Raw genomic sequence first — 60,948 nt, 5'->3', positions numbered from 1 at the left:
TGCTGGACTTCCTGAAATGCGCACAGATGCGGCGCACCTTCGTGAGCAAATCAGACAGATTGGGGTATGTCTTGAGGAAACGCTGAACTATCAGATTTAACACATGGGCCAGGCATGGCACATGTGTCAGTCTGCCGAGTTGCAGAGCCGCCACCAGGTTACGGCCGTTGTCACACACAACCATGCCTGGCTTCAGGTTCAGCGGTACCAGCCACAGATCAGTCTGCGCTGTGATGCCCTGTAATAGTTCTTGGGCGGTGTGCCTTTTATCGCCTAGGCTCAGCAGTTTGAGCACTGCCTGCTGTCGCTTAGCGACGGCACTGCTGCTGTGCCTAGAGCTACCGACTGATGGCGCCATGCCCACGGATGGTCGTTCGGAGGAGGAGGTGGAGGAGGGGTGGGAGGAGGAGGAGGCATAGTAGGCCTGAAACACCTGGACCGAGGTAGGCCCCGCAATCCTCGGCGTCGGCAGTATATGACCAGCCGCAGGGTCAGACTCGGTCCCAGCCTCCACCAAGTTAACCCAATGTGCCGTCAGCGATATATAGTGGCCCTGCCCGGCAGCACTCGTCCACGTGTCCGTGGTCAGGTGGACCTTGTCAGAAACGGCGTTGGTCAGGGCACGGATTATGTTGTCTGACACGTGCTGGTGCAGGGCTGGGACGGCACATCGGGAAAAGTAGTGGCGGCTGGGGACCGAATACCGAGGGGCGGCCGCCGCCATGAGGTTGCGAAAGGCCTCGGTCTCTACTAGCCTATAGGGCAGCATCTCCAGGCTTAGCAATCTGGAGATGTGCACATTAAGGGCTTGGGCGTGCGGGTGGGTTGCACTATATTTGCGTTTCCGCTCCAGCGTCTGGGGTATGGAGAGCTGAACGCTGGTGGATGCTGTGGAGGATCGTGGAGGTGACGATGGGGTTTTTGTGGCAGGGTCCTGGGCAGGGGGCTGACTATCAGCTGACACAGGGGAAGGAGCAGTGGTGTGCACGGCCGGAGGTGAACGCGCTTGTTGTCACTGAGTGGGGTGTTTAGCATTCATATGCCTGCGCATACTGGTGGTAGTTAAGCTATTAGTGGTGGAACCCCTGCTGATCCTGGTTTGGCAAATGTGGCACACCACAGTCCGTCGGTCATCCGGTGTTTCCTTAAAGAACCTCCAGACTTCTGAAAATCTAGCCCTCGCCGCAGGAGCCCTCGCCACGGGAGCTTCACTAGTTGACACATTTGGCGCTGATGCACCAGCTCTGGCCCTGCCTCTCCGTCTGGCCCCACCACTGCCTCTTCCAACCTGTTCTGGTCGAGGACTCTCCTCCGTCTCAGAAGCACTGTGTTCACCCGGCCTCTCAACCCAGCTTGGGTCTGTCACCTCATCATCCTCCGATCCCTCAGTCTGCTCCCCCCTCGGACTTCCTGCCCTGACAACAACTTCCCCACTGTCTGACAACCGTGTCTCCTCATCGTCGGACACCTCTTTACACACTTCTTCCAGTACGTCAACAAGGTCATCATCACCCACAGACTGCGACTGGTGGAAAACCTGGGCATCGGAAAATTGCTCATCAGCAACCGGACAAGTGGTTTGTGACTGTGGGAAGGGTCCAGAAAACAGTTCCTCAGAGTATGCCGGTTCAAATGGCAAATTTTGCTGGGAGGGGGCAGACTGGGGGGGAGGAGGCTGAGGTGCAGGAGCTGGAGGAGTGCCGATTTCGGTGACATGGGTGGACTGCGTGGAAGACTGACTGGTGGACAAATTGCTCGAAGCATTGTCGGCAATCCACGACATCACCTGTTCGCACTGTTCTGGCCTCAACAGTGCTCTACCACGAGTCCCAGTAACTTCAGACATGAACCTAGGGAGTGTAGCTCTGCGGCGTTCCCCTGCTCCCTCATAAGCAGGTGGTGTCTCACCCCGCCCAGGACCACGGCCTCTGACCCCTGCAGTAGTTGGACGCCCACGTCCCCGCCCTCGTCCTCTACCCCTAGCCCTCGGGTTAAACATTTTGAAAATGAGAGTTATAACTTTAATTTTTTTTTTAACTTTTTTTTGTGTTTTTTTTTTTTTGTGTGTTTTTTAGTTTTTAAAACCAAACGATGCTATCCTATTGCTATGGCTATTTTCTAGCCAAGTATGAAAGCACACTGCTATGCCAGATGAGATGACACTGAGTTATTAAAAAAATAAACGTAAAATAAAAAAGGAAATGGCAGACTGTGCCTAATTGAAATACAACCCCGGGCCCTAATAAATTTTCCCACTTCGGTCTTTGCGATGGATATGTGCGTCACTAAGCGCAAAACACAGTGGTTGCAAGTCTCACTCCAAATTGCTCACAATTTGCTAGTAGATGCACTGCAGCAACTACAGCCACCAGCAGATCAACCAGAAATCAAATATATATAACGCTACTGTAGGCGTAAGTAAGCCGTTTGGATTCTCCTATGGCTATTTTCTAGCCAAGTATTAAAGCACACTACTATGCCAGATGAGATGACGCTGAGTTATGAAAAAAATAAACGTAAAATAAAAAAGGAAATGGCAGACTGTGCCTAATTGAAATACAACCCCGGGCCCTAATAAATTTTCCCACTTCGGTCTTTGCGATGGATATGTGCGTCACTAAGCGCAAAACACAGTGGTCGCAAGTCTCACTCCAAATTGCTCACAATTTGGTAGTAGATGCACTGCAGTAACTACAGCCACCAGCAGATCAACCAGAAATCAAATATATATAACGCTACTGTAGGCGTAAATAAGCCGTTTGGATTCTCCTATGGCTATTTTCTAGCCAAGTATTAAAGCACACTACTATGCCAGATGAGATGACGCTGAGTTATGAAAAAAATAAACGTAAAATAAAAAAGGAAATGGCAGACTGTGCCTAATTGAAATACAACCCCGGGCCCTAATAAATTTTCCCACTTCGGTCTTTGCGATGGATATGTGCGTCACTAAGCGCAAAACACAGTGGTCGCAAGTCTCACTCCAAATTGCTCACAATTTGCTAGTAGATGCACTGCAGCAACTACAGCCACCAGCAGATCAACCAGAAATCAAATATATATAACGCTACTGTAGGCGTAAGTAAGCCGTTTGGATTCTCCTATGGCTATTTTCTAGCCAAGTATTAAAGCACACTACTATGCCAGATGAGATGACACTGAGTTATGAAAAAAATAAACGTAAAATAAAAAAGGAAATGGCAGACTGTGCCTAATTGAAATACAACCCCGGGCCCTAATAAATTTTCCCACTTCGGTCTTTGCGATGGATATGTGCGTCACTAAGCGCAAAACACAGTGGTCGCAAGTCTCACTCCAAATTGCTCACAATTTGCTAGTAGATGCACTGCAGCAACTACAGCCACCAGCAGATCAACCAGAAATCAAATATATATAACGCTACTGTAGGCGTAAGTAAGCCGTTTGGATTCTCCTATGGCTATTTTCTAGCCAAGTATTAAAGCACACTACTATGCCAGATGAGATGACGCTGAGTTATGAAAAAAATAAACGTAAAATAAAAAAGGAAATGGCAGACTGTGCCTAATTGAAATACAACCCCGGGCCCTAATAAATTTTCCCACTTCGGTCTTTGCGATGGATATGTGCGTCACTAAGCGCAAAACACAGTGGTTGCAAGTCTCACTCCAAATTGCTCACAATTTGCTAGTAGATGCACTGCAGCAACTACAGCCACCAGCAGATCAACCAGAAATCAAATATATATAACGCTACTGTAGGCGTAAGTAAGCCGTTTGGATTCTCCTATGGCTATTTTCTAGCCAAGTATTAAAGCACACTACTATGCAAGATGAGATGACACTGAGTTATTAAAAAAATAAACGTAAAATAAAAAGAAACTGGCAGACTGTGCCTAATTGAAATCAAACCCCTAATAAATTTTCCCACTTTGGTGTTTGAGGTGGATATGTGTGTCACTAAGAGCTAAACACAACGGTAGCAAGTCCCCCTGCTAATACCTCACAATATGGTACTAGCTGCACTACTAGTGCCAGCAAGCCCAGCCACAAGCAAATAAAAAAAAAAAGTATAACGTTATTGTAGCCCTAAGAAGGGCTGTTGGGTTGTTGTAGAATCACTCCTGCCTAACAGTAAGCTAATAGAACACCCTAACGCTTTCCCTGACCAGCAGCAGCTCTCTCCCTAGCGGCATCCAGACAGAGAATGATCCGAGCAGCGCGGGCAGCGGCTAGTCTATCCCAGGGTCACCTGATCTGGCCAGCCAACCACTGCTATCGACGTGTAAGGGTACCACGTCATGCTGGGTGGAGTGCAGAGTCTCCTGGCTTGTGATTGGCTCTGTTTCTGGCCGCCAAAAAGCAAAACGGCGGGAGCTGCCATTTTCTCGAGCGGGCGAAATACTCATCCGAGCAACGAGCAGTTACGAGTACGCTAATGCTCGATCGAGCATCAAGCTCGGACGAGTATGTTCGCTCATCTCTAGTACTAACCTTATATGCGGCACACTGTGAAATGCCTTGAAAAAGTCCAGATACACATCATCCTCCAGTCTAGAACTCACCTCTTTATGGAAGCCAATCAGATTAGTCTGGCAGGTACGATCCATGCTGATGTTGCCTGTAGTTTCCAGGGTCGCTTTTTTTATCCTTTTTTGTATATTGGCACCACTTTTTATATGCGCAGTCCTGTGGAACAGAACCTGTCTTTAAAGGACACCTGTCATCAGGTCTGTGTCACTTGTCCTGTCACTACTACCTGTTGGAACAGCTCACAAGGATCCATCCCAGCCTTTATCTAGTCAATTGATACATTAATCATTATTAAATCATCTATTCTTTATTTTGTAAATGAGGCTGGTCACATGGTCTGAGGCAGTGATGTCACCTGTTACCCCTCTCCTCCCCCTGCTCATGTCGGTCTGTAATGTATAGTAAAGCATAGTTAGTGTATCTGCTGACATGCTGCATCCTCCTAATACACAGACATCAGCTAGACAAGTACCTGACATGTTCTGCTATAACATGGCTGCCTGGAGCTGTTGTATCTTTCACATACACATACACATACACACACACACAGGTTGCAGGGGGCGTGGCCACCAGCAAGAACATGGAGCAGCCATTACATGGAGCAGCTGTCAGTCAAGCACTGGGGGTGCGGCTGTACCTCCCACTCATGAATAAGCTGGACAGCTTGAATATGCTAATGACTCATTGGACATTTCACAGGTCATTTGCATACAGCTTTAGGACCTCATTGCTTAGGTTTACAGGCATGTGGAGGGACAATGAAGGGATAGAGGCAATGCTTTCTAATGGCAGTTTATGAAAATGTAATTAGATTAGGTGGTTATTTTGCATGACAGGTTCTCTTTAAGGAATCTTTAAATATTAAACATAAAGGTCTGTCTATCACAGCACATAATTCATTCAGTACCCGGGGGTATATGCCATCTGTCCCTGGTGATTTGTCTATTTTAGCGGTTTTGAGGTGGCAACACACTTCTTCCTGGACTTCTTGCACCGACCATAGCACCGACTATGAGAGTGCAGGATTTAGGAGAGTGCTGTTCAAATGTTCACAATAGGTTGGTTGATAAAAATTTGTTTGAAAAAAAGAAAAGGTTTTCTAGTGCCATCTAGGAAACGAACACATAGGGGCATATTTACTAAGGGTCCGCAAACCGCATTTTCGGCAGGTTTCTCGACTTTTTCCGTTTTGGGCTGCATTTAACTGGGGTTTTTGGCGCACGCAATCGGATTTTGGTGCCGACTTTCATCCGACACAAATGGGGGGCATGGCCGTTGGACAACCCGACTGATTCGGACTAAGCGCGGGATTTAACATTCAAAATTGTGTTGCAAGACATGACCTCACATACCCCAGGAAGAAGATGGTGAACTCCGGCGGACCTGAGCGGGGAAGCGACACATGCAGGAACTCGGGTGCACGATCTTAGTGAATCGCAGCAGCTCCGAATCCTCATTGGACAATGCACCTCGGGGATCGTGATGGGATGGGTAAGTAAATGTGCCCCATATACTGCATTTCCCTGGAACGACATTATACAAGTTCTGCAGCTCTTGGTACTCCAGGGTAAAGTACCAGTGATGATTTCATGATCCCATGACCTAAAGGGAAATGTAGTGTATAGGTGGCAGCCTGTAGAAAATGTTATGGCTTCCTACAGTGAGGAAAGGGGGAGAGGGAGACACAGTTTAGGGGAGGTAACTTAAGGGGGGTTCCCTGTATAAAGAATTGGAGAAAATGAGCGGGGCTCACTGTCTGAAGAGGTGGAGAACATGAGGGGAGGTCATTGAATGAAGATGGGGAGAACATAAGGGGGCTCACTGTGTGAAGAATTGGAGAACATGTTGGGGCTCATTGAATGAAAAGGTGGAATACATGAGGGGGGGTTTCAATAACTAAAGAGGTAGAGAACATGAGGGGGCTTGCTGGCTGAGGGTCTTCTTCCTGGCTTTCTTCCCCTATCTCTCTCTTCTCACTTTCTTCTTCTCCAGTGGTCCCCATCCTTACACAGAGCAATCCAGCTCTCTTCCACTCGCTGCAGTCGACAGTTGGAAAGTGAGTGGCAGTTGAGCGTGCGCCAGTCACATGACCCCCATCTTCCGGTGGTGCCTGCCATGTTGGTGTCTCATGTAGTTCAGTGTAATAGTAGGTGGTGCCATTCCCTTATGTGCATAGATGAATTATGAGCTAGTACTAAAGCAGGGATATGATATGAATTACTCAGTACATAATTAGGAAGCTGGGGATGCTCTTGTAACTCTTGCAGAAAAAAAAGTATTCATACAAAAAGACAATGAAAAAAATAGAAAAATGAGAGCAGCACTCACCCTGGAAAGTAATGGTCCTTCTTTATTAAGCAGAAGATCATACTCGCATACCAAGCATGACTGTAGGGAAGGGAGTGATGCGCAGAGAGCCAAAAGGCGATGGCTGTTTTGCACTAGTTACACTTCATCAAGAATGTGGCCGGATGAAGCACAACTGTATTAGTGCTACTGCTGTATGGGGCCCGTTTTCAGCTCCTGGTGCCGGGCCTCTCATGGTCTACATAAAAAATATTGCAACATACACTATTTTTTTCTCGCTTTGGAACTATGCAGCTTCATACAAGTCAAAGGGTCCAGAACAAAAAAAAAGAATGGACAGAGGATGATTCCTGTACAATCCATTTTTATGTCGTCACTTCATCATTACATTTATCTCATTTTGCCTTCAGAGGATAGAGTTAAAGTCCTGGATCATACTTCCTGCCACCTGAGACTGTCCCACCGGATCTGGTCTAGTTGGGATGTATAGAGCAAGCTAAGGGGCAGGTACGTTTTTTGGGCTATGTGTGGTTCAGCAGGAGGTCCTGGGATATCAAGTCAATCAGAGCACATTTACTTACGTGTTCACGTCGCGATCCCCGATCCAGAATGTCCGTCGATCGTGGATTGTGCCACGATGACCGTGCGCCGGATATCCAGCATGTGGCACTCCCCGCTCAGGTCCGACAGTGTTCATCTTCTTCTTTGCGGTGAAATCCCACACTCGAATCCGACGGTCTGCCCCCAAATTTGTGTCGCATAAAAGCCAGCGTCCGTGCAGCAACATCAAATCGCCAGCGCCAAAAACCCCTACTAAATGCGGAACAAAACGGAAATCGTCTGAATATCCGCAGCTCCTAGTGACACAACAGATGTAGCAGTGTTACACTGCTAGCGTTATCAAAAACCTCCGATAACGCTAACAAACACTGCTGCGATGTACAATAGAAACGCCGGACCGCGCTGTAAGTTGTCGGGTGTATTCAGGAGGGGGCGGTCCGAGGCGCTGCCTCTTCCCCTGACCGCCCCTCTCACTCCATAGAATGGAGGTGACTGTAAGGCTTCATGCGGCACTCACAGCCCCGTAATCCCGCCCCCTCATGAATATGCCCAACCGCTTACAGCGCAGTCCGGCTTTTCTATTGTACATCTCCTCCTTCAAGTCATCCCAGAGCCCCAGAGAAGAGGAAGCAGGACTGCATGGGAATGTGGAAAAGTAAGTAAACTTATTTGTTTAAGGGTACATTTACACAGTGGATAGGAGGTGGAGGTGACCCCTCCATAGAGAAAAGCATTGCCGGGGCCGCCATTGCCGTCTATGGGGAAGTATATGCTGCCGCAAAATTGCATCCGCATATACATCCCCCTGGACGGCCGTGTGAATGCACCTTAATGCTGTATTCACAAGACCGTCGGGGGCGGGGGGGGGAGTATGTTTCGTATGTATGGCCGCAAGCTTGCGGGAATTGGCCCACGGAGTGATACGGTGCTGCACATGTCCTATCTCCCCCCGTGTTACGGCGCTGTGCGCCATGCATTGCAATGGAGAGAGGAAGAGGTCACCACTCCTTCTTTGCTTCACGCGAACGTATGCCCGCTGGGCCGTACATTCGGGTCAATATAGCCTAATACCAAGAATAGGGGGCCAAGTACGAGAGAGTACAGTGGGTCACAGTATTAGAGAGTACATGGGAACACAGTATGAGAGAGGACAGGAGGCCACAATATGATAGAGGGGAGGGGCCACAATATGATAGAGGGGAGGGGCCACAGTATGAAAAAGGACTGAGGCCACAGTATGAGAGAGGACAGGGGTCCACAGTATGAGAGAGGACTGGTGGCCACAGTACGAGAAAGGACAGTGGGCCACAGATCGAGTGAGGATAGAGGGCTACAGTAAGAGAAAGGACAGGGGGCTACAGTATTAGAGAGCACATGAGGCCATAGTATGAGAGAGGACAGGGGGCCACAATATAAGAGAGGACAGAGAGCCACAGTATGAGAGAGGCCAGAGGCCAAAGTATGAGAGAGAACAGGGGCCACAGTATGAGAGAGAACAGAGGGCCACAATATGAGAGAGGGGGCCACAGTATGAGAGAGAACAAAGGGCCACAATATGAGAGGGACGGAGGACAGAAGGCCACAATAAAAGGGGAGGTTCATAATTGAAAGAAAATAAAATTAAATAGGGGGTATTATATGTTGCTGAGTTGCATTGTGTGTTCCATATGGAGATTGGCCACAGAAAAGGGGCGTTATCCTATGTCGGGCCATTAAAGGGGTATTCCCACGTAGACAAGTTACTTATATGTACTCAGGATAACAAAATAACACAGTCTCTAATTCACTGTTATTAACATAAATGCAGCATTTCACAGCTATAAGTCCAACCTGTCTCTGTGATGAAACTATATAATTAAAGCTTTATTATTATTATGAAGGGCGTCAACAAGGAGGAGCACTGCTACACATAGGTAGTGTCCTATCCTATAGCAATATGATCTGCTCATTAATTGCTCATCCTGCGCCCTATATTGCCTTTACATGTATTTGTAGGAGGTCATATGGTGCATGGTGAAAGCCCCCGGTGCAGGCCACAGGCAGAGCTCCTGTGCAGGCTGTTACATATCACTGCAGTGCTCCCTTCTATTCTCCCCTATGTGACCTGCAATCCTCAAAAACACCACTAGATGGCACCCGCTATTTCACTCTCCACCACCTCCGCTCTGTGGTGTTTTGCCGGTTGTTTCCGATGACGTAGTTCCGGTGGTGTGACCCCTGAGTGTTCCTGCACGCTGAGAAGACATGTCCTCCCCATCTGATCTGCCCCTGGAAACCGCGCTCAGCGAAGCCAGGAACCCGGAGCCCGAGGAGGAGGATGAAGACGACGAGGAGGTGATTACCGCAGCGCTACAGTATATGGCAGCCCCATGTGTGTAGCAATAGCCGCATGGCCTCCAGCAGAGGATCAGGGATTATTGCCCCTCCTGCACTGGGGATCCAGTTGTGGATTGATAATGCGGTTTCTCCTATATAATGTATACGAGGTTATAATCATAATATAATATAGTTGTATTATCAGGCCATGTAGTAATGTAACCATTTCCAGCAGTGAATAGATCTCTAGTATCTATTGAAATCTCATTGATCTTAAAGGGATTCTACCTATCTGTGGGATTCACTTCATAGGATCCTTACAGGTTATTGTCCATTCATTTTCCATTAAAGTGATGGCGATATGTAAATTCCATCTCCCATTGTTTTCAGTAGGGCTTAATTATAATTGTATGTAGCTAAAATAGAAAAAAGACAGCAACCTATGTAACTTCTAAACACTGAATTAGGTGGTGCGGGCAGCCGAAAATCCTGGTGTATTAGATCTGAGGTCCATGCATAATAAGTGGCCACAGCATCCAATGTAGCGAAGAAAGTAATAAATCTTTATTCACACGAGCATGAAAAAAGCAGCAATGTTTCGATTCGCCATTAATCTTTGTCAAGCCTATAGGTTTATCGCCTACATTGGATGCTGTGGCCTCTTCTTATCATGTTTGTAGCTGTCACACCGCAGCGTCTGATTGTGGAGCATGTGCTCCGCTAATATCATAAAGGGCTATTCCTAAAATGACAATATACAGTACTGGCTCAGTGTGTTCCAAATGTGAGAACATGTCATTTAGCAAATTTATCAGATTTCTGTATTTGAAGCATTATTATCTCACTTATGGATAACAAAAACCCCTATGGTCATTGGTCCACATGTAGATCTTTGCTTCAACATGTCCACTTCCATCTTTTTCCATTGGATGATGTTGGGATAGAACAAGGTGGTTTTATATAATTTAGTATTCCCTACACATGTTTTGTGACCCCTGATGTAGGGCAAACCTGAACCCTTATCTGAACTGGGCAGGAAAGCCACAGTCATGGGGATAGTCACTGTGTCTTTAATGGGCTTTAAAGATGTTTGTTGTTTAAAGGTTATTTCAGGGCTCTGGGGATGTTCGTGTGGCAACAGATTTACCAGTGGATTATAACATTCCTGCCATGTTTTTTCTTATAATCTTGGCCTTCCCCCATTAAACTGCTCTGAAACAATAAAGCATTCATACTGTAACGTTAAATCATTATTTCTAATGTTTTTTATACTTGGTAGGTTTGGTCTGTTTTAATGTTGTTCTTTTTTTCTAGTTCGATGAGACCTTATCAGAAAGGCTGTGGGGCCTGACAGAGATGTTTCCAGACAGTTTACGAAGTGCTGCAGGAGTGACCTTTGACTTCTCTGTTTGTGCTGCCAAAAAAATGTATAGGTAGGTAACTTGCCTGAATTTTGTTTTCGTGTAAAAAAAATTTTTTTAATTCAATGTGACTCTGGTAGTTGTCTTTTCCCAATGCAACAGTTATTTATATATTCTAGGAACTAGTGCTTGGCAGAGTCTTCAGGGTTGTGTAGCTCCATTTGTAAAGCATGTATCTGTCCAGTAACTGCATAGTGGATGAGATTTTATCAAATCTTATCTAAAAAAAAAACAAAAAAAAAAAACAATTGTATAGTGCGATGACTTATTGCTGTGTGCCCTTCATCACTTTAGCTCATGCTGCAGATTTACCCAGTGCCTTTCTGCTATTATACTGCAATGTTTGACAGCAGTGGAATAACTAGGCATCTTGGGTTTAAGAACATACAATTCATTTGTCAAGCTTGTGAATTGAGTAAAATTCCTGTGTTCCTTCCTGCAGCTTTTCCCGCTCTGCTCTTTGGATCGGAACCACCTCATTCATGATTCTCGTATTACCAGTAGTGTTTGAGACAGAAAAATTGCAGATGGAACAGCAGCAACAACTACAACAGAGACAGGTAATATTATTTACTATATTTAGTTGCAACTGTATCTTCTGTTATAACACTTTGGATATGGCATCACACCTATACATGTAGGATAGCAATTCTACCATTTTTATTGTGGTTTTTGTATACACTGATGTCGGAAGCCGTTCAGTCAGATTTGACACGAGGACTGGTTCACAGTTCAGCACTGTGGACCCAGGACAGAACCCAGATAAAAGCAATGATTCGTGGGAAACACGTGTCACACCCCACCAAACAGCTAATGACCACCTTATCGTAGACAAACGTCATGGTATAGGGGGAAAATAACCCTTTGTTTCTTTGGAATTTTGCTGCCAAAATACCCCTTTTAGTTATATTTCTTTTTATGCATCTCTCTGCCTCTGATGCTTTTCTTAGATAATACGGCAGCAAAATCTTGTGAATTTCTGCATATTTTAAGGGGTTGCCCGGAGGTTGAAAACATGGCTGCTTGCTTCCAAATTCAGCACCCCACCTGGCCGTGGTTTGTCCTGGCATTTCAAGCCAGCTCCATTCATCTCTGCGCAGTCGCATTGCAATACCGGCACAAACCATGGGCTGGTGTGGTGCTGTTTTTGGAAGAAAGCAGCCATTTTTTTTCCCACCTCCAGACAACCCCTTTAACCCTAGTAAAGGGTGAAATATACGTCTGCATATACGTTTTTTTTTTTTCCTTGTCTTTTCATTATGGTTGGAGTTATAGAACGTGGTTTATGTTTAGCACCTGAAATTGCTGTACACAGTATTTTTTTAATATATTTCTCTTTTTGCTTAGATTCTCTTGGGACCTTCAACAGGGATGTCTGGTTCTCTGCCTCCAATACCTGGAAAAGTATAATTTCCACAACCTTATTAGTTATTTTGAAATTTTTATTTTTTTTCCCCCTTTTGATGACTGCAAACAAGAAAATAGAAGACTAATCTCTCCTCAGCCTCCTGCCTCTTGGTGCTCAGCATGTCCTCTCTTCACTAGTCTGGGGTGCAGAGTCATCTAACAAATGGGTTCTGCAGTTCCCGGCTATTGAGAGGCTCTTTCATAGCATGACAACGCTGTACTTGGGGATTCTGGTGCACTCCTATGTAGTCATTCCTGTATACAACATTGTATGTCACAAAAGGTTGTATATTGTACATAGATTTTATGCAGGTGCCTTCACTTCTTCAAGGCGTAAAAAAATATTTGTGTTTAACATCTTATTAACAACTGATGTATTACAACAACTTGGGTTTTATCCAAAAAAAAAAGAATAAAAATGTGAAAAATTGTGTTAATCACATAGTGACTGGCAGTGCAGTACCCGACAATGACTGTACATTGTATCTAGTGCCTGTTGAGAAAGAAACTTGCTCTGGTTTGTTCTTTTGTTTGTTTCTTGCATGGATATGGTGAATAATGCCAATATTTTATTGAAGGTGGCCTCAGTATTTCTAATAAAGGGCCCTAACAGGAGAGAGGAGGTTATAAGCACTCATGTGTAGCTGCAGGAACATCTTCAGTCTGCAGGACTGTTACCTGAAGAGACGATTGTGTTTGAACCGTTTCATGCATTTGTGTTTTTTCTATTTTATTTTTGAAAATATTAAATCTAAAAGGATAAATAATTTTGTTTGTTTTTATTGGGGCTATAGCATTTCACTCAATGTGATGGATAAGGTCCTTCTGTGATAGGTTTGCACCTCTACATAAAAGTGACTGTATCAATGCCCACTATGAAAAATCGCACATGAGCTACTTCTAGTTGCCATAACTAATAGTAAAACTCACATGTTCTGTGGCACTAGTCCTGTGCCAAAAACATGTCTGCAGTACAACACGGAGGCTGTTACTAACATCATAGTAAATAATAATTATTCTGTGAGTCCTGCATGGAGTGAAGTTTCCACATGTGAGTTTTTAATGTAGTTAAGTGGCAGCATGTATGTAAAATGGCAGGGAACCTATATATGAACCCGTCCTGTGTGTGGATGAGATTGATCATAGCGACAATGAAATTAACATGTACGCCAGGGTTGGACAGGCTCCTGTCGGGGATGATAGTACTCAATGAGCTCGCCGCTCAAGTACTATGAATGTAGCTGCAAAATTTAATGGCAGTTGCACCTTGAAGACGCAGGTGCCACAGACTCTCAGGCCTCATGCATGCGACCGTATGGTCTGTTCTGTATATACAGCTGTAATCTGGGCATAAATACGGGACCTATTGCTCTGTATAAAATATGGATGGCTGACTATTGGCTGGCTGTCAGAATGCACCTCCCACTGGTTCTGGATACTGCACGTATACATGACAGCATACGGTGCACAGTCCTATGAAGCAGGTATTAGCCCGTATTTTATGTTCCCATTGACTTTTATGCGCTATATGGAGCGGAAATAGTGGAAATAGGACATGCTCTATTTTTATACAGCTCACTTACGGTACGGTGAACATTATGGCCATGTAGATAGATGGCCTTTTTGCCCATTGGAAAGTATGGGGCCATATATACGTTTTTATACAGTCGTGTGCACGGGGCCTTAGTGTTACAAGGCTGGGAGACTCCCCTGGCTGACATCTCACTCTGACCCTAGGTGTGTGGGACAGTGTATACACACATGTAGTTGTATCCCCATTATGTAAACATATTTATTTATAGTCTGTGTCCCATATACATAAAAAAAGTCATATTAATGAAAGAGGGAACATTACATACCTGTATAGGCGATACAGTATATTGAGGGCACAATATGTAAATTTAAAATTTATATACTGTACTGGTCCGCTGTACATTTAAAATGGATCACGTTTATACATGAATTGGGAGTGTATGTGTAGACGGTGCAATACATGTTCATAATGTGCCCCTCCAGCCGAAAGTATGCTATACCCAGGTGTTGCATATGTTTTGTGTGTAAGGAGCCTAAATGTATGAGGTAACACAATGTACATGTGAGAGAGAGATATTTCTCTACAAGATGCCATTTTTAACCCAGCGGATGACATTTTGTTTTAGGCCCGGGGGTATTGTAAAATGTCTATTCAGCTCATGATTCAAACATAATTTTGTTTGAATCTGCAGAGAGACAGTCCTGTCCTTGACTCTTGTCCTATATTTTTGCTTCAGCACCTGCTGATCTTTTTTTTTTTAATCATAAACTTTTATTTCTTTAGCGGATAACACAAATATACATGTTACAGAAAGCCAACATTCAGTACATATTATTACAAATGTATCCTAGTACAAATGCATATAACATTCCTCAATCCACCCGACCCATATAACCCCCTTGGTCTGTCCGGCACCTGCTTATCTTATGCTATGGCCTCACCATGGAGGCATCGGAGCCTTCTTAGGACTTTTAGTAAAAACATTCTGTCTCCCTGGAGGCGATGCTCTGTGTGAGAAATAATATGTAAAGTTCATCTACATGGTTTGGGAATTTATGGGAAGATATTCAAGCTGGCCTATAGCATTGCAGTATTCTATCACCTTTCCACGCCCCTATGAGGCTGATTTAATGTGTTTTACATATATGCGGCTGTGGGCTAATAAAGATTGTGAGTCTGCATTTTCTAAGAGACTGGTCTTGGTTTCTGCTCTCAGCAGGAAGTACTTTTTGGCTACTTCGAAGTACTACAAAAGTCACATTACAACTGAACGGCTGTTTGAGACCCAGATAAAGATCTTTTACACATGTATTTGCAAAACCCCTGCCGATGCAAGGCAGAGGGGTGGTTGCGAATACGTCCCACCATGTAGCTTGCAGCCTGTGTAGGGTCTGATCAACCCCACAGCAGGTCACTACATAACACAGGGGAACACTGCAGTGGTAGATCATGCCTGGGAAGGCAGGAGTTAATTCTTTGTGATATAATATGTGTCAACCAATCACATGTGTTATATATTGTATCTGTGAGCTGGGATGCAATGGGAGGAGGAACCACCACCTGACCAGTGCAAGTAATAAAACCCCTGGTCAGGAAAGTTCTAGATTTTAGAAGAAGAGCTCAGTCAGACTCAGAAGAGTCAGAGTTCAGTCAGACCAGGGAGTCTGAACAGATCAATTGAGTCAGTCTTAGGCTGGACTCAGTACAGCTAGCACACCAGACCAGATCTGACCAGTTAGTCAGAGAGCCGCCAGAGCTCAGCTCATTGCCTGAGCAGCTCTGAAGAGTTAGTTAGTGAGAGAAAGGGTTATCATCCTACTTTTAAGGGTGATATCTGAACAGCTACCTCCCAGCCTGCCCTTGCATCCAGGCTGGTGACCTACTCCTGTGGCTCCCTCTCCAACTGCAGCCCCAGCATTCTACTATTTGCCAAGGCACGTTACCTACTGTTCCAATAAAGAACTGTAAGTTACTTTTGTTCAACGTCTGCCTCCGTCTGGTCCCTGCTACTATGGCTGTCACCATCACAGGCACTCATACTCCAGATCCCAAAGGGTTGCCCCAGGGAGATCCGCTATAGCAGCCTCTCCCTCATCATTTCTTGCCCACACCACCCTGCTGGAGACCTGCCAGACTGTAAGACAGCCCTCCGGTTCCCCATACCAAGCACCGTGACACTAGCGTGCCTAGGCCGCAACCACCAGTAGAAAAAAAAAAAAAAAAAAAATGGAGCATATAGTTTTTCGCATCTGTGAACCACAGACTTCCATTGACTTACAAGAGAGAGAAAAAAAAAATACAATACTGATTTTCATGTTGCTAGACATGTCCATATATGGTGATTCTGAATTGTGAGACTGCAGAACTCTCTGCCAAAAGATATTGTGATGTTTGAGATCCTGGATACCTTTCCTACATGTTATGGGAACTAGAGATTCTTGGGGTTGGATGTTGAATTATTTTGGCTGCCATATTAAAAGGCATAGTCAAAGTCAAACACAAGTTTGGCAGGAGGTCTCCCACTGTATCCCCATCATAGCTCAAGAGGAATAAAGCATCTGACGTGACTGGCTGCTCTGGTCATCTCTGGTGCAACAGGTGTACAGCGGACCCCCATTCTCGAGATCTGTGGGAGTCTCATCACCAAGACCCCCTCCAATCAACAAGTTAGGATAGGACCTTACTTGCTATGACTGAAGAACCCCTTTAAGCAGGCCCGGCAAGAGCACCCGGCTTTCCCAAGAGTGCTGGAGGGCCCCACTTGCTTTAAGATACTGGTACAAATTATCACCATCCTCTTGTCATCTGCCCCTATGCTGCGTTAGTCGGGAGCACAGTATAGAGCCAGAACCTAAAACTCACCTTTCCTCGCTCACAACAAGCACTTTCCTAAGAAGGAAGGCGGCTGCTGTTGCTGCTTCGGGGGACCGAGTAAATGAGGGGGGCATGGTGTGGCAATTGGGAGGGGTGTGAGGATAGTGTGGCAACCAAGTTTACAGTGTAGATGTAGGTGTGTGTGTGAGGACAGTGTGGCTACAGGGGTAGTTGGTCATGAGTTTTCTGAAAAAAGGGCCCACTAAGGTGCTGTCGCCCAGGGGCCTGCTTAAACCTGGAGCCGGCCCTGCCTTTAAGGATTTGTTTTAAGGAATTGCCTTGGTTTCCAAACTGAAGGAGCATAGGTTGTACTTGTCTCTTTTAGCCTAAATCTACAACTATGAAGGTTATATAAATGGTGACTTTTCATAGTCTCAAACTGCAAACAAACTTAAAACAAAATTATGAAGAAAAAAAATAAATCACACAACACCAGCGTTATCTTCTTACTTTATTTTATATTTGGATAACAAAATACATTTTCTCTGTAAACAAATAGCACAGAAAATAGCATAAAAAAGTTCAACGGTTTATATTTTCTGCTTCTGCGCTCCTTTTTCCAGACTCCATAGAAAAATTTACTTCAGAGAAGTTTGACTTTTACGGTCTAGATCGTACATACTGTAAACCATTAAGGCCAGGACGTGGCAGCAATATTATGGCTTGTGCTTTGCAACTGAGATCACATTATTGCCGCTAGTATCCTGAAGATGGCAGCACAAATGCGCATATCAAGTGTTTTTTGTGTTTTAATGGGAGCAATCTCATGCATCACCACCTTACTTTAATATTAATGGTAAGACTGTGACCTTAATCGCAAAGTGTGATAGATAACTGCACTACATAAAAATAGCTGTGGGGTCCCGGCGTAAGCCAGTTTATTAGAAGATCAATTTGTGGGTACAAATAAATCAAAATATACTCTAACACACACACCAGTTCCTGCAGTAATAAATCCAAAACCAGCACAATCTAACAGCTTGTACTTAGTGGTTTTTACATGGTTTATTTGTAATTATGATGGTACAGAAATACAGTATACATAACACAGAACAATGAAAAATATGTATCTAACCATCATTTCAATAGAAATTCTATCCTCGTGTGCGCCTGGCGGCATGACGCGAGTTTCTATCCTCAATTTAGAGCAGGGATGATAGAGACCTTGTAGTTCTGTAACCATTGCCGTTACGTCAAGATCACATCAAACACATAATTTAGCTACAAATATTTCTTTGAATAGCAGCACTGAAGGAGATCTTTCCGAATCTTGTGTGGCCATTATATCTTAAGGAACCAGTAAAAGAAGATCATTGTAATAGTTTTGCAAGAACTGGTGTGTGTGTGGTAAGGGAATGGGAAATCTAGAAAATTGGGCCTGTTACCTATGGGAATCAAGACACTTTTGATAGCTACAAGAGACAGAAGATTTAGTGTTGCGAGCTGTTCCCTTCTCCAAAACACAATGTTTACACAGAACCACTGTAGAGGGCACCTCATCCCCATTGCTTAAAGGGGTTGCCACCCCTGACCAGTGGGTTGTCATGGTTAGTTTGACTGGCGTATAGGTCACAGATACAGCCTCGGGCTCTGTTCATACAGTTTTGTGATAACTGAGCACTATATCAGGCCATCTGCAGCAATCCTATAGACTTTGAATTGAGAGTCATTGTGCAAAAGAAGGGGAACTGGACAGCTACTGCTCAGAAACTCATCCAGTTTCTATCTTGGAAAACCCCCAAGGCTTTTGCAACAAATTTTGTCCTTGCCCCAGTGACCCATCCTCCTCTACAGCGGCTGGGCAGGAATATGTGTATTTGAATGTGCCCTTAGGTTTAGTGATATTATAGTTGTATGTTACTTCCCTCCTTCCTACTAACACAAGAGGTGGAAGGTAATAACACACAGCTCAAGCAACAAGTATTTTGCATTACTAGTCTATACACAGATCAATGCCATATAAAGAAATTTGGAAAGTTGCTTCAATTCTTTTTTTTGAATTTCAAATACACCAGGATCAAAAATTGGTTACAAAAAATAAAATAACTCAGATCATGTCTGCCAACCTCCCCCCCCCCCCCCAAAAAAAAATAAAAAAAAAAATACTGGCTACAAAGGTGAATGTCTCTTGTTTCTTGTAACAGAACTCACTTTGGTCGTAATCTCATTTTATGGACAAAAATCCAGCCATTCCGTGTCCCAAGGCTTGGACATGTAACACTTCTGTACGATTTCCTACACATGATATAATATACAGATATGGCAAATAATTAGATCTTTATATAAAAGGCAGCATCCCACATCACAAGTGATGAGGACTGGCAAGTCAGGGTGCGAGCAAAAGCAAGAAGTGCGTCTTGGTGCAACAAACGTACACAGAATGGAGAAGACAGTGTTCAATATTTCCACCTCTTATACACCAAATTGCAATGCTGGCTTTACTGGGCGAGCCGCTATAGTGAACAGGTAATAGCTTACGTATATCTTACATCACTGCTTGTCATTCTAGAAGTACTTCTATATATGTGTTCAAGTATCTGAAACGGGTGATATTTTGGCTGCACATGTAAACTCCTCTAACTCCATCCGGATACACGTGGGTAATGTCTGCATATATGGGGCTGTGCTATACACACACACAGATTCATTTTTTTCGTAAAAAAAGAGCACTTAATAGTTGAGAACAACAGCTTAGGCATTTAGATATCGTGCATACAATAGGATGGCTCAGTTTCTTGATAATGTCGTATAAGAGGTTTCATAGATCAAAAATATAATGTATTCTGTAAGGGCAGGTTTGTAAATAACGGATAATACAGTACAGCAAAAATCTATATTATTGAGCGAGAATGTAAAAATTGCACTGTATAGCTCTCGGTGTGCATGGACTCTTTCTTTGTCACACGTACAGATTGGTTTAATTGAATTCTCTTGCATTAGAAAATACTGAGATGAAACAGCTTCTTCTTGTATCCTGACAGCCAAGTTGATGTAACTTCAAGGTTACCCCTAGATATTGTCAGATACAAAAGGAAAAAATGCCCGTAGGCTCATCTTCATCTGGTTATTCGACTTGGTGGAGACAAAAACTCCATCCGTAACAGATTGTCAACAACAAAGATTGGTAATAAAACTGTAGTGAATGCGAGAACAAAATAATAGAATAATGATAATTAAAAAGAAAAAAAAAAAAAAAAAAAGTCCAAGGTTGTTTTTACAGATCAGTCCGCCAACGCTGATGAACTTCAACCTCTTCCGGCACCACCAACAGCAGCTCGCAGTTTTTGCCCCTTAGTTGCTGATGTAAAAAATTTCTACCAAGAAAGATTTAAGGCAAAATAATTCAGTAAAGTTTGTTAAATCGGAGAAAAATATATATACAATTGATGGGAATGGGCCAGACGTAGATTCTACCCTAAACTGGCCAGAATAGACCTTTCCTATCATTATTCTGAAATGTCAAGTCAAGTAACTTTCGAAAAGGCATAAGCAAGTTTACCATAAAGGAAATCTGTCACCAAAATCATGCAAATAAACCAGAAGCACTTACTTATAGATCGGGGCACCATGATTGGGTTAATCTTACAGTATTTTTTTCGTAATATAAAACACATCCCATGAACGCACACTCAGTACTGCTATACACACAGATAGGAACACACTGGCACCAATGCATTTCCCACCCTAGGCTTATACTCGAGTCAATAGGTTTTCCCCAGTTTTTTTGTGGTAAAATAAGAAACCTCGGCTTATATTCGGGTCGGCTTCTACTTGAGTATATACGATACCACATTAATGGTGCCTGGATCTATAAGCAAGTGTTCCTGGTTTATTTTGATAGTAGATTTACTTTATCTCGTGACAGGGGGCATAGAGCATCTTCCGCTATGTAATGTCATGTAATGTAAGGCTTCTCACTAAATCACTTCCAGTGAGGAATGATTGACATGTCCCTCAGTCTTAAATAGTCTGATTCAATCTTGAATTTTCAGATACATGTTATGTGATAGGTCAGTGATGGCTAACCTATGGCACTGGTGCCAGAGGTGGCACTCGGAGCCCTTTCTGTGGGCACTCAGGCCATCACCAGAGATGACTCCAGGTATCTTCCTGCAGTCCCAGACAGCCCAGGACTTGCTCTGCACAGAGTTATTTTAAAGTGACAGCTGTACCTGGGACTATTTCCTGCTTTATTGGTGTCCTCAGGGGGCTGGTATCAATGAAAACTGTGACAGAGAAGGGAGTATAAATCACAAATTAAATTTCTGTGTTGGCACTTTGCGATAAATAAGTGGGTCTTTGTTGTAGTTTGGGCACTCGGCCTCTAAAAGGTTCGCCATCAATGTGATAGGTGATCTCTGCATAATAATGCTCCCTACCCAGTTTATACATTTCAGAAGCCTACAACCCCTTAGTGACAAAGCTTTTAAGTTTTTTTAAATTCCTGCGTGTTTCTATTTAATATTCCATGCAATGCACAGGGAAGCAGGAACAAATTTGCAAATGCAGTACAATTGTCAATAAAATGTAGACGCGCCATTTTTTTAAAATTATTGTTATTTTTTTTTACAGGCTTCATATTTTCCGCTTTCATGGTGTTACCCAAATTCCCAATTTCCTTATTTTTTTTAGTTCCGTACAACCAAGTAAAAAGCAAATGTACACAATTTTTATTTTAAAACAAAAGGTTATAATACCTTAACCAAACGCAACAAAACTCTACGCAACAGTGGCTCTTAGAATTTAGCAGAAATCACCCACATTAATTGTGCGTGTTATCCATGCACACCAGCCCCCCACTGCATCATTGGGGGTTGTCTGTCATACGCCATTTTTTAAAAAAAGTTGTAAAACCTAATAAAACCGCAATAAATTTGATATTTCTGATTGTACTGACGCCAAGAATTAAGGGCAATTGTCATTTGCAGTGCAGCGTCAAAACCATAAATACAGAACCCACATGAATGGTGCAAATGCGTTTTTCCTTACATTTGGAATTATTTTTGCAGATACCCAGTGCATTGCATGGGATAATAAATGATGACACTAGAAAGTTTTGTCAAAAAACAACCCATTTAACCCCATTTTCTAGTGTACCTGATAAGAAGGTCTAAACGTTGACATCACATACGGCAATACTACAATAGGATTATAAGGATTGCAAACCAAGCACACTGATATAATGGTGTGCACCCCCTCTGGCAGGGTCTGCTGTTCTTCTAGCTTCGGAGCCTGGAGCCCCTCAGACTCTATCCCATCATTTTTAAAGCTTTTTTTCTTAAAAAACAAGGGCATAAGAAGCTCAAAGAAGAGTATATCCTGCCAGTGGGGACACACACTAGTAGGTCAGTGCGCTTAGCTTACAATCCCGGACCCTGGTGGTAGATGTCCTTTAATGTGCCACTGAAATATTTACTACAATTTCTCCAATCCAAAATTTAAAAAGACCAAAACATCCCTTCCACAGCACGTTCTATTGCTGCAAACAAACTCCAATTCACGAAACATTGTGCTTACCTTACGTCATCATCATTTCCAATTCGCACAGGCCTTTTTAACTTGGAGTCCAGGTTGAAATAAGTGCCACCGACCTCACGTACACATATCCAATGCTGCCTCTTAAGTGGAAGCTTAAGGGGTCCCCACGAGAGACTGGATGGAAGATTCATAATGAATCCAGTAACATTAGAGAGTGAAATCAAGCCAACGTCCCTGTAGAAAGAAGAAAGTCATCAAAATAGGTGGTACAAAATAGAAAAAGTACAGTAATACAGTGCAATAAACAAATACAGCAGCATCCAAGTTGGTTGAAAGAGTAGACTCCTTCTCCCTCACCATCTGAAACTCTGCATTGCCATAGCACATGGCTGAATGGCATTGGCTACCAAGGTGTGCCATGCAAAAAAATGCCCATTGGAACACAAACCAACAAGCTGTGCAAGATGCATTATGAAGCAAACATACCTTGAGAATGCGAAGCTACACTGATGCAGGATCATATCTTGGTTAATCCCTGAGCTGAGTGGTTTTGCTGATAAAACAATTATAACATTCAGGACCATGGGAAAGCTGGGTCAGGCTGTATGACAAACGCATTACATAAGGAGCTTTTCATAAGACATGGAGGCGAGTCAGATCATTGTAGCTCCTCTAAAGGATCTCTCTGTACAATAAGAATGGTGGGTCCAGTAGGATGACCTAGGAAGATAATGCGATTCTATCAACACCTTCTCATTTTTCCCGCAGTTCCAAACAACCAATGAAGTGGCGCTTTAAGATAGCGCTAAGAGCAGCATGTCTTAAGTTGCCTGGGACTGCAGAAAGATTTGGTGAATTTGGTCCTGCTTGGTCAACTGGGATGATGACCTGGGTGCCCACAGAAAGGGTTTCGAGTGCCACCTCTGGCACCCGTGCCATAGGTTCGCCACCACTGTGCTAGGAGAAGGGATGGACCAGTGAACCAGCCATAGAAGCAACAGAGCTTCATTATCATAATTTTATCATTGTTATTTCAGCAAATCCACTCAGCTCAGGGATTAACCAAGATATGATCCTGCATCAGTGTAGCTGCAGCATTCCCAAGGTATTTTGCTTCATAATGCATCAAATAAAAAAAGGTAGGTTTCCATTAAACTATAAACAAAAAAAAAAAGCTGCTCCATGGGTACATTGGCAAGACCAAGAACAAAAAAAACCAAAAAACAATAAACAACAACTTATCCTAGGAGTCTTATGTTCCCAAAATATCATGACAAAACTCAACTGGTCCTGAAAGAAAAAAAAAAAAATCCCACTGAAGGCAACAAGCGCAATTTGCCTAGGACAGCGATGATTGGTCAAATGTGAAAATGACTGATTGTTGAAGGGAACCAGTAAGAAACTTTTGGCCATTTTATAAAATTGCACTAATCTAGCTCATATTAGTGTCCTTACAACCATGACTAAGATTTCTAGATTGAAGGGCAAGTAGTGATGAGTGGACTCAAATGTACTCAAATGTAAAAATCCTGTTGGTACCCAAACCTGACGAGTAACATGTTGTTATTGTTGCTGGCACCGACTGTGGGAGTTACTCGTTTAAATAGCACTGGCAACTTGGCCAGCAGCATTTAAACGCCCACATCCAGTACCAATCAAGGGCATTAACCGCAAGGGGAAAACTGAGTGGAACCGGGCCCCAGTCGTGGGGTTGAGTTCACTCAACACTACAGGAAAGGAGTTAAACCTATAATACTATTAGGACTAGGTTCACAGTTGGCCTACCACGGTGCAGGTCTAGGACCGTAAATAATGGTCCTGTGGTCTGTTTGCAGAAAGAATGACACTGACATGTGAGCACCATTCATGGGCCAAGAGCAATAATAAAAAAAACTTCTCAGACAGAAATAGGACATGCTCTAAGTTTTTCAGCACAGGTATATATGAGGCCATGGAAACACTGGTACTGTCACCTTCAGCATGGAAAGGTTCCCTTTCAGGTAAAAAATGCGTCCTATCAAAGAGGAAATGTACACAGAGCCCAGAAATAACTGATCCTTTGCAATCAACGAGGGCAGACAAAAAAAAAAAAAAAAACCTTAAGTTTCCTTAAACTTTCCTAAAATAGAGTATTTAGAACTTGACATGTTGGGCACGGTTAGGTGTGCCTTACTCCCACTGATGATGTCTGCAAATTCCATCATAAAACGCTTTTACAATGAGTCAGAAATCCAACAACACAGCCTCCCTTCAACATCTGCAGCACTGCTCTAGTGAATAGAGACCGGGCCCATATTTATGTGATTGATCTCAGCAGTGATGTGTCGCCAGGCCTGTGATTGTCTTCTTTCCTTATTACTGAAGCAGGCAATGGGAGCTGAAGCAGCCACAATACGAGGGCTGGCGCTAAAAATGATGGTCAGATATGGTTTTTGGTTTAACAATGACAAAGTGAAATTTTCTACAGGTGTGAATAGCCAAAAAGCTCAGGAAATTTTTCCTCTAATAGCTTAAAAGTGAAACTTGTTTTTCCGCTATATTCTTGCCGATGGAAAGTAAATGGAGTGGGTGCCAGCTAGTCCACTTAGCCTCAGAAATGACCTGCAATTCTGATGCTACCCTGCTGCTAATCAATGTAGGGATATAAGGAAATTACACTACACCAAGTACAATCATGGCCAGTTCATAGAATTTAAAGGACAAGTAAAGATTTTTTTTAATTAATAGATTTTAATTTAATTAATATGGTCATTACCACCGGTTCTTAATGGTGACGATCTGAAATCTATTGAACAACTGAGAGAAAGCTTTGATATCCTGCATGCACAATTTTACAAGTATCTTCAGATTAGACTTGCTTATGACACAATGATGGATGGCACAAGTAACCTGTGCATCCAATTATATGTTATATGTTAAGTCTTCTAGAGTAATATTTCTAGTTCTAGAGTAATAGTTGAAGAGTCATCCAGTCTCAGTTAAGAAAAAGTGGGAGGCGGATGCGGGTGCTATAACGGACGAGCAGTGGGAAGAAATTTTGGAGAGAGTGTCCTCTTGCTATCCCCATCAGATGCCCAACAGATGTGCCAAATTAGGTTTTTTTTTTTTACATAGAATATATAAAACCCTGAGCTTAGTTCATAGAATAGGAGTTTGTCCAGATTCTAATTGCACTCTGTGTTCCATCCCAGAGGGCAAACTGTTACACATGATGTGGGAATGTGGGCAGGTTCTGGAGGGAGATACTTCAGGTAATTAGAACAGTGCTACCCGTAGACCTTGAGCCAGATCCTAGGATATGCCTGCTGGGCATTATTGAAATGGAGGAGGTTGACAAGGTGACTAAGCAATGCATATTAAAATTGTTATAACTGGACCGCAAGGCTATAGCAGGCATGTGGATCCAGAGTTTGATCTTTTGTACAAATTCCTTTTTGGCAGGAGGAAATAACATCATTAGACTTGAGTGGGGTGTGTATCTGAAACGAAAATGTCCAAAGAAGTTTGAGAAATTGTGGGGCAGGTGGATGGATACACCGGGCCTACCATCTAGGGTACTCCTAGACCTGCGGGGAAGTCTTAGCTATCGTCCATTTGCTTTAGGCTAGTGAATGGTAATCCTTATGTGCTTGAAAGAAACTGAACCGCTCTCTCATAATATATATATATATATATAATGTCTGTTTGCAGACATAAAAAATGAGGGTATCAAAACTCTAGCTAGAAACCAAATGCACTCGAATCTCCAGACTCAGTCCTTGTAACTGTATGCAATGACATGTTACCATCCAGCAGAGTCATTACCTTCTCTTATCCCACCACACGGCCTCATAACCTTTTGTTTGCAATGCAGCCATAATAACATTAACATCATAGTTTCCATTTCCCAACATGTTTTTCTTGTGTGGGGTCACCAATGTATTGGGGGACAACCTGCAAGGAATAATAAGAAAAAAAAAAAATAGCATCATGACAAAGGAAAATGTATTCATATATTATTTGCGAGTTACAATTACTGTACTACTGGAGCAAATCCCAGCAATACAGAGTAACTTCTCATGTACTTATCGGTTGCCATTACAACCTTGGGTCTTCGTTTGACCCGAGCCTGAATGGCTTCTGCCTATTCATTACAATAAGCCAGTGGCTCATTGTAATGTATAGTGTGCAGAAATGCCATATACTGCAATAAAGTAGTATTGTAGTATATGGTAGGAACGATCTGACCATCTAGGGTTAATTTACCCTAGATGGTCTAAGAAATAGTAAGGTAAAAAAAAAAAAATTTATAAAATATTAAAAGTTCGATTCACCCCCCCTTTCCCTAGAACTCATATAAACTATAAAAAACAGTAAAAATCACAAACTCATCAGGTATCGCAGCGTCCCAAAATGCCTGATCTATCAAAATATAAAAACGGATATAACCGGCTGTGACATCTGAGAAGGAAATGGCGATCAAATGTCCAAAATGCGACTTTTACACCTTTTTACGTGACATAAAAAATGTAATGAAAAGTGATCAAAATGTCACAAAGACCGCAAAATGGTAGCAATGAAAACGTCGGCTAATTTCACAAAAAAACGACACCTCACACAGCTTCGTGCGCCAAAGTATGAAAAAGTTATTAGCATCAGAAGATGACAAAATTTTTTTTTCTTTTTTGTACACATTCGTTTAATTTTTGGAACGCAATAAAACCTGTATAAATTTGGTATCACCGCGATCGTACCAAACCAAATAATAAAGCTGAGGTGTTATTTGGAGCGAAGAGTGAAAGTCGTAAAAACGGAGCCCACAAGAATGTGATGCACACACGGTTTTTTTCAATTTTTCCACATTTGGAATATTTTTCCGGCTTCCCACTACATGGAAGGGAATAATAATTACGCACAAAATAAGCCCTCACACAGCTTTGTACACAGAAAAATGAAAAAGTTATGGATTTCTGAAGATGGAGAGCAAGAAATGAGCCAAAATACCCTGCGTCCTTAAGGGGTTAATGGCATAATAACAAAAAGTATACAGTATAGCAGAAAGAGGGAAAATACAAGATTCAAAAAACATATTAACCCCTTCCCACCGCAGCCCTTTTTCGTTTCCATTTTTCACTCCATTTTCACTTCAAAAATAAAAACGCATCGGTGCCATTTTCTTGTGAGGTTGGATTTTACGGATTTCACTGTTTGCCCGAAATGACACGTCTACTTTATTCCTTGGGCCGGTACGATTACGGGGACACCAAATTTGTGTAGGTTTTACAATGTTTTTATACATTTACAAAATTTAAGACCTCCTGTACAAAAAATTTTGCCATCTTCTGGCGCTAATAACTTTTTTATACTTCGGTGTACAGAGCTTTGAGAGGTGTCTTTTTTTGCGGCTTTTGATGCAGTTTACAATGTTTTCATTTTTAGGACTGTACAACCTTTTGATCACTTTTTGTAGAACTTTTTATTTTTATTTTTTTTAAATGGCAAAAAAGTTTTCAACTTTGGTCGCCATTTTCATTACAGAGTTAAACATGAAAAACCATTATTATATTTTGATAGATCAGGCATTTTCGGAAGCGTCGATACCCAATGTATTTATGATTTTTACTGTTTATATCAGTTCTAGGGAAAGGGGTGTGATTTGAGTTTTTAGGGTTTCTTTATTTTTCAGACTCCCTAGGGCACTTTAACCCTAGGTTGTCTGTACGATCCTATCATATATTGCCATACTACAGTATGGCAGTATATGGGGATTTTCCTCCTCATTCATTACAATGTGCTGATAGCACTTTGTAATGAATAGGTTACAACGAAGCAGCCTCGGGTTTTCGGAAGACCCGAGGTTGTCATGGCGACGATTAGCCGCTCCCCGATCCTTGGCAAGATGGCGGCGCCCACGCTGGCACCTGTGCTGCGATATTACCGGCTATGAGCCGGTGAGCCCTCTCCATGCACACGGCATGTAACATACTATTACGTCACATGTCAGTAAGGGGTTAAAGGGTCCCATTATATTTTAGTTATTTCCATTATGGAAAAAGCTGTGGGAAAAGACCTAGCTCCTGTGACTCATTCTTCCCCCTTTCTGCATGCAGCATTTATTTCATCTGACACAAGCTCCTATATTTTGAATTCAGAAGAGATTCCAAAAAACATACACCAATAAAACCCTCACTTTTTAGCAGAGCACTTTGTATAGATCTAGGTTAAAAGGACTTTACCAATTTACTCTATAATTTACTCTTTTTATCCCCATAATCACACCGACCCAAAGAATAAAGGGAAGGTGTTAATAAAGAGAATAAAGAGAATAAAGAGAAGGAGTGACAAGGAAAAACAGCACACAAGAAAATGGTGCATAAGTTCGCATTTGGATTTTTTCCTAGCTTCCCAGTACACGCTATAGAAAATGAAAGGAGTTTTCCCATGAACGTTAGGCCCTATCCACGGGATAGGGCCTTACCTGCGGATCAGTGGGGTCTCAGTGCCGGAACCCCCACAGATTGCAAAAACTAGGGGTCCGTCGGACCCCTCACTACTCCGTCAGCCTAATGGAGCAGACGGCCGCGCATGACGATTCTGCTCCATTAATCTCTATTAACCACTTTTTCTGGTTAGTGTAGGTCTACTTTTATTAAAGGGGTGGTCCGAGAAATGTAAAAAATATATAGGAGTCTTGTACAAAAAATAAATAAATAAACTTCTTCTAAGCTCCTCCGCCGCTCCTAGTGTCTGTCGGTGCTGCCAATTTGTTTACGCTCGGCTGTGACAACTTCCGCCCGCCTGGTATGCCCACCTGTCCCAACACCTGATACAGCATTGGTTTCAATATGTATCCGGTTCTGGGACAGAGGACGGGTGGGAGCGCTGGGCAGGCAGAAGTTGTGGGTGCAGAGTGTGCTCCTGCAAACAAACAGGGGAAAGGCACCGACAGACAGTGCTAAGGGACACCTGGAGCGCTGGAGGAGGCAAGTATAAGTTTATTTTGTGTACAGCACCCCCATCTATATATTTTTTTAACATACTCAGTCAACCTCTTTAATGAAATGGTTAAAATAGTGAGAAACAGTATTGACAATATACAGATCATGAAGTCATCTTAAAGTCCTCACCTCTGGAATATTTCCTGAAGTGCTTCCCGAGTGAATGCTCCAGCATCCTGGAAGACATTGTTCAAGGCATGGAGTGCACAGAGTTCCCGGCGCTGCTTTTCGTGGTATATGTGTGCTGGCAGTGGCTCCTGAGACTCACTTCCAGATTTTGCCTTATCCCCTTTCCATGGAACACAGCTCATGGCTGTAAATAAATGTTGGGGCAGAATACAGTAATAATGAGGATGTCCAAGAAAAGCCCTTTATAGTGACAGTGCACAGGAGGTCCTAGTATGGCTCATGTGATCTATATCCCACGCTCCTCAGTACAGGTAACGAAAACACCAAAACCTCTTCTTTATGAAAGAGTCCTGTAAAAGTATTTCTTGTAAAGTTTGAGGGTAGAAAAACAGGGGTTTCTTTTTTTAAACCTTTAAGACAGGAATCTCGATCCGCATCTCTCTTTTTCCTCCATGCCACCCTGTTCTTTGGACTGGCACAATCACAATGGATTCGCACTGATCACATGAGTTCAATTATCTGCTGAGAAAAAAAAAAAAAAGGTTCTTAAGAGAATACAGTAAAGTTCTAGTAGATTGCAGAAATCCAAATAAATAACTGCATTCACACGACCATTGGGGGACGTATATACGTCCCCCTTAGGCCTGCAATAGGCGCATAGAGCCGTAAGAAGCTGTACGGTGCTGAACACATGAAGCACCGAACCGTTCCGTACCAGGGGAAAAAAATAGGACATGTCCTATCTTATGCCTTATTACAGCACTGTGTATTTCTATGGAGAGGGGCGAGGGGAGCAGCGCTCACCCCTTCCTCCTCTCCCGTGCGCCGACTTGTGCACACGTCCATGTGAATTCGCTTTTACAAAGATACTACTACTACTAGTAACAACAGGATGTGATCTTACATACGTGTATGCAAAAAAGTGCGGCAGCTTGGCACATGCGGTGCCCACCCAATGAAATGAAAAGTGTAGTGTCATGTATACGCAATCTAAGAAGGACAGAATTTGCTATACAGATTAAAGGGAACCTGTCACCAGGGACCTGATTTTCACTAAAGACAGATTGTAAAAGCCCATGATACCTGCAGTGTAAATCTGCCTCTCTGCCTTTTCTAAGCATTTGCATTACAATATAATTGTGTGTTATAACTTACTCGTGCATCCTGACGAAATCCTGGGGTAGTCACAGGGGCTGGGCTTTGGTTTGGATGCATTTCAAAAACAACATGTGACTTGACTTGTCTGAGCTGCAGGCTGCCTCCATGTTTGTGCTCCCGTACAGCTTCCCCAACCCCCCCCCCCCCACTGATGTCAGCTCACCAGGTTGTGACCTCTGAGAAGGAGCAGGAGGAGGAGCTGTACAGGAGAACAAAGGTGGGGGCCAAGCTCTGAGGAGTGAGTAACAGACAAGTCAAATTTTTTTTAAAATGCATCCAAACCGAAGCCCAGCCCCAGTGACTACCCCAGCAATTTGTCAGGGTGCAAGGTAAGTTATAACGCACAATTATATTGTAATGCAAATGCTTAGAAAAGGCAGATTTGCACTGCAGGTGTGATGGGCTTCTGCAACCTGTCTTTAGTAAAATTGAGGTCCCTGGTGACAGGTTCCCTTTAAACGTGAACTGTGACCTCGCTTTCGCGTGACGAGACATGTAAACAATGACGTTACTATTACTACTCTTGTTATGGGTACATTCACACGATCGTGTGCCCGCGTCAGTGCGCTGGAGAGGGGAGTGGTAAGCGCTGACCACCCCTCCCCTCTCCATAGAGAAGCACAGGACCAGCGCCATAACACGGAGAAAAATAGGACATGTCCAATATTACTTTGTGCACAGTGTGGGGAGACAACATGTGACCGGGCACCATAGGCGTCAATTTGGACCGATGTGTGGCCGCCTATCGGTCCCCATTACGTTGGTGTGAATGAGCCCTATGTGCTGGAGGCAGAATGTGACCTACACTAAGGCCAAGAGTATGAGATGCTGTACAGCGCCATGGACTATGGTGCTGATATACATCTATGCCCAAGAAGGGCTTTAATAGCTGGTAAAGGTCCTGAAAGTGGAAGAATCGTGCGGGATAGCAGAGGCATATACCAGACACACAGGAGGGGTCATCCAGGAGGGGAAGAGGTCAACGAGGAAGTGTCACAGCTACAAGGAGTTGTCAGCAGCAGCTTGTGCCTGGTGGTACAGGACCCTGGCCGGAGCCTTGTACACAGCGCTGCCCGGCCTGTGCCCCGGGATATGACTGACCTCCTGCCGCTCCGCTATCCGCACCAGTGTAGCTCCATCCCCGGCAGCCCCCAGCACTACAGGCGCTCCCGTGCAGCTCCCCGGCCGTATGACGTCACCGCGCCCAGCATTTCACCACAAGCAGCCTAACGTCTAAATACTACACTCCATAAGGACCTTCTGACATCATCGCGTCACGTGACAGGAAGCAGAGGCGGGGCCTAGCGGTGACGCGCGTTACAGGAAGAGACGCTGCTGCCAGTGCGCTGCAACTTCCAGAGGAGAGGACCCGGAGTGTGTCACCAGAACCAGCACGTGTCCCGGCCGGATTACCTACAGCCAGCACACGTCCTCATTAGTTTCTATAGGCTCATGCACACACAGCCCCCTGCATGAGCCGAAGCGGAAAAAGCTGGAACAGGTCCTATTCCTGCTCGTCTTTGCATCCCGGGCAGTCATTATGGGGCCTAATATCGGGCTGCACAGTTTGTCGCTGGATAGTTGGCCCTATTGACGCCTTTATGGTGCCTAATCATGGTGCGGTGCACAGATGTGACCGTGCGCATAAAAATATAGTACTGTATTGCACCGTGCCGCTCACTACTTGGCTAAGTAGGTGTGCTTACCGATTGCATGCAGGGGCGTAACTTGAGGGGGTGCAGAGGGTGTGGTCGCAACTGGGCCCAGGAGGTTTATGGGGCCTGTAAGGTGGCACTTTCCCATATGAGAAGACTAGTACTATGAAAGATACATTATGGTCAGGGGCCTGGCACAGATTTCTCACCAGGGCCCATCAGCTTCTAGATAGCCCACTGATCGCATGCATTACCCTGGAAACGCATATGCGATCAGGCCAGCCCCATGTACGCTAGCATTGTGATATAATTGTATAACTACGGTCTACATGCGTTTGGCTGGCTGGAAAGAGTTTTCATTATTGCTGGGAGTATAATCAACGGAGATAACATCACGGCACAGTTGTTTACACTTTAGCAATGAAGTAACACACCTTCAGTAATATGTAAAAACATATCCAAAAATTAGCCACGTGTGACAACATCCTTTTTTTTTTTTTTCCTTGGGTGAGTGAGCAAAGCTCACTCGTAGATAACATGCAGAATTCAAGGGTCCACATTTATTGTGTTGCGGAACAGTGTCTGCCAGGTTGGACCTATTTAGACCAGGTCTGATCCAGTGGAGTTTTCTGCTATAGTAGATCCAGCTGATCACTGGCAGAGATGGGGAGATTTTTATCCGAGATGGCCCCCCTTGGCCCGAACGCATATGCCAGTGAAACGCATTTGATTAGTAACCAGCAACTAGCGTCTTACATTTAATAACAATACAAGACACCAGGTGCTGGTTACTGATTGCATGCATTTCACCGGAAACGGATTTGTGTTTGGGCCAAGGCTTGCCCCTGGGAGCTAGTGATGCATTTGTAAATGTGATCACACCCTAAATCTGGAAATGTCTTTTTGTTTTTTGGGATTTTTCCACTTGTTTTTTTTCCTATAGGCATTATATTGGGGGCAGGGGCTGGCAGGCAATAAACTACAGGGGGCTTGCTGGGGATGCTGTGACCAATGCATTTCCCATCCTCCGCTTATACTCTAGTCCAGAGGTCCCCAACCTTTTTTGCACCAGGGACCGGCTTTAAGCTAGACCAGTTTTCCATGGCCCGGTGGGGGCAGGGCTTTGGTCATATGGGGTGGCGTTATGGAGGGGTGGAGCTTATAATATAAAATATCAGGGAGTGTCCGGACCAGATCCATCATATTGGTTTGGTGTAAAAATAAAGCAATGCAAAATGCATACAGCGTATCGCCATGTAGTATAAAATGCATACAGCATATCGCCATGTAGTATAAAATGCATACAGCGTATCGCCATGTAGTATAAAATGCATACAGCGTATCGCCATGTAGTATAAAATGCATACAGCGTATCGCCATGTAGTATAAAATGCATACAGCGTATCGCCATGTAGTATAAAATGCATACAGCGTATCGCCATGTAGTATAAAATGCATACAGCGTATCGCCATGTAGTATAAAATGCATACAGCGTATCGCCATGTAGTATAAAATGCATACAGCGTATCGCCATGTAGTATAAAATGCATACAGCGTATCGCCATGTAGTATAAAATGCATACAGAATACCGCCATGTAGTATAAAATGCATACAGAATACCCCCATGTAGTATAAAATGCATACAGAATACCCCCATGTAGTATAAAATGCATACAGAATACCCCCATGTAGTATAAAATGCATACAGAATACCCCCATGTAGTATAAAATGCATACAGAATACCCCCATGTAGTATAAAATGCATACAGCGTATCGCCATGTAGTATAAAATGCATACAGCGTATCGCCATGTAGTATAAAATGCATACAGCGTATCGCCATGTAGTATAAAATGCATACAGCGTATCGCCATGTAGTATAAAATGCATACAGCGCATCGCCATGTAGTATTAAATGCATACAGCGCATCGCCATGTAGTATAAAATGCATATAGCGCATCGCCATGTAGTATAAAATGCATACAGCGCATCGCCATGTAGTATTAAATGCATACAGCGCATCGCCATGTAGTATAAAATGCATACAGCGCATCGCCATGTAGTATAAAATGCATACAGCGCATCGCCATGTAGTATAAAATGCATACAGCGTATCGCCATGTAGTATAAAATGCATACAGCGTATCGCCATGTAGTATAAAATGCATACAGAATACCGCCATGTAGTATAAAATGCATACAGAATACCCCCATGTAGTAAAAAATGCATACAGAATACCCCCATGTAGTATAAAATGCATACAGAATACCCCCATGTAGTATAAAATGCATACAGAATACCCCCATGTAGTATAAAATGCATACAGAATACCCCCATGTAGTATAAAATGCATACAGAATACCCCCATGTAGTATAAAATGCATACAGAATACCCCCATGTAGTATAAAATGCATACAGCGTATCGCCATGTAGTATAAAATGCATACAGCGTATCGCCATGTAGTATAAAATGCATACAGCGCATCGCCATGTAGTATTAAATGCATACAGCGCATCGCCATGTAGTATAAAATGCATATAGCGCATCGCCATGTAGTATAAAATGCATACAGCGCATCGCCATGTAGTATTAAATGCATACAGCGCATCGCCATGTAGTATAAAATGCATACAGCGCATCGCCATGTAGTATAAAATGCATACAGCGCATCGCCATGTAGTATAAAATGCATACAGCGTATCGCCATGTAGTATAAAATGCATACAGCGTATCGCCATGTAGTATAAAATGCATACAGAATACCGCCATGTAGTATAAAATGCATACAGAATACCGCCATGTAGTATAAAATGCATACAGAATACCCCCATGTAGTATAAAATGCATACAGAATACCCCCATGTAGTATAAAATGCATACAGAATACCCCCATGTAGTATAAAATGCATACAGAATACCCCCATGTAGTATAAAATGCATACAGAATACCCCCATGTAGTATAAAATGCATACAGAATACCCCCATGTAGTATAAAATGCATACAGAATACCCCCATGTAGTATAAAATGCATACAGAATACCCCCATGTAGTATAAAATGCATACAGAATACCCCCATGTAGTATAAAATGCATACAGAATACCCCCATGTAGTATAAAATGCATACAGAATACCCCCATGTAGTATAAAATGCATACAGAATACCCCCATGTAGTATAAAATGCATACAGAATACCCCCATGTAGTATAAAATGCATACAGAATACCCCCATGTAGTATAAAATGCATACAGAATACCCCCATGTAGTATAAAATGCATACAGAATACCCCCATGTAGTATAAAATGCATACAGAATACCCCCATGTAGTATAAAATGCATACAGAATACCCCCATGTAGTATAAAATGCATACAGAATACCCCCATGTAGTATAAAATGCATACAGAATACCCCCATGTAGTATAAAATGCATACAGAATACCCCCATGTAGTATAAAATGCATACAGAATACCCCCATGTAGTATAAAATGCATACAGAATACCCCCATGTAGTATAAAATGCATACAGCGCATCGCCATGTAGTATAAAATGCATACAGCGCATCGCCATGTAGTATAAAATGCATACAGCGCATCGCCATGTAGTATAAAATGCATACAGCGCATCGCCATGTAGTATAAAATGCATACAGAATACCCCCATGTAGTATAAAATGCATACAGCGTATTGCCATGTAGTACAAAATAGAAGCTCTGATAAATATCACAAATACTACATATACATACAGCATATATACACACATATACAAATAGTATATACAGCATATGCACACACTGCACATACATACATACACACACACATACATACATACATACACAACATATACAGAATATGCATAAACACTCATACAGCATATGCACTTATATACATACACATATACACACACATATACAAACACGAACACATAAATATATACATGCACAGATAAAGTTACATTACCTTTTTTTATGGTCCTGACAGGTATGCGGGGAGTGGAGGAGCCGGGCACCCGATGCTGTCCAGTGGGCTGCCGCAGCATGGTGCCGGCCAACTAGCTTACGGGCAGGAGCTCGGTGCCAGGTGGTCGGAAGATTGGTGCATGCCGGCTAGGCACTTGAGAGCTCGGTGCCTGGGGGCGGGCAGCTTGGTTTCGGCAGGCAGGGACCAGAGCGCGGGCGGGAGAACGATGGTGGCCGGAGGGCGTGCAAACGGGAGCTCAGTTCCGGGCGGCCGGCGGGAACTCGGCGCTTTCCGGCCAGCAGAAGGGGCAGGCGGCAGTTCAGTGCCGGCTGGGGCAGGGAGCCTCTTGCTGGCTGGAGTGTGGGCCGGATGGCGCGTGGGAGTAGGATGCGGGCCGGCTGGTGGGAGCACAGTGCCGCCCCCTCGTACAGCAGGAGGCGCTCGCCCCTGCACGGACCGGCTGATAGACTCCAATGTCCTGGTCCGCGGACCGGCGGTTGGGGACCTCTGCTCTAGTCAATAGGTTTATCCAGGTTTTTTGTGTTAAAATTAGGGGTCTCAGCTTATACTCTGGTCGACTTATACTTGGGTATATCCTGGGGTGACTTTTAATCAAGGTCAGCTGTATATAATATAACTTTAGGGTAAGCATTATATCAAAATGGGAGGGGGCTGTATATAATATAAATATAGGAGGGGGCTATATTTAAAAGGGAGGGGGTTTATATGGGTTACTGTATGTAATATAAGTGAGTGAGGGCACAATTTACATAAAATTTTGGGGCGGTAAATCTATATACCATACATACTCAAGTAAAGGCTGACTCGAGTACAAGCCGAGGCCCTTATTTTACCACCAAAAACTGGTAAAACCTATTTACTAGAGTATAAGCCGACGATGGGAAATGCATTGGTCACAGCCTCCCGGTATATATCGCCAGCCAGCCCCCAGTTTGCCCAGCACATAAAAAACGTACATATTCACCTTTCGGCGCCCACAATGCTTGGCGCGGTTCTCCAATGCTCGGTGCGGCTCCTCTTCTGTCTTCTCTGCGATGCAACGTCACCGTGACTCCTCTTCTGTCTGCTGTAGCAGCTGCCAGAGTCGCAGCCATGCGCTCTGTCGGCACACACTATGACATCATCAGCAGCGACAACGCTGCATCATAGTGAGTCGCGGCTCTGCTGGATGTTACTGAAGAAAGAAGAGGAGCCGCGGTGATGGGAGCATCACTAAGAGGAGCAGCGCCGGGTTTCGGGGGCGCTGGAAGGTGAGTATGTATTTTTATTTTTTTTATTGATTTGTGTATAAGCCGAGGTGAGGTTTTTCAGCATGTTTTTTTGTGCTGAAAAACTCAGCTTATACACGAGTATATACGGTAGTTAAACATGTGGGAGAATCTGGATATAGGGGTCGGATTTCAATTAAATTTTAGGAGCTGTATATAATTTAATTGGGGTAAAGGAGCTTTTATTATAAATGTTAAAATTAATGAAGGGCCACATTGTGTATTCTATTTCCACTCTGTGTGTATGGGGGGGGGGGGTGCAGAGTGGTCAGTTGTGTCATGAGAGGTTTACTTGATTTAGGAACACTGCTTTTTGGGTGACTTTATGCTCGAAGTGACTGGGGTATTTTATGAGTGCAGTGTGGTGCTGGGAGGTGAATACATCTGACAGCAAATTCAACATTCATGGGCGGGAGAAGCTGTAATGATGTCCTCTTCCTGATGGAGCAGATCATCACCTGTGAGGTACTAGATGCCACTATTGTCGGTGTCACTGACTGACTACTAGCTTCTAGCACGTGTGGTGTCACAGAGGGCCAGTTACTAATTTTAAGTAATGTTATCAGGTTGTAAATGCTTTTTAAAAATTAGGAAATTCAGTGGGCCAAACATATCTTGGAAGCAGGGGAGGCCTGGTATTAAGCAAATACTCTAGAATTGGCCCTGCCTACCATTGATAATTCAAGGGCGAGACGCAATACCGTGGACCTTTTTGTTGGGAGGCCACGTCCCTTTTGTTGAGCTAGCAGAAAACTGTCTGAAACCCTTCATAAATGTAGACAGTTTTTTTTTTAGTGCAAACTATGACAGAAAGATTAATAAATATCCTCCAATGTGTGGACGCAGCCTGAGGTAATATGCACATGACTGTTTTTAAAGGGCACCTACCACCACAAATCTACCTATAAAGGTAGATTGGGAGGTAGGTGGATCATTGGGACGTGAGGATAGCCCTTTTAAGGGCTAATCCTCACGTCCCCACACTTTTTTGATAACTTTTATTAGATATATATTCAAATTTACTTATGCGGCTACTGGGGCGTGGAGTAGCCGCATCTGAGGTTACACGAGGCGGCTACTCCACACCCCGGTAGCCACTTTACCCCTCCTACTCACCCATCTTCGGCGCGCAGCTCCGCGTCCACGTCCCCTCTGTGCATGCGCAGAAGAGCAGGCCTGCGCCTGCGCGGTCACTGCTCCGCGTAGCTGCGCGCCGAAGATGGGTGAGTAGGAGGGGTAAAGTGGCTACCGGGGCGTGGAGTAGCCGCCTCGTGTACCCTCTGATGCGGCTACTCCACGCCCCAGTAGCCGCATAAGTAAATTTGAATATATATCTAATAAAAGTTATCAAAAAAGTGTGGGGACGTGAGGATTAGCCCTTAAAAGGGCTATCCTCACGTCCCATTGATCCACCTACCACCCAATCTACCTTTATAGGTAGATTTGTGGTGGTAGGTTCCCTTTAAGGCCGTGAAGTGGCTAAATACTATATGTGTTCTGGACCTTACCACTAGGGGGCAAAAAGTTCCTTGTAGCAAACGGTGTTTACTCACAATAACGTCTCCCTTGGCAACACTGCATACCTTCATAACCTAATAGACTTAAAAAGCGTCCCACCTCTATTTACTTATTCTGGTTTCTTATTGGCTGTTGCTGTGAGTCACCAACAAAGTCAAATTGACTAAGATACACTTAGAGAGCCCATTAATATTAGGGCCCGCCGCCTTGTGGGTGGTGTAAATAAAGCTACATGCGGCTCATTAATAATAAGCAGTCTCTGCTCTGTGACTACGTCCTCATCACGGGCTCAGGATAACCAGAAAGGTTACATTGTGACAGCATGAGTCATGGCCCATTAATCAATGTCATTCTACAGGACACTGCTGTTATATCTGACCTACATGCATTGAAAAAGTCAGCCGGGGTCACCCGCACATTGGACAGCACCAATACTTGTGGTTAAATTGTCAGATGAGATTTAGGCCTCAAGCACATAAATGTAGTTTTGGGACATCTTCTATTAATAGAATAGGACCTGTCACCCAATTTATCGGCACTAAGAGCTGCTTACTAAAGTAAGCAGCTCCTAGTGCTTGATCAAACGCCGCAGTGTTAGAGTGATAGCGTTACCGGAAACCTTCGGTAACGCTATCAAACACTGCGGCCGGGTACAATGTAATCATCGGACCACTCGCAAAGCTGTCCGACGTATTCATGAGGGGGCGTGGCTAGGGGCGGTGACTGCTGCCTAGCGTTTTGCAAGTGGTCCGATGATTACATTGTACCCTGCTTGATTGTCAGATTGTACCCTGTTTGATAGCGTTGCCGGAGGTTTCTGGTAACGCTATCACTCTAACACTGCGGCGTTTGATCAAGCAGTAGGAGCTGCTTACTTTAGTAGGCAGCTCCTAGTGCCGAAAATTTAGGTGACAGGTCCTCTTTAAGTGTTTCAACAATTAGCTCACAGCCCCATGTATTTCATGAATGTAGCCAGGTGTGGTACTATTTTTTTTTACAAGAAAACAGCAATTTTTTTAAATTAAATCCTAGAAAATCCCTTTCAAAGCCTTTCAATGGCCCTTTAAATGTATTAATTATGAAAGGCTGGATTTACAAAATCAGGTCCATGCATGCAGCTTCTGAAGCCGAAACCAGTTGATTTTATAAGAGGAGCACACTCAGAATGCCTTAACACGTTGCGTTTTGAGATGAAATCCAAGTGTGATTAAGGCTACATTCCCATTGCCGTTGCCTACCCTACCGTAGCACTGCAGGCACACGGCGCTGCTCACCTCCACCCATCTCCATAGAGGAACATGGTGCATGGATTGCATCTTAAAATGCAAAGTGTGCACACGGCTTGAGGCGACATTCACAGCCGATTACTGCCACAATAGAGGCACAATAATATATATATATATATATATATATATACTGCCACAATATATGTTACCTGGTCACGTTGAGGTGAGCACACGGGTGGAGTTTTGTCTACACAAGAAAACTGAAGTAATTTGCCCCTGAAATGCCGTGTGCCACATTTACTGAACAGTTTAGACCATTTTAGGCAGTTTTTCAACTTCTCCAAAAAAGGGTTGTGTCATCGGTAACACAATGATTCATCTGGAGCAGATAGTCTAGTTCTGGTGTAATGACCAACACATTAATAGTTCTCCCCCTCTGTGTCTCATCGCACCATGACCTGGCCCTGTGTCTGTGCCGTGAAAGATAGAGCATGTCAGCTTTTTATAGAGAGGGCTGGGGTGAGTAGCGCTTCTCCCCTCCCCTCTCTTGCACCCTGCTGGGTGCCACGCTCAGGATCCGGCCCTGGTGAGCACACAGTCATGTGCAGGTGGCCTGCAATGTTACCACAACATGCGAATGCAGGACAAGCCTTTTGAAAACAATACAAAACTCGTGGTGCACCTTACCGATTACATGCATTTTAGTTAGAACGCATATGCGATCGGCCAAGTCCCTCCCTTGTATTATTTTTCAAATTGCAGTATTATCAGAGCTGTACTAGGTCTGATGAGACTCACCAGCTCTGGAGTGATATCTTCTACTGTCAGAAATGGATGCAATGATGTTGTTTGATGTCGAGGTGTTAGCTTCTCTTGTAGTCCTGCCCTTGACGTAAGTTTGGTTACTCGAAATTCCCCACAGATTAGCACACTTTAGTTAATTTTTCAACCTAGAGGCCAGAGTGAGAATTGCAGAATATGATCCTATGTATTTAACCCCTTAATAACCAGGCCCTTTTTTCGTTTTTGCGTTTCCCTTTTTTTTACTCCCCACCTACAAAAATCTGTAACCTTTTTATTTTTCCATGTAAATCGCTGTGTGAGTGCTGTTTTTTTCTGTAACATATTACACTATCCCATGCTGTGGAAAATGACGTGTCTCTTATATTCTTTGGGTCGCTACGATCATGACGATGCTACATTTATATCATTTTTATTGTGTTTTTATATATTTAGAAAAATTAACATTCTGTACAAAAAAAAGTCTTAATTTTGCCATCTTCTGGCGCTAATAACTTTCTCATACTTCGGTGTACATAGCTGTGTGGTGTTTTTGCAAGATGAGATGAGGTTTTATTGCTACCATTTTGAGGACTGTATGACCTTTTTATCACTTATTATTACATTTTTTTATATGTTGCATAAATGGCGAAAAAATATTGTTTTGGACTCTTGGGTGCTATTTTCTGTTATGAGGTCAAACACTGGAAATAACTTATTATATTTTAATAGATCAGACATTTTGGGACTACTTAACATGTTTATGATTTTTACTGTTTTCAGTTCTAGGGAAAGGGGGGTGATTTGAACTTTTTATATTAGGTTTTTATAAATATTCATATATATATATATATATTCTTTTTTTTACTATTTTTTTTAGACCTCCAATGGTACTTTAATCCTTGGATGCCTGATCACTTCTACCATACACTACATGCAGTATTTGGGAGCTTTGCTAGTGATTTCTAAGCGTCTGCCTCTGGACTCTGGCCACTCAGTGATGGTCAGTGTAAAATTCCAAAGAGTGGACAGGGACTCTCCTAGCAGACTTCTTGCTTCCTCTAGTTCTGTGGGGTGACAATGTGGGTAGATTATCAGGGTACAGGTTTATATACACTTTCATTTAGTTTCTGAACATTGTACTTGTATCTGATGAAGACACAAGGCTGTCATGGCAACTTAACACCGCTCCCCGATGACATCCGAGGGGGAATGACAACTGGAACAAAGATGTGGTGTCCATGTGCTGCAGAGAAACTGTTTGTAACCCGTTATCTTGTTGCGATTGGGACGTAACATTCTCTACACTTGCACATCTGAATTGTACTGATAGGAGTCATCCAAACGAGAAGCTAAACTCCCACAGGGTCCTCGTGACGGAAGAGACAATGAAAAAAATCTCTGGCAGAAGTTCTGTGAAACAAACATCGACATTCTGAGTACGTATCACCAAACGGTGAGTGCTTTATCACACATAGCTGCCTCAATATCAGTGGGTTCACTTCATATTGCATATATGTTTGACAAACTATCTGCTACAGATATAGGGTCCTATATTCCGATAGCATGAGCCTCCTGGACATTGATCTACCTATATGTTCATAGAAACAAATTTATCTTTAACCCATTGGCGCTCCGTAGCTGTACTGCAATAAAACCTGTATAAATTTGGTATCTCCATGATCATACTGAACAAAAGAATAACCAAAGTGTTATTTGGAGCGCACGGTGAAAGTTGTAAAACGTAAGTGATTTTTTTCCAATTTTTCCACATTTGGAATTTTTTTCCAACTTCCCAGTACACCGCATGGAATAATAAATAATGTGGCGGAGAAGTAAAATTTGTTACGCACAAAATAAGCCCTCACACAACTCTGTACATGGAAAAAGTTATGGATTTTTGAAGGTGGAGAGCAAGAAATGAGCGAAAAATCCAGCGTCCTTAAGGGGTTAATATTTATAGAATATTTATGTTTATATAAAATACAATTTTATTTATTATTGCTTCATTTCCAAGGGAAAGAGGTTATTTTTTTTTTTTTTACTTTATTTTGAGACCTTCTAGGGTGCTTCACGGCTAAACATTGTTTACTATACTACTGTATTGCAGTTTATAGGGATTTTCCGATTGATCTTTATTAGTGTGGCAAGGGTTGGCTCCAGGTTTCAGTAGGCCCCTGGGCAACAGAGCCTTTGCAGTGAACTCACGTGGTGGCATTAAAAATTCTGAAACTAAAACAGTCTCCTGCTCCCTAAAATATTCCCTAGTTTATCATACCAAACAGCCCCTCATGGCTATTTTATATAAATCCTCCTCATCCCCTATAGATTTATTAGATGCAGCGCCCCTCACCCCTATGGATTCCTTATGAGGGCCCCTCCAAGAGTGCCAGGCCCCGTCCCTTGCCCGGGCACGCCCAGTGCAGGCGCCAGCCCTGAGTGTGGCAGCAGAACATGACAACGTCACAGCAATGGTTCAAACACACCCTCAGCGGAAATTTGATGTACTGTGCAGCAAGCACCCAAGGTGTATGGGGAGGGGGAGCGGGCTAAATGATTTCTTCACTTTTAGTTTTGTATAGGGATAAAGCTACAAAAAAGTTTGCAAACAGGAGAGATTTCACAGGGCTCTCGTATATACACAGCATACATGAATTGCTGCAAAAGGCTTCTTCATTTACATGATGTCGACAGGAAGGCTCTTTACTACTTCAGCTTTTGACCATGATAGGTAGTCACTAGAGATGAGCGAACATACTCGTCCGAGCATTAGCGTACTCGAATATTTCGCCAGCTCGAGAAGATAGCATCTCCCGCCGTTTTGATTTTTGGCGGCCAGAAACAGAGCCAATCACAAGCCAGGAGACTCTGCACTCCACCCAGCATGACGTGGTACCCTTACACGTCGATAGCAGTGGTTGGCTGGCCAGATCAGGTGACCCTGGAATATACTAGCCCCTGCCCGCGCTGCTCGGATCATTCTCTATCTGGATGCCGTTAGGGAGAGAGCTGTTAGGCAGGAGTGATTCTACAAGAACCCAACAGCCCTTCTTAGGGTTACAATAGTGTTATTTTATTTTTTTCTTTGCTTGAAAAAAACTGCTGCCGCTGCCTCCGCATGCCGTCTCCTATAGTGTCAGGGTCAATTATTGGATGTTTTAGATGCTATCTAGCCTCATTCGGTCACTCTGTCATGGCCATGCTGTTGCCCATAATTTTGGCATAATGGTGCGATTAAGCAGCCTCAGAGGCATCCATGCATGCTGCCCCTGCTGTTTCCTGTCCATTTCCATGGTTTTTCCATCATTTTCTGAGGTTTCCAAATTTTTGGCCAAGCTTCCCTGTGCAGATCCTTGGTCCCCTTGAAAAATGCTCGAGTCTCCCATTGACTTCAACGGGGTTCTTTATTCGAAACGAGCACTCGAGCATCGGGAAAAGTTTGACTCTAGTAGTCATGTATGCGAGCTGCAGCAATGACGGAAAGTCCCACATGCTGAGGGAGACCAGAAAAAAGTCTCAAACACAGTAATGCACAGGAGACTCTTACCACTCCCACCAGAAACACATATACCTCATGCCACCTAATGCCCCCACAGCCCAAAGTAACATGCCCCTCATGCCTCCTCAGCCACCAGACATGCAGTCCCATGTAACATACACCTCAGCTCCCACCAGACATACAGTCACCAGGCTCTCGGCACCTATCGCGCATGCGCAGACACCAAGTCTCGCCGGCCGGCGATAGGTGCCGAGAGCTTGGTGACATCACGGCTCTCGGCACCTGAAGGAGGAATAATTAAACATCGGAAGCCACTGCCAGCCCGAAGATGGCGCGGGGTAGCACCGGAGGGCTCATTTAAATATGTAAGAAAATAGTTTTTTTAGCTAAAGTAAAGTTTGCAGAGCCTAACAAAACTATGTGCCGGCATCAGCATTAAGTAGCCTACCGTGTGGTCTGCTCGCATGATTTCACCATGCGGGCAGTGGTAGGTTTCCTTTAAGGACTTGGAGCATAACGACGTCATGGCCCAATGGTGGACAAGTCTGACACTGCTTCTTGCTGCTTCTGTCCCCACAAACACACAGTTCCACGTGGCATATGTTTCTTGTTACCTCATCCCCCACCAGACACGCAGTCCCATGTAACATAAACCCAATACTGACTCAGCCCCCACCAGACACACAGTCCCATGTAACGTAAACCTCATACTAACTCAGCCCCAGCACACACACAGTCCCATGTAACATAAACCTCATACCAACACAACCCCCAGCACACATGCAGTCCCATGTAACATAAACCTCATACCAACACAACCCCCAGCACACATGCAGTCCCATGTAACATAAACCTCATACCAACACAACCCCCAGCAGACACGCAGTCCCATGTAAGCAGACATTGGTGCTGGGCTCTCTCTCCCCTCCACGTGCAGACACTTATATCCCAGCTTCTCCGCTTCCTTCAATGTGAAGCGGCAGTGTACTCAGCCACACCCCTTTTCGGAGAGGCTCCGCCCTTTCCCGTGACATCATAGCTACCAGAGGCCGCTCTATGGAGTACAGTACTTAGACGTTACCTTCTGCCAAGATGGCGTCTCCATCAGCACCGCAGCCGGAGCCCAGTCTCTGCGAGTCACCGGTCCCAGCTTCAATGTTTTCCCCGGAACCTGACGCTGAGGATTCGGACTGTAGTCTGGACGGGGAGCCCCTGAGGAATGGAGAGTCTGATATCGACCTGACCAGCAAAGTAAGCGCCTAGCGGGGCTCGTGTGTGACAGCAGGGCCCCCGGCAAGTGCAGGGGCAAGTGGACGTGTCAGTGAGGAGGGGGCGGGGGTGCGGGGCCTCAGTCCTGCTGCTGCTGCCGCCTGTGCTCATCACATACGTGGACTCATTCATATTCAGCTAATCCTATGGCGTGATGTCACAGCCCCTATACATATCCCCTATACATCTGTCTCTTCTCACTGCCACTTATATTGTATCTCTATAAAGTACACTTTCCTTCCACTGCTCTCCCCTGTCACTTTTACTGACCTTCCCGACTACTTGTGCATCTCACAACTTTCTTGGTCACAGTTCACACATGGCGATCTTATTCCTGATCCAGGCAAGACTCATTATGATCTGGCATTGGTCCGGTGTCTGTAAAGTACTGGATAACTATGCCTGGGGCATCGCAACCCATAGTGATGGATCGGGTGCCGGAAATTATTCCACATAAAAAAATTGGGATCTGGCTTGGTAAGTTTTCCTTTAGCATATGGGAATAACCCGGCATACAGAGCCAGTGACTGGGCAGCACCTGTGCACAGGATATGCTCCGGAGTTTTTGCTTTGCCAATTTTATGTATTATTATGATTAGTTGTTGGTTATTCTTGATGTTTTTTTCCGGTAATTGCATGAAATTGCTTGGATCTGCTGCAGACAATGCCCTGAGTATACGCCAGTATATCAGTGTGACAGCACTGTATACGTAATGTGTGTTTCTCGCACTATTACAGCTGACCCCTGTAGTAACACTTGTCCCCAGGTCACATAATGAGGGGGGGGGGGTCGTCACCATGAGGCCGCTGTTTGCTGCTGCTTTTCCTTTCATCCTATGAATGGGGCTGCAGTACAGATGGGGCTGGGACCTGTTTCTCCTGAGCTCTGCTCTTCTATTATACATGATGCTGACTGGTTTGTGCATATCGCAGACAGTCGGCTGTCACTGACCACATCTAGATAAGCTGATGAAATGTAGAGGCAATAGAGTGAGGATGGTGGGTGGAGTTGTCTCCGCATTCCTCCCTGTAACTTCATTTCTAAACAAACTTTCTTCTATATTTAGCCTCAACATCGTAAATATCCTGAAACTTTTCTGTCCCCTTTTTAACATTTTTGCTGTGAGGTTGTTTGGTCCTTTATTTACATATATAGAAGATGCCATAAGTAAGTATATAGAGAAAACAAACAAAAATATTTTCTGTGCTCTTTTTATAGCAACTTCTATGCAATGTAAGAAGCAGGAGTGGCCGAATAGTAATTAAAATCTTACATTTAGTCATTTAAATCAGTTGAAATTTTTTCCATCAGATCTTGGCAAATTTGGCCAGAACTTTGTAATGGAATGTTACTATCAATGTAAAAGAAAAAAAATTATAAAAACTCTAGATCTTGGTAAATTTTAGGCTGGGTGCACACTTAAAGGACATCTTCCACCAGATCAAGGATTGTAAACTAGACATGAAATTTCATTTCATAAATCAAAGACTTAGGGCACATTCACATGGCCGTCTGCGGGGATGTACATAGAGGGCAATAACGGCGTGGCGCTGATACAGTGCCACACATGTGGCACCGATCCAGGCCGCACACCGCAAAAAGATAGAGCATGCTCTATCTTTCGGCATGTGTGCGGCCGTGCGCCGCTATTCTCTATGGAGGGAGGAGGGGTCACCTCCTCCTCCTCCTCTCCAGCACACGGCGGTATGTGCGCACGGCGGGCTCACCGCGTGTGAATGGACCCTTAAAAGGAAAAACAGGGGGTCCAATTAGCAATCTGGAAAATGCATGTTGGGGTGATCCGGACATATGATAGCTGACCACCAATGATGGGTAATATTTGACTTACAACTTTATATCACAGTTTTTAAAAAATTCTATATGTATCATGACTAATATTTACCGTACAGCTAGCTGGACAAAGCTGATGATATTTTAGTTATTTGGTGCAATATATCTTCAAATTGGAATTGTAGTCTTTTTGAACATTTTGGACACATCAGAGGGAAACTACAACACATTGGACATGTGTGAATGCTGCCTTAGCAAGGTCTAGGAGTCGGCTTCAAGTGACCTACTGTAGTGGCAGGTTCACACAGTAACCAGGGATGTGAAAGTCAGGGCTTGTCTGCTGTTGTCTTTAATGCTTCTGTATAAATTCCTGCCTGCAGGGGGTGACCTTTCTTTATTTTTAACTAATTTTTTAAATTAATGTATGTCAACTTTGTTTTTTCTTCTTGGATCAATACATTTTTATTTATTTAAAAAAAAAATCTTGCATGCATTGTACAAGTACATCAGTGTCCATATAGGTATTTGGAGAGGGCTCTGCACCAATCGGCAGCTGTTAACCTGTTAGGTGAAGGGGTGGTGGCAGTCAGTGGTTGGCCATTTTAAAATAACTTTTTGTATAGGGCTAGGCAAACTAACATTTGTGTAACTTACCTTCGTAACAAATTTTCCCTCATTGTCCCAATCCTTCCGCTCTTCTCTTGCTTCTTGGATATCCATCCATCTTCCTCACTGGAGGAACATGTGATCTTCTTCCTGTCCTTCATGCGCAATTAAGTGTTGCAGCAGGTCCTTTGCTGTACATGCCTGATGTGTTCATAGCCAAGTCTCTTCTCAGTGAGTGGAGGCAGAGCTGTGACACGCTGCACAAGATGGCGCCCCGTGATCCCACTGCTGCCCGACTAGGATAGGAACCAGGAAGAAAGCATGAGGGATTAGGTTTACCACCCGCAATCAGGACTAGTGGTATTAACTTTTTTTTTTTTTATAAAGTATATTAGGCCTGCAGGCAGTATTTAAGTTTTAATTTAAAGAGAACCTGTCATGCAAAATAACCCCCCTAAACTAAATATATTTTCATAAACTGCCATTAGAGAGCATTGCCTCTATCCCTTCATTGTCCCTCTACATGCCTGTAAACCTAAGCAATGAGGTCCTAAAGCTGTATGCAAATGACCTGTGAAATGTCCAATGAAGCATTAGCATATTCAAGCTGTCCACTCTATTCTTGAGTGGGAGGCAAAGCCACACCCCTAGTGCGTGACTGACAGCCTGTATAATGATGTGAGGCTGTATAATGATGTGCTTCCTGGTGCTGGCGCCCCCTGCAGCCTGTGTGTGCATGTGTGTGTGTATAGGAGAGATACAGCAGCTCCAGGATGCAGCCATGTTACAGCAGAACATGTCAGATTCATGTGTAGCTGATGTCAGTGTCTCTCACCTGTATATTAGGAGGATGCAGCATGTCAGCAGATGCAGCACACACACTAGCAATGCTTTACTATACATTACACACAGACATGAGCAGGGGGAGGAGAGGGGAGGGGTAACAGGGGTGACATCACTGCCTCTGACCATGTGACCAGCCTCATTTACATGATAAAGAATAGATGATTTTACAATGAATAATGTATGAAATAACTAGATAAAGGCTGGGATGGGATCCTTGTGAGCTGCTCCAACAGGTAGTAGTGACAGGACTAGTGACACAGACCTGATGACATGTGTCCTTTAAAGGTGGCCAACCCCTTTAAATTAGGCCTTTTACAGTGCATATATCACAATAAACTTATTGTAGGATTCCTTTCACATTGGCCAAACATTTCTCATTATTTTGCATCAAGAATTGCAAATAAAAATGCACATTTTACTTTACTTTAAACCTTAGAGGACCTGTCACCCTCAAAAACAGCACTAGGAGCACAAAAGTAAGCAGCTCCTAGTGCTAAAACACACGCAGCAGTGTTAGCCTCTGATAACACTTACTAACACTGCTGCGCTGTACACTACAAACGCCGGACCGCTTTGAGAGCGGGTTTAGGGGATGACTGCCGCATGGTAGTCACCGCTGGCCTATGGAGCGAGCGGGGCAGTCCGGGGAAGAGGCAGCGCCTCGGACCGCCTCCTTATGATTACGTGTTTGTAGTGTACAGCGCAGCAGTGTTAGCGTTATCGGAGGTTTCCGATAAAAAGCCAGCAGTGTAACACTGCTGCGTCTGTTTTAGCACTAGGAGCTGCTTAATTAAGTAAACATTTTTTAGTGTGACGTGTACAATCTGTGTTAGTTTTCACTCCATTGAATGAAAAATCATGGAAAAGTAACCGTGGGAAGAAATGGTTAATCAGGAACACGTGAAGCCTAGATAAATACTATATGTTTACTCTTCAGCTTGGGGCCTGTACATTGTACATAAGTCTGGGAACTGAATTTAGTGTTTTACTTGCTGTTTGCGTGCTTTAATGTGGTCATAATATGTTGAGCAATTTAGGCCATACCAGAAGCCGGTTCTGCCAATGACAACATATTAGGCTAGCAGTGATAATTTTATTATTTTTTGGTTATACATAGACTAGGAACAGATTCAGCATAAGCAGAAAAGTCAGAAAACGCTAAACTTCTATGAAACAACAGATCCTACCAACCTGGGGTTTACAGGGCAGAGCAGTCATGTGACATCAATGGTTTATTGTGGTGCTACAATATCCGTGTCCTACCCTGAGTGAATAAAAGGATATCCAGGGCTGCTAGACACAGTGTCCATAGCCAGGGTCATCCTCATGCCTGTAGCTGCCAGGTCACTCATCTGCTGCCACTGCGTCCACACTGTCCTACCCTTAGCCCCGATCATTGGTTTCTGTCTATTATGACTGGGTGGTCAGGCAGCATTATGGCAGGGTAGAGGGGCTTTCTAAGGCCGTGCACTGCTAATATTTCTCATGATCTTTGATGTGACGGCTTCTGATTGGTACTAGGCTTTGTGCCAGGGTCACTAGAAAGAAGTGGTGCAGGACAGTCAGTCCCAAATGACCCGCACTGCTACAACCCTGAATAAAATGAAACTAACTACTACACATGCCATGTTATGACTATAGGGAATATCCAAAATGTAGGTTGTGTTCCTCATACCAGCAACCAGAGGTGTTCATCAATTACTGTGCAGTTCATAGGCACAAGAGACGAGACCTGCACAGTCTCACAATATTGTATTAATAGTTGTTTTTACTCAATGGCCGCAGCAAATTCCGCATGCAGTGTCGCAGGTTTTGTGGATTATGGCGTTTTCACATGTATAGATCTGTACCTTTCTCAGTTTACTCATGTAGCTGTCTCCTTATTTTCAGCATGTCTTGGTGAGTCCCAGCGGAGAGCAGTATGACAGTCTACTACATCAGCTACGAGATCGAATGGATGAGGGACGGGGGGAGACGATATACGTCATCGGACAAGGTTCTGGTAAGTTTTGTAGTTTTTGACCTAAAATTTGGTGCATAGATTTTGTTTCTTTGAACAGGTATATTGGTTGTATAATGGGTGACTTCTATATTCGGCAGTAGTGCCTCAAAGGAGTTAGACTGCGTATGCATCTCAAGGGTGTGCAAGGCAACTAACCAGCACGCGCTAAGGGACGGTGCTTATGACAAAGCCATAGAGTAAGGTCTCTTGCCCATGAATATTTTTTCGAGTTCACACTGGACAGCACTCCAATAAACTCTTGACACATTGATGGTCTGTTGTACTAAGATGTTTTTCATGGGCCATTGATCCAATCTGAACAGAGAAAAATGCAGCATATACTACTTCTATCTGAATAATGTGTGAAACTCTCCAAATGAATTCAATGGGTTTGTGAAATAAAGCCTACTGTGGTCAGTTATTCATGCACGGGAAGTATCTCAGCGTTAGAAAAGTTGACAATCATGACAGTGTTACTACAAAAATGAGTGCTCACATCGGACCTAACTCCCATCAAAATCATTCAACTGGCCTTAACCATATGCTATAGTGGCGCAGACAACCACATTGAGTACTCACAATACCAGAATTTAGATTTTGAAAAACGTGACCTGTCTACCGAAAAAAAATTTCTGTCCCGTTGTGTGATCTTGCTGGGAAATATTTGATGCATGCATAATCCTTCCTCAAGGAGCAAATGTTCAGTACTAGGCCACATTTAGCAGCATGTCCTACTTATGATACACTGACCCCACATTGTCCTGCAGTGATGGTGCTATATATATCTATCATCAAGAAATATAATATTTGTGAAACATTAAATGTGTGTTTGTATACACACCTATACTCACAGCACTTTGAACTTCTAGAGAAAATCTAATCGGATAAATATTTCACGGTAAAGGACTTTAGATATCATTATCAGGGTGGGGTGAGTTTACTGTTCTTGTACTGCTAAAGGATGCACTAGGAAAAACAATTATACTGCATACGGTGCTGTGCTGATGGTGGCAGCAGATCAGAGCAAATACCTGTAACCATACAGGTAGCTGTTTATTCAACCAGAGCCACACTCTGGCACCCCTCATCATGGTGTCATCACGGGTCCTTATCACTGGTGGGGATGTGCTTATGCGTATAGTCAAGGTGAACGTTCACATGGTCTAGGTAGTGTGCAGACAGGGAGGCCTTATGCCAGCCTACTTCCCTGCTGGCCATGTGCCATCCAGGCCACACTGTTGTGGAGATATTGTGAAAGAAAATAATCACAATTGGGCTACATGCACACTGACTTGTGCGGGCATACATCAGCCGTGATGGAGGGGAGAAGGGTTGTCCCCTTCCCTCTCCATAGAAGCTGGCTCCCATTGTTTAGAATATGATTGATCCGTCACTAGGTCTCCAGGCTGCCGTGTTAAATCATCAGCACCCTGGGATCAGAGCCCCACAGCAGCGTGGACCTTGTTGGACCATGATGTATAAAGGGGTTAAACACCTGGCATTAATTTTTCAGATCCCGGTGTCAGGGCTGGGCTGTAATAACACAGCCCAGGACCGACTCCTGCAGGATCAGATGTCGTGCAATTTTCTACTGTGGCACCGTAGAAAGGTGTTGCATCAGAAGTACTACCCTGAACATGAACCATTGTTAACCCCATAAATGTGACCTGTAATTTATTATTCTTCCTAATCATAATGCCGCCCCATGTCTTTTCTAATCTCAGTGACCATATAGGACTGGCCCTGCTGACCTTGCCTTTTCTCAGTTTGTGTTGGGAAGTGATAAAGCGGCACATACTTGCTAGGAAATCATGTGGCCACTCAAGGTGTTGGGGCAGGTTTACTGACATTTGTCAGCCTTCTTTTTTGTTGGATCCACAAAAACTGATGTAACGCAGATTTTGCAGATATACAGTTCTGTAACAGGTTACACACTGGCGACATATGGACCACAGATCCTTGGTTTGTGGCCCTATAATATGTAACTTTAGTCATAGAGCTTTTGTATGTGACCTCTGTGGCTGGCAATGATATTTGGACACTGGTCATTTAGAAATATTTAGTTTACTGCACACCGTCTATAATGGAGGGTATCCCGTCGGGACAGGAAACTAAGAAAGCCTCTATAAAGTCCCTGCTTACCTCCGTTTTAGTTTTCTGTCCCCACAGGATGCTGGAAGTTGCGGTCTGGGTGCCCCCGGTACAGCTGAGCGCCCGCTACATTGCCACGCTGTCTGTACGAGCCTGCCCGCGGCTCACTTCTAATATGAGATGTATTCAGTAATTATCCATTAGACAAGCCATACCATGATATAACACGGCTCAACTATCGCTGCTTTACATTTCATGTATAAACCATGAAGCATGTTCTAATGGGTGATGATTTTGTTTAGATGGGACAGAATATGGTCTTGATGAAGCGGATATGGAGGCTTCTGTGGCTACAGTGACTAGCATGGCAGAGCAAATTGGCGCGGATATGATCCTGCTGCGGGAGCACCAGGAGGCTGGAGGCAAAGTCCGAGACTATCTGGTGCGCAAAAGTGTAGGAGACAATGACTTCTTGGAAGTAAGGTAAGAGCTATAGAAGAGGTGTATGGATGAATACTTGTGGCTTGTATCATAAGTGCTGACATGGTATATATTTTTTGAACTACTGAATAAAAGATGATTGTGTGATTCAGTGTATTTCGGTAAAATTTATTTACAAAATACGGTAATTGTTTTGCTATTTTATTTTTATCTTTACCATGATGTACACTACCGCTCATAAGTTTGGGGTCACCCAGACAATTCTGTTTTCCATGAAAACTCATACTTTTTGTTTTTTGTTTCAAGCGAGTTGCAAAATGAATACAAAATAGGGATTACATTTTTATTTTTACCAACCCTGTGAGCCCTCTTCATACAGCCTCCCCACTGTACAATGCAGAGCGTTAAAGGGAACCTGTCATGAGCAATTGACCTAATAAACCACTACCAGAATATTGTAAATAGTGTTACACTATATACCAGTGGTGGCGAACCTTTGGCACGGGTGCCAGAGGTGGCACTCGGAGCCCTCTATATGGGCACCCTTGCCATCACCCCAGGGTAGAGTTCGCCAGAAAGGACTCAAGGCTCTTGCAGCCCCAGGCAGCCCAGGACCCCAGAAGGAAGCTACAATCATAACCCAAAATTGTTCTCCTTCTTTCTACTGTATTGATGTCCTCAGATGCCTATACAATTTAAACCTGTGAAAGAGCAGGGAGTAATAAGTCACTGCTTAAAGTGTCGCATTGGCACTTTGCGAAAAATATGTGGGGTTTGGTTGTAGTTTGATCACTCGATGTCTCAAAGGTTTGCCATCACTGCTATATACAATATATTGTATATAGTGTAACGCTTCTAGTTTTTGTTTCTTTCATGGTCCAGTGTGGTGGCATCATCTAGAAAATAAACTATGAAGTGAGATGTGAATTGGTTTTGTAAAGGACAGGAGCTCTGAACCCCTCTTCCTCTGTGACTGACATCATGCATTGGCCATCAGGAGATCTGGTTAGTGGAGTCTCTGGATGCAGAACCGTCAATTACAGTGATATCGGCCTTTCCTTAGGAAGAGAGAGCTTGACTTCAGTGTTAAAATCTCCGCCTCCTTGACTTTATACAACCGAATTACATCTCACTTGAAAGTACTTTTTCTGGATAATACCTTCACACTGTGTTGCTTTCATGGCCCAATGTGGTAGGTGTTTACCTGCATGGCAATATACTAATAGTGGTTTATTACGTCCTTTTCTGATAACATGTTCCCTTTAACCCCTTAACGCTCTGCGCCGTAGCTCTACGGCGCAGAGGTATGAGTGTATGAAGAGGGCTCACGGGCGGAGTCCTCTTCATACAAAGGTGGGGGTTTTTGCATATTGCAGAAAGCCCCCACCGCTAATAACCGCGGTCGGTACTTGCACCGATCGCGGCTATTAACCCCTCTGTTGCCGCCGGCAAAGTCGGGCCGGTGACTTTGTTACGATCGCCGCGCCCCCTAACGTCATCGGGGGGCGGCAATCCGTTGCCATGGTAGCCTCGGGTCTTCGTTTGACCCGAGGATACATGGCTTCTGCATATCCATTACAATGAGCCTGTGTAATGTATAGTGTGCAAAAATGCCATATATTGCAATACTGAAGTATTGCAGTATATGGTAGGAACGATCTGACCATCTAGGGTTAATGTACCCTAGATGGTCTAAAAAATAGTGAAAAAAAAAAGTTTCAAAAATAAAAAAAATTAATAAAATATTAAAAGTTCAAAGCACCCCCCTTTCCCTAGAACGGATATAAAACGTAATAAACAGTAAAAATCACAAACTTATTAGGTATCGCCGCGTCCCAAAATGCCCGATTTATCAAAATATAAAAACGGTTATGGGTGGCGGTGACCTCCGAGGCGGGAAATGGCGCCTAAATGTCCGAAATGCGACTTTTACACCTCTTTACATCACATAAAAAATGATCAAAATGTCGCACAGACCTCAAAATGGTAGCAATGAAAACGTGGCATCATTTCGCAATAAATGACACCTCACACATCTCCGTGCGCCAAAGTATGAAAAAGTTATTAGCTTCATAAGATGGCAAAAATGTTTTCTTTTTTGTACACATTCGTTAAATTTTTGAAAATGTATTAAAACACAATAAAACCTATATAAATTTGGTATCACCGCGATCGCACCGAACCAAAGAATAAAGCTGAGGTGTTATTTTGAGTGCACAGTCAAAGTCGAAAAAACTGAGCCCACATTTGGAATTTTTTTTTCAGCTTCGCAGTACACGGCATGTTAAAATAAATAACAACATTACAGGGATGTAAAATTTGTTACGCACAAAATAAGCCCTCACACAGGTCTGTACACGTAAAAATGAAAAAGTTATGGATTTTTGAAGTTGGAGAGCGAGAAATGAGCCGAAAAACCCTGCGTCCTTAAGGGGTTAAAGAGTTAAACCACTGGAGTGGTGGTTGTTGTAAATGGGTCTATACTGTTTATACCTATGTAGATATTGCATTAAAAACCAGACGTTTGCAGATAGAATCGTCATTTACCACATTAATGTATAGAGCATAATTATGATTCATTTGTTAGCTTCATTGAAAGAAAAGGTGCTTTTCTTTAAAAAATAAGGTCACTTGTACGTGTCCCAAAAATTTTGAGCGATAGTGTAAATAACATGCATGCATTATACTATGGCAGTGATGGTGAACCTTTTAGAGACCGAGTGCCCAAACTACAACCAAGACCCACTTGTTTATCGCAAAGTGCCAACACAGAAATTTTATTTGTGATTTATACTCCCTGCTCAGTCACAATACCTTCCCACTCCTCCAGTAGTCCCAGGTAGTGCTGTCACTTTAAAATATCTCTGTGCACAGCAAGTCCTGGACTGTCTGGGACTGTAGGAAGATACCTGGAGTCATCTCTGGTGATGGCCTGGGTGCCCACAGAAAGTGCTCCAAGTGCCACCTCCGGCACCCATGCCATAGGTTAGCCATCACTGTACTATGGGATCCTTTAGCTTAAAGAATACAGGCAGTCCCCGGGTTACGTACAAGATAGGTCCTGCAGATTTATTCTCAAGTTGAATTTGTATGTAAGTTGGACCTCTATATTTTATAATTGTAACCTCAGCCAAATTTTTTTGAAATGTTGGATTGTCATAAGAACCAGGATTAACAATACATTTTAATTAGACTCCTTTTGATAACGGTTACAGCTGTTTTATTGTAGCCTAAGGATAAAGTACAGTAAATTACCGAAATCTAGGGGTCGTCTGTAAGTCGGGTGTGAAGTATGGGACAGCCTGTACAAGAAATTGTTTGTTTGTTTTTGTATCTAAAAGCCTAATTAAAAAAAAAATAATAATTTCCCCAACTTGGAGGTGGAGTCAGGTTTTTTTGGAAACTTGATTATATCTAAATGAGGGAACTGTTATACCCAGCACGGCCACTGTACTTGTGTACAGGCGGTCCCCTACTTAAGAACTCAACTTACATACGACCCATAGTTACAAACGGACCTCTGGATATTGGTAATTTCCTGTACTTTAGTCCTAGGCTATAATCATCAGCTGTAACAGTTATCACAGGTGTCTGTAATGAAGATTTAGTGTTATTATTGATTCTTATGACAATCCAACATTTTTAAAATCCAATTGTCACAGAGACCAAAAAAAGTTCTGGCTGGGATTACAATGATAAAATATACAGTTCCAACTTACATACAAACTCAACTTAAGAACAAACCTACAGACCCTATCTTGTATGTAACCCGGGGACTGCCTGTACTGTGCTTGGTGTGCACTGAAGTGACTGCAGTGCTTGTCTGACTTGCTTATTCTCTACCTCAGTTGCTATATAAAAGCCATATCTCTTATGTCCTCCTATAGGGTTGCTGTAGTAGGTAATGTGGATGCTGGGAAAAGCACACTGCTGGGAGTTTTGACTCATGGAGAACTTGACAACGGTCGTGGCTTTGCCAGGCAGAAGCTTTTTCGACACAAACATGAGATCGAGTCTGGCCGTACCAGCAGCGTCGGAAACGACATCTTGGGATTTGATAGCCATGGCCACGTTGTCAATAAACCAGACAGTCATGGTGGAAGTCTGGAGTGGACCAAGATTTGTGAGAAGTCTTCAAAGATCATCACTTTCATTGATCTGGCTGGACATGAGAAATACTTGAAGACAACGGTGTTTGGAATGACTGGTCATTTGCCAGACTTCTGTATGCTCATGGTAAAAGTTCTTTTTGTTTTTCACCTTAAAATGACCATAGTAGAAAATTGGGTTGCAATCCCATTCCTCTCATTTCTCATAGAATTAAATTTTTTTTTTTTTTATTATTACTCTGCTGACAACTGGTTAACAGTGGCGATGTACCCATGTTCAGTCATGCTATTACCCTTGCCCTTCAAGGCATTGGATGCATAGATTACATTCTAGCATCTGGTTTATAATTTATGACTACGTTTCTTGGAGGAATCGGTGTGTGCAGAGGAAGAGGATCATGGATAATTCTTAGGCCTCATGCACACGACCCTATGGGGGCCATGATCTGACCGCAAAATTGTCGGCCAGACAACGGCTGTCCATTGAGGTACTGTGCTCTCACCAAACCGTGACCTGGCCAGGCAACTGTGGAGAGGGGTGAGGAACACTCGCCCCTCTGCTCTCCTGCCCCTGGCAGGGTGCTCGCCCGGGTTACGGCAGAGACCAACTCCTATTCGTGTGCATTCGCCCTTAGTTTGTTGAAGACATCTGTGTTTACTGAAAAAAGAAACATCAATGAGCCAATATATTCTCTAAGAAAATGATGGATATGGAACTGAAGCTTTGGTCCCTAAGCACAAATTTGGCATGGTTTAAGACTGTCCAGTTCTACTTTGCAACTATTAGTTGGTCAACATTTGCAGCCAGGTCACACGGTCCAAAATCCTTTTTTTGGTACAAGGCACTTTAGACAGATTTTTGGCACAGATGATGCCATAATTAGGGCACATGTAAATTTGATATAGATATTGAATTATCAAATGCTGTACACTTCAGACTTGATTTTTGCTCCTAAGGTGAGAATTTACAAAATGTTAAGTAGCACAATATGTAATGATATCTCTGTAAGTGCCCATTCACATGGCCGCAATAAGGGCTATGATCTGGTTGTATGATTTGCGACCAGATCACGGCCCCCATAGATTTCTAACGCTTAAAGTTATGGTGCATCACCGTGACACTGTCGTGTGGCCGCTTTATTTCCCGTGGAGAGAGGAGGGGTGACGAATGCTGCCCCCTCCTCCTTCCGGGATCCGGGGGAGCAGATGGCTCTGGGAATGCCCCCGAACACCGAGGGAGGTGAGTTCTTCTTCCTGCCTTTCAAATCGGCTTGTGACATTAACTTCACAAGGGAAACGCCAAGAAGTGTGAACATAGAAGTATGTAATAGATTCCTGATATCATACTACCAAGATGTGTATCTCTACATGTTTGGAGAGCCCTAGCCACAAAGGCATTTACCTCATGCACAGGATGGGGATAAACATCTGTTAGTCTCTGCATCATGGCAGAAATATTGCTCTAAAAACTCCAGTATTCCACTATGTATACCACAAAAATGCTGGGACTCTTAGAATTACAACTATTGATGCCTTGCTGAAGTAGAGTTTAGTCCATGCAATGCAACCAGTGTACAATTGTGTGAAACGGGCATAACTTATTTCTTATGCTTGACTAAATAGTATTTCTAACCCTAGAGAAAGTATGGATAGAAATAAGTTATAAAAAATATTTTCTTATTGAAAGATATCTTGTGTTCTGTTCCTCCTGCTCTGTAACATTCTACCTGCAGATTACACATTTATATTTACATACATTACAGATTAAACGCATTTTCTTAGGTTCCTTTGTAATTGCAATTTGTCTAAAAACTTATAGGATTCAATTGGGATTAATTACATGTATGTATAATAAAAAGCGGTATGTTCTTCCTTCCTTAGGTGGGCAGTAATGCTGGTATAGTCGGCATGACAAAGGAGCACCTGGGTTTGGCTCTGGCTCTGAATGTCCCAGTCTTTGTGGTGGTCACAAAAATTGACATGTGTCCTGCAAACATTTTGCAAGGTAAAAAAAAGTAGCAACACTTTTTTTTTTTTTTTTTTCATTGTATGTATATCTAGTCTAAACAAAGTTGCATTAAAACTCGCACAACCGTACGATGGCTTGTGATGTTGCTGCACACAGCGGGTCCACAAAATATCGTACATGTTCTATATTTAGCCCGATCTCTAGTCTTCCGATGGAGAGGGGAGAGGTTTGGAGCCCTCATTCCCCCTCCCTTCTCTACTTGGTCGTGTAGATAAGGCTTAGTGGTATACTCAGGCAGCAGAATAAACAGTATCTGCACAGGTGATGATCAGCCAACACATATTATACCTTGGATTCCACACTTTTCATTGCTGTCTGCTGCCGAATCTTAAAGGACATCTACCACCAGGATAAAAGACTTTTGTAAATGACCTTGAGGTGCTCCAGCCTCCCTGGGTGTTAATGGAGCCTGGAGCCCCTCAAGCTCATTTGCATATAGTCCTTCATCCTGGTGGTAGCTGCCCTTTAACAAGACTTATATCAGTGGTATTGGACCGTTTTTTGCTTTATTATGAATAAAGTTTTGGGTTCTTTAACTTTGTAGAAACTCTGAAGCTGCTGCAGAGGCTTCTTAAGTCTCCTGGTTGCAGAAAAATCCCAGTCTTGGTTCAAAACAAAGATGATGTTATTGTCACTGCTTCCAACTTCAGCTCGGAAAGGTACAAATCTCCAGTGTAAATGAATATCCTTGATGTGTTGGTATTGGGATGGTTATATTTGATAAATAATTAAGTAACTTATACACAGGGCTTTGGTTTTCATTGTGGAAAGCATAGGCCTGATTGGTTATCAATTGCCGTATATTATCGCCTCATGGAACCCATGACTTTCATGTGAACAGAAATATACGATTTAGGAGAATGACTTCTGTAATTGTATGTAACATATCTATATTCTTTCTTCACAGGATGTGTCCAATCTTTCAGATCTCAAATGTAACAGGGGAGAATCTGGATCTCCTTAAGATGTTTCTTAATTTGCTGTCCCCACGCACTAGTTCCAGAGAGGAAGAACCAGCGGAGTTTCAGATTGATGATACTTACTCGGTGCCGGTAAGGTCTTCTAGAAATGCGCTCATTTGCAATATTGACAAAAAATAACATCTAGTGAAGTGCATATTGGGAGTAGGGAACACCAAATGTTGTTGTTTTA

The 60,948-nt window shown here is 43.4% G+C and overlaps 3 protein-coding genes across 4 annotated transcripts in view; 2 read left to right on the top strand and 1 right to left on the bottom strand.

Moving 5' to 3' along the window:
- Positions 1–9,520: 9,520 nt before the first annotated feature.
- TOMM22 (translocase of outer mitochondrial membrane 22) lies at positions 9,521–12,993 on the top strand. The gene is made up of 4 exons (XM_072127309.1): positions 9,521–9,713; positions 11,010–11,128; positions 11,559–11,676; positions 12,464–12,993. The coding sequence occupies exons 1-4, from the start codon at positions 9,624–9,626 to the stop codon at positions 12,524–12,526; spliced, it is 390 nt and encodes a 129-aa protein (XP_071983410.1). The 5' UTR covers positions 9,521–9,623; the 3' UTR covers positions 12,527–12,993.
- A 4,371-nt stretch (positions 12,994–17,364) lies between these two features.
- Positions 17,365–31,965, bottom strand: JOSD1 (Josephin domain containing 1). Of its 2 annotated transcripts, none has more exons than XM_072129052.1 (5): positions 31,775–31,965; positions 29,516–30,037; positions 26,214–26,342; positions 22,449–22,643; positions 17,365–20,245 (listed from the first exon to the last, which is right to left on the bottom strand). In XM_072129052.1, the coding sequence occupies exons 2-5, from the start codon at positions 29,695–29,697 to the stop codon at positions 20,146–20,148; spliced, it is 606 nt and encodes a 201-aa protein (XP_071985153.1). In that variant the 5' UTR covers positions 29,698–30,037; positions 31,775–31,965; the 3' UTR covers positions 17,365–20,145. The 2 variants fall into 2 exon arrangements, with proteins under 2 accessions (XP_071985153.1, XP_071985152.1); XM_072129051.1 differs by having other exon boundaries at positions 29,516–30,034.
- Positions 31,966–45,613: 13,648 nt separating this feature from the next.
- The window catches only part of GTPBP1 (GTP binding protein 1), a 20,275-nt gene continuing 4,940 nt past the window's right edge, over positions 45,614–60,948 (top strand). Inside the window, exons 1-7 of the mRNA XM_072126662.1 lie at positions 45,614–45,862; positions 51,015–51,126; positions 53,520–53,700; positions 57,546–57,894; positions 59,649–59,772; positions 60,341–60,455; positions 60,704–60,848. Coding sequence (XP_071982763.1) covers positions 45,704–45,862; positions 51,015–51,126; positions 53,520–53,700; positions 57,546–57,894; positions 59,649–59,772; positions 60,341–60,455; positions 60,704–60,848 — 1,185 coding nt within the window. The 5' untranslated portion in view covers positions 45,614–45,703. The remainder of the gene's footprint in view (positions 45,863–51,014; positions 51,127–53,519; positions 53,701–57,545; positions 57,895–59,648; positions 59,773–60,340; positions 60,456–60,703; positions 60,849–60,948) is intronic.

Source organism: Engystomops pustulosus, chromosome 10 (genome assembly GCF_040894005.1).
Source record: "Engystomops pustulosus chromosome 10, aEngPut4.maternal, whole genome shotgun sequence".
Lineage (NCBI taxonomy): Eukaryota > Metazoa > Chordata > Amphibia > Anura > Leptodactylidae > Engystomops > Engystomops pustulosus.
The sequence above is the reverse complement of the archived record's forward strand: the minus strand, read 5'-3'. Positions and strand labels throughout refer to the sequence as shown.

What these genes read in the sequence shown, in the direction of transcription:
- TOMM22 (XM_072127309.1), top strand. Translation starts at nt 9,624, where the DNA reads ATGTCCTCCCCATCTGATCTGCCCCTGGAAACCGCGCTCAGCGAAGCC. An exon ending in AGGATGAAGACGACGAGGAG is followed by an intron (nt 9,714 to 11,009) that starts GTGATTACCGCA and finishes CTTTTTTTCTAG; the next exon opens with TTCGATGAGACCTTATCAGA. An exon ending in AACAACTACAACAGAGACAG is followed by an intron (nt 11,677 to 12,463) that starts GTAATATTATTT and finishes CTTTTTGCTTAG; the next exon opens with ATTCTCTTGGGACCTTCAAC.
- JOSD1 (XM_072129052.1), bottom strand. Translation starts at nt 29,697, where the DNA reads ATGAGCTGTGTTCCATGGAAAGGGGATAAGGCAAAATCTGGAAGTGAG. An exon ending in GTGTGGTGGGATAAGAGAAG is followed by an intron (nt 22,644 to 26,213) that starts GTAATGACTCTG and finishes TTCTTTCTACAG; the next exon opens with GGACGTTGGCTTGATTTCAC. An exon ending in GGAAATGATGATGACGTAAG is followed by an intron (nt 20,246 to 22,448) that starts GTAAGCACAATG and finishes CTTTCTTGGTAG; the next exon opens with AAATTTTTTACATCAGCAAC.